The sequence below is a fragment of the Prionailurus bengalensis genome, chromosome C2, assembly GCF_016509475.1.
Source record: "Prionailurus bengalensis isolate Pbe53 chromosome C2, Fcat_Pben_1.1_paternal_pri, whole genome shotgun sequence".
Lineage (NCBI taxonomy): Eukaryota > Metazoa > Chordata > Mammalia > Carnivora > Felidae > Prionailurus > Prionailurus bengalensis.
This window is the reverse complement of record NC_057350.1, coordinates 110,499,709-110,571,797: the sequence shown is the minus strand read 5'-3', so window position 1 is coordinate 110,571,797 and position 72,089 is coordinate 110,499,709.

Here is a 72,089-nt window from a genome sequence, read left to right as displayed (position 1 = left end):
GCATTTCTAATAAACTACCCTTGGATTTATCATTTCATTCATTTTAGGTCTTTCTTTCTGGTATGGTTACTTCCCTACAGTGTTTTTCATGTACCTATTTGGTTGGCCATTTTCTGTTTTGGGGGTTGAGTACTGATTTATTTATTTTTCTTATTTAGTAATGAAAAAGTTTAAAGCTATCAGTTTTCCTGAGCACATCTTTGGATTCATTATATGTATTATGTAGATTTTTAACAATATTTTTTTTCTTTATACATTGTAGTTTTGTGCTCCTTTTTGACCCAAGAATTATTTTCTAAATCATACTTTTAAATTTCCAAGTATTTGAGTATTCATTTTAATTCTATTTGAATTTCCTAATTTATTTCTAATTTTATTGTACTATAGTAAAATTGGTCTCTACTATTTCCATATGTTAGAATTTTTTGACATTTCCTTTCATGCCTAATACACAGATAATTTATGTAAATGCCTCATGAGCCTTGGAACAAAAGTATATTCTCTTTTAAAATGATATAAGGTTAAATACATATTTCTATTACTCCGAACCTGGTCTTTTTTTATATTTTTACTTTTCTCTTCTTGGTCAGTGGAAAATTGAAGTGTTTTAAAGTTTTTCTTTTGGTGTGTGTCTCTGTTTCTCATTTTTTATGTTGTTGTTTTTATTTTATATCCCCCGATTAGATTGTCTTTCATTCTTCTCTCTATAAATAAATGGTAAGACCACAAACTCAGTTACTCAAAACAAAAATTAAAAGGGTTTCCTCATCCAATTCAATAGTAAGACTTGTTAAATCTACCTCCATACAAATTGCAAATCCATCCACTTCCCAATCTCTCTACTAACACTACTCTAGTCCAAGCCAGCTATCTCCTTCATAGATTACTGAAATCAACCCTCCAGTAATCTTCTGATTCCATTCTTGAATCTCACATGGAAGTCAGAATGAACTCCCCTGCTCCTCTGCTTAAAATCTCCCAACAGCTTTCCATCCAAACTCCACATAGAATAAATGCACACTTTGATATGCTCACAAAGTATATAGGCTTGGCTTGAGCCTGTCTCTCGGTGACCGTATCCTTCCCTTTCCCCAGCACCCTCTAGCCACACTAGCCTTCTCTCTCTTCCTCAGATAAGACAAGCTCACTCACATAAATAGAGTGTGTGTACTATTCCCACTTTCCAGAATGTTCCTCTTCCTGTTTTGTGCATTGTGGTTTCCTTCTTGTTACTCGGATCTTAGGTGAAATAACCAATGTCTCAGGAAGCTCTGATCTGATAGATACTTATTATATCACCCAACTTTACTTCTCTCTACAACATTCACTATTGATCATTTTATCTGGAGGTGTTTATTTATTAATATCTTTCTGTGTTCCATTAGAAGCTTTTTGAGAGTAGGAATATTGACTCCCCTTTTAAATTGTCCAGTAACAGAAAAGTGTTAGCACATGGTAGATAGTCAAAATTTGTGGAATCGATGAAAGAATTAATTCTGTGCAAAAGGTATAAGGCAATTATACTTTCATATGGATTATAATGGTAACAAAAATAACTGTCCATTTTAATGCTTTTTGTCTTGAATTCAAATTTGTCTGATTTTAGCATGAGGACATATCCATCTGTACATGGTAGAATAACAGGAATGGGGACTGATCTCCCACATTGTACCATTATAAAACCATACCTAATATGTGAAGCAATAGTTTTCAGACATTGAACAACAAACAACACAGGATAGTGATTTGTAAGAGAAGGAAAACAAGTGAATTTAGACCTATGAGTGCTTCAGCTTATAGCAAGTTTCTGGATGGTACCAGAAAGAAGACAAACCCAGAGCCCAGCAGCCTTGCTGAGTTGAAGAAACAGTATGCAGTTCATGAAAGCCAACATGAATAGAGTGTTCACAGCAGAGAACCAGAAGGAAGAAGATACAGAGATGGTCTGGGAGATTTGCTGAAGGATCCCCCAAGTTTTTGGCTCAGTGTTGGTATGCACCTGTGTATAAGAAAACAGCCCAAGACTTAGGAAAGACCCACTGGAAAGGAATGAGCAGAACAATCCCCAGAGCTCACACAGGGCCAAACATAATTTGTGCTCCCACCAGCCAAGTGGAAAGGCCTCCTCTACACAGAGCATCTGTCAGTCCTCAGGAAAGCATTGCCTCAGCAGCCAAATTAGCTCTAGACTAAAGGCTGTCCAGGACCTGCTCTAACAAACTTTAAAGGCAGGTTATGAAAGGATCGATTGTTTCCAAGTAACTTAGTGAGTCCCAGAAAAAATCCCCATACCAAAAGAGGGAGAGATTCAGCACAGGAGATGGAAAGGAAGCAATATCCAGCATACAGTCAAAACTTAACATGCATGCAAAGTGGCAAGAAAATACGCTCCATAGTTAGGAGGGAGAAAGTCAATAGAACAGACCCTAAAATGACATAAGTAATACAATTCAATAACAGCACTAAAACATGTTTTTTAAATTCCCCATATGAACATATGAGGAGAAGAATGAGGGATATAAAAAACGTTCAAATCAAATTCTAGAGATGAAAAATGATACTGTGATTATAGATTAGAAACTGCAGAAGAAAAGTGGGGGAACTTGCAGACAAGGTGATAGAAACTACCAAAATGAAATGGAGGAAAGAAAGACAACAAAAGTTAGAGCCTCAGTGAAGTATGAGTCTATATTATACAGCCTAAGATGCATGTTTTCAGTCCTGGGAAAAAGGGGGGACATAATAAAATATTTGATGAAATAATAGTCAAAAAATTCCAAATTTGATGAAAACTGCAAACCCAAGATTCAGAAAGCTCAATGAATCCCAGGAAGAAGAAACATGAAGAAAACTATGTCAAGGCACATCATAAGTAAGTTGTTGAATTTAACATTATTCCTACTAGTTTTCTGTTGATTTTTCTTTGGATCATTATTTATTTTCAAACTTTCTGAAACACATATTTTCAGTATCTCTTTTGTGGATTGCACATCATTTTAAGTTTTTTGAATAAGAATCATTTTCTCCTATGGGGCGCCTGGGTGGTGCAGTCGTTTAAGCGTCCGACTTCAGCCAGGTCACGATCTCGCAGTCCGCGAGTTCGAGCCCCGCGTCAGGCTCTGGGCTGATGGCTCAGAGCCTGGAGCCTGTTTCCGATTTTGTGTCTCCCTCTCTCTCTGCCCCTCCCCCATTCATGCTCTGTCTCTCTCTGTCCCAAAAAAATAAATAAATAAATGTTGAAAAAAAAATTTGAAAAAAAAAGAATCATTTTCTCCTAAAAATCTATTTTTAAACGTTTTTAAATGTCTATTCATTTTTGAGAGAGATAGAGACAGAGCATGAGTCAGAGAAGGGCCAGGGAGAGGGGGGAGACATCTGAAGCAGGCTCCAGGCTCTGACTGTCAGCACAGAGCCCAGTGCAGGGCTCGAACTCACAAGTTGTGAGACCATGAATGACCTCAGAGCCGAAGTTGGATGCTTCACCAGCTGAGTCACCCAGGCGCCCCCTCCTAAAACACTATTTTATTTGTAATTATTACTGAACAGTCATATTTTTTAAAATTTTATTTATTTATTTCGGGAGAGCATGTGCACATATGCATACAAGCAGGATAAGGATAGAAAGAGAGGGAGATAGAGAAAATTCCCAGCAGGCTCGACACTGTCAGTGCAGAAACCAACATGGGGCTCTGGGCTCTATCCCACGAGCCGTGAGATCATGACCTGAGCCAAAATCAAGAGTCAGATGCTTGAACAACTGAGCCACCCAGGTGCCCCTGAATAATCATATTTGGTTTCACATCCTCCAGCTTATTTTTATCTCTTTTGTTTTCTGTAATTTGCTATATAATCTATGTTTGTTTTTCTATACCCCTGTGACTGTGTCATTGATATCCTCAACAAGTGCTCTCCTTAATGCCCATCACCTATTTAGTCCATCCCCCCACCGAACACCCCTCAAACAAACTTCAGTTTATTCTCTGTACTTATGAATCTCTATGGTTTGTTTCCCTCTCTGTTTTTATCTTATTTTTACTTCCCTTCCCCTGTGTTCATCTGTTTTGTTTCTTCAATTCCACATATGAGTGAAGTCATATGATATTTATCTTTCTCTGACTGACTTATTTCGCTTAGCACTATACATTCTAGTTCCATCCACATTGTTGCAAATGGCAACATTTCATTCTTTTTGATTGTCGAGTAATATTCAAATGGACTTTTTAAATTATTGAGTCTATTTTTCTAAGCTTTGACATATGAAAAACTTGATTAAATATTTAATTCTTGGTTCACAATTTTATATTCAATAGTTTTTAATAATATTGCTCTACTGCTTTCTTTTATCCAAAACTTCTAATGAGAAGCCCGATAAGTAAACTTACTTATTTGCCTGCATAATGAATAATATTTTTACATAACTGAAGATCACTAATTAACCAGGATAACCTTTCCCCCTTTTTCTATCTCCTTTTTCTCTCTGTCTCTGTCTCATCTCTTTCTCTTTTTCATGGGCAATGAAACTTTCTGAATTATAGGATGATGACATTTCATTAAAGTATTTTTATTCTAGTATTTCTTTGAATACTCTTTCTGTTCTCTTTTTCAGAAAATCAACTATCCACAGATTGGATTCTAATATCTATTTAACAGTCCTCATTTAAAAAATTTTTCCTTGGAACTAAAAAAAAATTTTTTAACTTTTATTTATGTTTGAGACACAGAAAGAGACAGAGCACAAGTGGGGGGGGGCGGTTAGAGAGAGGAGACACAGCATCTGAAGCAGGCTCCAGGCTCTGAACAAGCTGTCAGCACAGAGCCCAACAGGGGGCTCAAACCCACGAACTGTGAGATTGTGACCTGAGCTGAAGTTGGACGCTCAACTGACTGAGCCACCCAGGCACCGCTTCTTTGGAATTTTTTAAATTAAGTTCTCAAGTATGTTACTGATCCTATTTCTTAGATTACTAATACGTGTTCTAGTTTAAAATTTATTCTAATATTTTGTAACATTAATTTTCTACATTATTTCCTTTATTAGTACTGTTATTTTTAGGTAATACATCAGTTAACCATTTTATATCAAAAGCTTAAAAAAATTTTTTTAATGTTTATTTATTTTTGAGAGAGAGAAAGACAGAACATGAGCAGGGGAGGGGCAGAGATAGAGGAAGATACAGAATCTGAAGTGGGCTCCAGGCTCTAACTATTAGCACAGAGCCTGACGTGGGGCTTGAACTCACGAATCATCAGATCATGACCTGAGCCAAAGTTGGATGCTTAACCAACTGAGCCACGCAGGTGCCCCTATATCAATATTTTTAATAGCTTGTATCAAAAAATTCCACATTTTCTTTCATTTTCTTGATAATGCAAAATTGTTATTGTCTAAAGTTGTCTCTCTTCTTAGGGAATACAAGATAGATTTTAGATTGTTTGTGTTTGTTTGCTGTAGCAGTTTTTCTGTCATACTTTGAGACTTTCTGCCCTTCAACAGTAACAATGACAGTTGCCACTATTCTTATTGCTCTACTACTCTGATTACTACTGCTAAGACCATTACTAATACCACTTACCAACACCACCACCAGAAGTTCATCCTTTCTCATTATTACTCTTTTCTAGGCCCTATATCACTCAAAATACTATCAGGAAGCAAAATCCAATTCAGAAGATTGAAGAAACTTTCATGTAAGTAAACCTTACAGTGTTGTGGTTGGGATTAAAGAAACCAGTAAGGGATGTTGAGGAGCCCAAAGATCCTCAATGGTGGAGAACCCTTACCACTCTGTAGGCCTCAAATGGTAAGAGTAGAAAATAGTGTTACTAGCAAGCCAAGCTGGAGGACCAAGCTGGGATAACCAGCAGAGTCATGTGCTAAACACTTTAAATATATTATGTCTTTTAATTCCCACAGTGAGATAGGTGTTATTATTACATGAATTTATATAACTTTCCCAAAGACACAAAGCCAAAAAGTTGCCAATCTAAGTCTCCTAACCATCTCTGACTTCAACATCCATACTCCTACCTTCTGCAATGATCATTTTTTTAAACCAAATCCTTATTGAGCCCCTTCTATAGCAGGTACTGCCAGAGGTATTGGCCATAGACTAATGGACAAAAGCAACATGATCCTTCCTCTCATATAATTTTCTTACCTTTGGCGGGGTACAGATCTGCCATTCTGCTATTTTCCCTAAACTAGTGTGGGAGACATCTCTCTAACCCCCTCAGACCTTCCTCTTCACAAACAACATCATGGAGGTTTGAGTGTTGTTGGCATATGTTCATTCATTTTCCTGAGAACCAAAGGAAGGGAGGTGGGACTTAGGCAGAAGAGATTTTTTTCTGCTGTTTGTCTCAAAATTTGTTGGAGCTCAATCTCCACATCCAGTAAGCCTGGCTGAAGACCCATCTGGTACCACAACAGCACATACGGTGTTGCTGGGAAGAGGTGCTCTCCTGCTTCAGTGTGTTCACCCAGGATGAAAAGTCAACCAGAAAGACATTCTGTGCTTCTGATTTTAGGTCCTTGAGTATTTGGTCATTTGTTGTCTGCAGTTTGTTTCACAGTAGACCTGCTTCCAAATTGTAGCCCATCAAGTAAGAAGCTGCTTAGCCTCGAGGTTTGCCTCAATTGTGGCTGAGCTGCAGTTGAAGAATTGGCTCAAGACAAAATATTTCGGTTCTTTCCCACAGTTTATTCATGCATATAGCCCATGCCTCTCTAACTGGTGGATATTATTGGCGGCTTTCATATTTGTTTGTTTGCTTATTTCTGCAACACCTGAATTTCACTTAATTTCTGCAACACCTTAATGACACTTGCTGGACTGTGTTGAGAAACTAGTGTTTTGTATACATTAGATTGAACTTGTGTCTTGATAATAACTGTTGGATTTGTAGTATGAGGTTAAGACCTTTCTAAAAGTCAATAGAGATCATTTTTATTGCTCTTTTTTTTTAGTTCTGTTGGTTAGCTTTACTGCTACGAGGGAGTAAAACCCTTGTAAATGTGCCCTTTTCTTACAAATTCTCCATACATGTTTTAAAAAATACATGCTTCAGAGCGAATTTGGTTGTAGCAAATAAAAGAAGATCAAGTTTCCCTAATAGGTGACTAAATGAAGAAGAAAATAAGGAAGTTAGGCAAAAGCGTTATTTTAAAGTGAGTGGGTTCAGATGTTCTGTTCTTAAATTTGAAATGAAAATAGGATGTTAAAACAGAAATCTGCATAGAGTTGCAAATATGGCCTTGCACTCAAACTCCAGCCGTGGCTTCAGTGAATAATGGGATAAATAGAGCACACTGTGGGAGGAGTAGAAACCTTGGGAGACGATTACAGAGGAGGAAAAGGAGCTGGATTCAGCAAAGGAGACAGATAACTGACGGAGGTTTGCACATGGTGCATTTCCTTTTAAGTGTTTTTTATTGGGTTTAATATCAAGAAATTCTTTATCTCTGGTTACAGATTTTTCCTTCTATCACTGATGTTTCTTCATTCTCTGCTTTGCATGTGCTTTATCTTTCCCAATTAATTTAGACACATTTCCCTTATTAAGATAATATATAAATAAGGTAGCAATTCCAACTGGATATCCTTATCAGAGCAAACCTAGGTATCGTGTGGTAAAACCTCCATCATGAAATGAATGTTAACAAATCATTTTCATAGGAAGTGTCCCTTTTATAGACAACTTCATGCTCAGTGATTAGCCCAGGAGTATGACTCCTAAATTAAAAGGCATTTTCATGCTATTTTTCATTTGATCATGAGATACCTTTCATGCTGTTAATTCTCCTTTGGTAGCAATAGTTACAGCCAAGGTCTGCCGGTCACAGATGTACTCCCCTAGTATCAAACCTCTCTATTCATTTATTCCACATGCCTTAATGAAGCCTCTATAACATCACTTGTTATGTGCTGAAAACAATTCAAAAATAATACCTGAGAGTCTCTATCTTCAAGGAGATTACTGTTAATGGATTACTAATAGTCATGAGAGTCAATTTTTTAATTGTTTTCTTTTTATTAAAGGCTTTTGGTACATCTAGAACTTTGTACCAATGTAGAAATAATCATTATTTTCAAATGGAAAAATCTACCTGATTTATTCAAAAGGGAAAGGAAACATGTATTTAGGAATAAAGGAAACTGAACTCTCTTTCCAATTGAAGGTTTCTCCCAGAAGCTACTGGCTTTAATGGGATTATCGTTGAAGAATATTAGCCTTGAGTCAGTGTGCTCTTCAGTGGTTGAGAATAATTTTCAAAAATTATAATTAATGATTATTAAGTGAGTCAATAATATAGACCCTCCTTTTGTCCAGCATGAGGCTAGGTAAGAGAAAATTTTTAGAGTAATTATGACATAAATTGAGAACCGGAAGTAACATATAAAATAAGTTTAAATACACTGCCTATGCAGTGATACTTGATAGTTTACAGACAACTAATTTATTTGATTATATACTATTCTGTCTTTTGAACTGGCATAAATATGCTAGAGCAGACAATCAGGACTGATATAGCAGGACAGATTAAAACATTACAGAAGACAAGGAAGGGAGAAACCATTTTGGACTGGAGTGGTAGACAATGTAGTCTTCTTTATTTACTTTATCTTTTTAAATTCTGTTTTCCCAGCTAGGGCCTTTAGATGCTTCTGTATTCATTCTGTAACTCAATTGTAGTGCAGATTTGAATGAACAATTAAGAGGGGAAAACACATTATTAAAGGCAGGTGGATAGGAAACAGAATAAAATTTCTATAAAAATCACCATCGAAAAGAATACAAAGAGAGGTGAATATGTGACATTTCTTTTACAGCCACTTCCTCATTTTTACTAGACCCACTGCCTGGATTCCTTTGTGCACTGAGTATGTTGTGGGCCAAGTCTAATTTCTCATGAATGTTGTGTTCTGATCATAACTCCTGCCAGAAATTTGGAGCAGTGTTGTTCAGATCAACCTGGACAACAATTATGTGCTCTGTGCACATGTTTAACTAAACCAGTGATCAGAAATGACACTTTGCAGCAAAACGGCAAAGTTGGAAACGGTGAGTGAACATTCCCTTGGTCTCTTTAATCCTCTTTGGGCCAAACAAAATAACTAAATACACATGCATACACAGATGAAGGGCTTTTAAATGCCTTTAAATGTTTTCGTATGTTTTAAAAATTTTTTCAAGGCAGCTTGAACAAACCATTGCATTTTAATGGCAATGGTGATAGTTACTAAAATGCCAAGGTGCCTGTGCTCATAACAGGTCTCTCCCAAGCCTCCCTTTATACTTCTCCTATCTTAACCTTACTGTGTTACATTGCAGGCCTCACATGTGCAGGTCACTGGTGAAGGTCAAAGGAGATCACCATGGGGAGATAAGAGAAAGATAAAGGGCATCTTACCATTTCTCAGTTTTTGTGTGTACACTTTCTACTTCTTCAGTCAAGGGGGCATATGGGTCAGTGTCTGCCCTCTTATTTGAACTTGATCCTGACATGTGATTCAGACAAGGCAGGAAATGGAGTTTATTTGAGCAGATATATGTCTTTTCTTAAATGCATATACACAATACAAGCACATTTGAAACTTAAAATTAGCGTATAAACTGGGCACAGTAGTCTTATGGCACTCCACTTGGAAAATGGAGCCAACATAAAATAACCAGAGAATGAATATAAGATTGTGTGGTAAGTAGCTGCTAAATTGTGAATTAAAAGCAATAAATAACCAATAACACTGCATTTATTTTCTCTCCTGTGTAAATATGTACTTTTTAAAAAAAAACATTTTTATTAGAATAACTATTCTACTCTCAGATTTATTACTATCTTCCAAAATGAAAACCATCCAAATTTCAACATACAGGATTCAGCTGCAACAGCTGTACTATTAAAAAAAAAAAAACAGCAAATACAAACCTAAGATGAACATACTTGGCTAAACAGCATTTTTCTTCATTATTGGCTTTTGGTTGTTGTTATTTTGGCTAATTTGATTTGGACAATTGACATACAACATCTCAAAATTTCTAATCCCTTCTCGGAGTCTCTGAGTGAAAATATTAAAAGTAAGAGGTAATTTAAAATCATTAAAATGATAAAAACAAAGAAATTCTGCAGGGGAAATAAAACTTTTTATAAACCAAGAAAAGAAGGCAAAGGCAAGAGGGTATAGAGAAACCAGCAAGACAAATTTGAAGCAGAGGAAAGAGTAATAAAAAGTATCATGTTGTTACAAAAATAAATAAAATAAAATAAAATAAAATAAAAGGGGTAAGGAAATCAAAAGGAAAGGGAGAAATTCTAGAAAAAGATATTCTCTGTGGTCAAGAGAGAATTGCACAGGAGACAGTAGATGTGGGTTTCACCTTACTCATTGCTAACTGGTTCTGTGACTTTGGGCAGGATATTGAATCTTCCTGGGTTTTACTTCCAACTCTGTAAAATCACTTTTTCTCTAAAGTATAAGATCACTTTGGTTTCTCAAAGTCCTTGAGAGAAGACATTTTTACATCTCTTTGTTTCTTCTTTTGCTATTATTTACTACCAAAAAATTAAAAATAATTAACTTGCTACATTAGACTGACTGAATACAGCAAAGTACGAATTTAATACTGCCTGTTTTGACACATGAAAAGATTCTCAACATTACTCATGATCAGGGAAACGCAAATCAAAACTAGAATTAGATATCATCTCACACCTGTCAGAATGGCTAACATCAAAAACATAAGAAACAAAAAGTGTTGGTGAGGATGTGGAGTGAAAGGAACACTCGTGCACTGTTGGTGAGAATGCAAATTGTGCAGCTATTATGGAAAAAAGTGTGGAGTTTCCTCAAAAAAATTAAACATAGAAGTACCCTATGATCCAGTAATCACACTACTGGGTATTTACCCAAAGAATTTGAAAACACTAATACAAAAAGATATATTCACCCCTATGTTTATTCCAGCATTATTTACAATAGCCAGAGTATGGAAGCAACCCCAGTGTCCCATCGATAGATGAATGGATAAAGAACTGGTATTTACATACAATGGAATATTACTCAGCCATAAAAAAGAATGAAATCTTGCCATTTGCAACAACATGGATGGAACTGAGTGTATTATGCTAAGTGCAATAAGTCAATCAGAGAAAGACAAATACCATATGATCTCACGCATATGTGGAATTTAAGAAACAAAACAGATGAACAAGAAAAAAAGAGACAAACAAAAAAATAAGCTCAACTATAGAGAACAAACTGATTTTGTTTTGTTGGTAAGAGAAGGGAGGTGGGTGGGGGGGATGGGTGAAACAGGTGAAGGGGATTAAGACTACACTTTTTGTGATGAGCACTCAGTAAGGTATGGAATTGTTGAATCACTATATCGTACACCTGAAACTAATTTTAACACTGTATGTTAATTATACTGGAAACTTAAAAACCTCTAAAAAAATACTGCCTATTTTCAGAGTTAAAATAGTTAACAGTAAGGTACGTAAATGGGTCCTCATTTCTGTAGGTCTCATTTCCTGTAACTATTCACAACTCCCCTGAGTGTATGTGACGCACTGATACACTAAGAATGCCCGAATGGCACAGTACCCCAGAAATACTATTTCTTTAATGTTCTCTGACTAAAATGAAAGCAAGAAAAGAGAGTAAGATGAATTTGTCTGTGGTAACTGAAGATCAAATACAGACTGAGGGCTGCGCTTATGTAAGGACAAAATAAATTATCAGGGTATTTCTATGGTTTATAAATGTACTGCTTCTACTTTGCTTTTAAGGATTTCATTTAGTGTTTCCATTTTGATTATAATTCATGACCAAAATGAGGTAATCCTTACTAGAGTGCTGGTTACATGCAAGTGTTCAATAAATACTAGCTTATTATTATTAACTTGAAAGTGTGTTTGCATTTCATAGCTTTTACTTTTCAACTAAAAAGATGAGTTGGCAAAGGCACATTCATGCATTGGTAGTAAAGGTAGAAACCATTAAAATAATAAGGAAACAGGATTAGGAAAAGCAAGGAGACGTGGATATATAAATTACTATGAAGATGAATTTTTTGCCATGGTTTGTTCGACTTTTCACTCTGTCAATAATTAATGTCTACACACACACACACACACACACACACACACACACACACACTTTAGAAATTCATGTCCACAGCAGGAAGGAAGGAATAATTTTAAAGATTCATGAATTGGAGTTTAATTTATCACAAAAGGAAATCTTTTCTGAGACTACATTCTTTGTCAGCATATGTAAAAAAAAAGTATTTTATGTTTTTGTTTGGAGAGGCATTTTTCATTCCCATTATATCTGGAAGAAAATGGCAACGCTTCTCTGTGAACAAAAGGCAGGTATCTGACAAGATCTAGCTTTAAAAACAATAACAGAAAGCATGAAGCCCCTTCAGTGTGTAGAAGGTTCTTCCATCACAAGAATGAGCTGGTGGAGTGAGCATCACAACTTGCAAGAAAATCTTGCTCTGACTGGGAAACAGGGATCATGACAGTTTAAGATGATTGAGAAAAACTAAGTGTCCTGATCTTTATTCATAAATTTTGGTCACAAAAAAAATGAACCACTATGGCAGGAAAATATGATTCAAAATCATTCCTTAAATTACTAGACAGAATAGCAAAAAGCCACTTCTGCCTTGAAAATGGTTCCACTCAGGATTGAACGGCTAGAGCATCTCAGAGACAGGAGCAGTGAGAAGGCATTCAGCATTATCTCACTGGTGGGTCTAGTTTAGAGAAAGAGAGGCTATTAAATCCAACAGTACTTAAAATATTAATACATCAAACCACCAGGCAACTATAAACACATCAAGTGCTAATGCTTTGCAGTACTAAAAGCAAATACATGAAAGAAAGATGACAATCAATATTAAAGAAGAATAAGGAAGCCCAAAGAGGGACTAATCGATGATTGACACAGTTGAGTATGGGTAAGAGAAAAGAGCCACATAATACTCTTCTTGATGTTTCTTTAAATATTACTATAAAGTTTACTCATCTGGTTCACAGTTGAAATTCTTGTATATGGCAGGCACTGTGTTGGGTAATCAGGAAGTGTCAAATGACTTGAAGTTTCCTATCCAAATGGAGCTCAAAGTTTTGTTGATTAAAAAAAAAAGAACAAAACAGAAATGAGTCATTACAGTACTGAGTCATGGGTGTTACACGCATCCATGGTGGTTATAGAGTGCAGTGGAAACACAGTGCAGGGAGCCCCCACACTGTGCCAGAAAGGTGGAGGAGGCATCTCAGGCAGGCGGAATCTGAGATGGGTCTTGAAAGGTGAGGACATGTTCTCTAGGTAGAGTCAAGGGAAGAGAGAGGCTATTCCACACGGAATAAACAGTGTGGATGAAATCCAGAAGAATATAAGGGCAGAGACCGTTTGGGGAAAGGTGAAGGACCTGTCAGGAGAACCGCGTGCGGGGAGGCCTGAGCTCACCGGTGAGGCTGCTGGCTCAGCCAGAGTCACAGGCACAGTAAGTCTGAGGAAGTAAGTTACTCTACAATTAGACGAGCAGTGTCCAATCAATAAAGTGAGAGCAATTCCTGCACTATGTGGAATATTGACTGAGTCTAGATCCAGACCAATTTAAAAATGCGTGGAACAAGAAATTATTTTATAGCAAACACTAAGGATTAAGGAAAGTATAGATGCTTAGTCCAGACAAATCAGTCTGGCAAGAAACATGTAAAAGGGTCCAAATTAGCAATGTGCCACTTGTTTTCCTTCTTCCCAAATACTATCCAAACAGTGCATTGTATAGGTGTTATTATATCCTTCCCATCCCTCACAACATGCATGTGTACACATGTATATACACACAGAAGGGATACTGCAGGACTACTTTGGACCCATTTAGGAACATCAGAAAACTATTTAGCTAGTAAAACTTCAATGAGGTCTCTCTTGTTTCTATTTCCAAAGGAAAAACATTGCACCATACTTACAAGCTGCATGTGTTTTCTCCATCAGCAAATACATGTCATATGTCAAAATAAACTGGCCAAGAAAGTGTAAATAAATGATTCAGTACAGCCCCATTACCAGTACTGGAAAAAAACAGAATGTAAAACTCAGAGTACAACTCCTACAGACTGTGAGTCAGGAACACCATGTTTTCACATAATGGGCGGTACGTGCCGTAATGAGAAGCGGGAGGTGGAGGGAAAGCTCTAACATCAATGGGTGCCATGGTGCCCTGTGAACTCAGACTCTCCTTAACATATTGAGATGCCCTACTTTGCAGTCTGTCTCCTCTACATGGAATAATAATGCTCCTCAAAGGACAAGAACAGCTTAATATTCATTCACCTTTTTCCCTCAATACCTAACACAACTTAAGCACCAAACAAATCCATTAGGCTGAATCAACTTACAGAACCAATATGAGAGTCAAAAACTGTGATAAATAAGATCAGAAGAGCCTAGCATAACTGTTTACCATGTCTGAGCAATGACTAAACCCCTCTCAACAGGTGAGGAACTGTGGTTGTCCATGGGAAGCCCACAGAAATAAGAAGAGCAGAGAAGAGAACAGAAACTAAGCTTTGTCAGTTACCAGGGCAGGAGCCCTGCTGGGAAAGGGATCTTTGCTTCAACCATGGTAGACCAGAAAATACCATACACTCCACTGACCAAGTTTCTAGGCATGCGTCACATTATATTCTGAATATATCTTTGTGACACTTTCAGTTATTATTTTAGCACAGCATCTCTGATTTTATTAGGTCATGGGAGTTGTCAGCAAATAACACTGTGCCTGGCACATAGTGGATATCACAAAAATTATTGAATAAATATATTTGAATTTTTCCTCTCAAACTGGCTATTAGTAACTGTAGGCTACCATGGACTGTAGCTGGAACTGGCCGCCTGTCATTCTTGGCTGAGCTCAAGCCAGGGCAATAAAACTACTATCAACCCTGTTAACAACAGCCACTGCCAACATTCTGATAGTGCCAGACCCTGTTCCATGTTTTTCATGTGCATTAACTCATTTAGTCCTCACTAATAATCCCATGGATAACTATTATTATGATCCTAACTTTGTAGAAGCTGAAACTGAGGCATAGAAAGATAGGAATAAGGGAAATGTGAAGGCAAAGTCTTATTAAGGAAGACCTGGCTGTTAATTACCAAGTCACAAGGATTATGATACATTATTACTTAGAAGTCACCCATATATGAGGGGTGACCAAGAGTGAAGGGTGAGTTAGTGCGCTAGATGCAGGAGCTGGTAATTGTCCTGGACTGCAGTGAGAAAAATCAGAAACAAGGCTGGGTTTTTCTGGGGTCAGATCTGATGTCATAAAGATGCCAATAGCAATTTAGAAAAGTCACAATTCTATGTATTGAAGTCAGGCTTCACTACCCCAATTTGATGGAGGAAGAAAAATTACCAATATCTTGTCAGTTGACAGCTCCTCAATTCTGGGGTTTGGCATCACAGCTTAGGGAGTGCTAGAATGCATCTACAACTTGCAGGGACAGGACTATGGTAAGCAAGGACTGACTGACACAAAGTAGATTTAATCTTTTTCAAGTCATTCATTTAATGTCCTTTGAAGTGTTTGAGAGCTCTTGGTTACTTGGGCTCAGACATTTATACAGTGAAATTTTTAATGCAACATTGAAATTCAAGTGGCGTATGAGATTACCCAATTCAGTTCAAATATCTACCTTCTACCATGAATACCTGCTCAAGTCAACGAATTCTCTTTATATCCAGAAAAGAGCAAGACTAATTAAGCACTACAGTTTTGTTGATCTAATAAGTAACACATCTAATAAATAAGTGAAGTTTTTGGCAGGGTCAGGGGACTCCTCCATCCTGCTAATTAACCAAAATTTAACTTTCTAAGAAGATGCTACAAGGGAAGGGGAAGATGAGTCTTTAACCTAAATTACTTGGAGCCCATGCATTTTCTGAAGCTTTAAGCAATGGTTTCTATGCATGTGTTTGGGTTTTTTTTTTTTAATGGAAAGAATACCCTTAGCTTTTGTTTCATTGAAGAAGTCAGGACACTAGAAAAGATTAAGTGGTACAGGTATAAAGGCAATAAGTTAGAATTAAGAAAATTTCCATAATTCAATCTACTGAGCTTTCTACACTGAACTAAAGGGATACCAAAAGTCCTTTTCACCAGAGAGGGGTTAACTGGTCATTACTATTCATGCTCTTTCCTTAGAAAATACACATTTGTATCCTAATGGAATGTATCATAATAACCGATGTAAACCTGGCCCTGACATCAGATCCTGAAGTTCAAATCCCAGACCCACTTCTTGCTGGCTGTATAAACTGGAAGAAGTTACCTAACATCTCTCTTGCTCAGTTCTCATCAGTGAAATGATTGTAACAATACACCTACCTCCTACTGCTGTTGAGAGGATTAAATTGCATTGTTTGCAAAGCCCTTATCAAAGCACCTGGCATTTAAGAAATATAATCTATGTGGTTATGATTATATAGTTGTGATGAAATGTTCCATTAAAAAAAATAATTTCCCCTAATTTGTAAGGTTTTTTTTTTCCAGACATCCATGATGGACCAGCTGCCAGTCTTGAAGAATCTGGTCTCCATCTGCATTTAGTGCGTTATCCTTTGGATTATTTTGTTAGGTACCAAGGAATCCATTGGTTTATAGCTGCTTTTGTTTTCCAGTGATGACATTGTGCCAGGTTTTTGCAAGTTTCCTCAAATATGAGTTGTAACTTAATATTAAGCAAAGCTTGAAACTCTTGGCATCTACACTTCCTTATACTTGGCAAAATAGAACTTACTGTTCTTAAGACAAAAGGCGCAGAGTTCTTTTGAGTTTTTACAAAACAATGTGTATACATGAGGAATTGTTGGTAATCCAAAAGCATAGAATTAAAATTCCCATAAAATATGTATTTTGTTTTAGCTCCTTTGCTTTTGATTTCAGCTCAGGTCATGTTCCCAGGGTTGTGGGATCAAGCCCCCTCGTCGGTCTTTGCAGTGAGCATGGAACCTGCTTAAGATTCTCTCTCTCTCTCTCTCTCTCTCTCTCTCTCTCTGCCCTCTCTCCCTTGCTCATGCTTTCTATCTCTAAAATAAAAATTTATTAATTAATAGAATATATATCCACCCCTCTAACTTCGCTGTCACGATCATAATCTAAGCCCTTTTTATCTTCCCTGCTTCTTCTACTTCTGTATGCTGTTGAAGTCCTCATCTGACTTTTACAGCTGCATTTACCTTTACAATATCACATCGTAGACTATTGTTTAATAAATACCAGCCAATCTCTTTCTAAGCCAATCTCTTCTCACATTCTGGACTGAGCACACCACTCCACTTCTGTTCTCAACGTTATAGAAAATGTTCCCTCTGTATTGCAGCCATGTGGCTTGAATGAGAACCATCATGCTCTAATGGATTTTACCCTCCCCAGTACCTGAAGTCATGTTTTACTTGTGTTTTCTACACTTTGCAATTGAAAGAGTGTTTGTTACATAGCCTAAACTCCAAGTTAGAATAAAAACATCCAGTTTAAAGTTCAGCTCAAGGGGCGCCTGGGTGCTCAGTCGGTTGAGCGTCCGACTTCAGCTCAGGTCACGATCTCGCGGTCCGTGAGTTCGAGCCCCGCGTCGGGCTCTGGGCTGATGGCTCAGAGCCTGGAGCCTGCTTCCATTCTGTGTCTCACCCTCTCTCTGCCCCTCCCCCGTTCATGCTCTGTCTCTCTCTGTCTCAAAAATAAATAAAACGTTAAAAAAAAAAATTTAAAGTTCAGCTCAAGGCTATCTCATCCAGAAGGTGTCCCTGAGTCTCCTATAGATGAGTAATCTGCTCAGGTGTAATAGTTTATTTACATGTCTCTTGTAGCACTCTCCAATTTCTAAGTTCTATAATAATATTAGTATGTGTACATAACTTCCTCCCCTGCTAAGCTCTTTGGTGAGTGTACAATAAACACCTGATAAATGTTTATTGAACAAGTGAATGACTAGATGGATGAGGACAAAATCTTTGCAAAGGATTCTCTAAGCCTTCTTGCTTTTCATCCAGATGTTTGGCATCATAGAGACACTTCTGAAAAGGAAATAAATTGGTAATAAATGTTGTTTTCTCTCAGCTTCCATTCAAGTCATTAAGAACCAGTCATATCATCACAATGTTCTAACTTCATGTTTGCGCTTCTTCAACTTTCACAGCCAAACACCTGCAGTTAACCAACCACACATTCCAGAGTATTTTTAACATGACTCCAATTGGTCTGGGAGGTTAACCACCTCTGAGTGTCCAGCTGAAAACCAAACTAAACATCAGTATTTTCAAAGACTTCTTTAATAACATGTGAAAGCCAGAGATTTATCTTCTCTCATTAAGCAGCTCACTGGCCAGAGTATGCTGACCGCCTCTTGTCCACGGGAATCACAACATGGACACCTCTATTGTGAATACACTAAAAGGGTCAGGAAGTCCTAGAAGTTTCTATTTTCAAATGCTGTACATTAAGGTGTTAGAACTACTATTTTGCCAGACACCCAGACTGAAAGAAAATGTAACTAATTCTTAGCTATCACAGTTTCTCTCTCAGACCCTCCTTCCATTTCAGTCAATAGACTTCAAGTGAAAAATGCTACTAAACTTTCCCTTTAGAGCAGCAGTAATACCAGCTACACCACCACCTATCACTTTTAAACTAGGCTGTCTGGCTTTCAAGATCCAGGTCAAATTGTTCTGCACTAAAGGTATCAAAAATATTTCCTCTAATAACTCTATGTTTTAGGACACTCTAAGCTAGTTTTACACTCTGCAAGATTACCTCCGTAAGATCAATAATACATGGCCAAATTTTTATCCTATATAACTAACACTATTTTATAATGTAGTTTGGTTTTTGTTTTATTTTGGGTTTTTGTTTGTTTGGTTGTTTGGTTGGTTGGTTTTGGGGGTTTTGTTGTTGTTGTTGTTGTTTTTGTTTTTTGGTGAGTAGACAGGATAATATTTCATTTCAGATTTTGGATATCTTGAGAAAACAATGGTAAAAGATTCATTATTTATATTGTACATAGTGAATTGATGAAATCATTTTATATTTAGTGGGATTATAAATGACCACATAGTAAAAAGAAAAAAATTATTTTGATCTAGGAAAAAATATATATATATATACATTTCTCTCCTGAGCAAAACTCAAAATCACATAACATTGGTTATAAGAGGTTTACATATAAGCATAGCCAATCTCAAAATCTAACTTCAAATGTATTAAATATCTACTCTCTGCATAACATCTCATTAGGTTTTAAGCAGCATCATATGGTTGACTTTTGTTTTCTTAGAGGCTGGATGCGTATTTGGAGGGGTTGTGTAGAAATAATCAACAATTAGTTCTTCAATGAGTACACTATCTTCAATGAGTACCTTTAGACATATTTCCTTGTGCTGCCCTTAAAACTAGAAGGTAAATACACTATATGAAAACATTCTACATGACTGGATCTAGCTATTATTCCTTGACTTGTTTCTAAGGCTATGCATACTTAAGGTTGTTGTTTATGAGCCTTGAGAGTCCCCATCCCCTAATCTGTGGCCTACCCGCCTGAAATGAGATTAAAATTCTCACCATCATTATTATTCTTTTGATTTATGTTATTTTTTTCACAGTGTGGGTAAATTTGCAAACTGGAGAAAATGGGGATATACCAGAAACTTAGAATGAATTTGTAGGAGACTTTCAAACTACCTGCATGGTAAGTTTCTCTCTAACCTTCCGCTCAAAAAAAAAAAAAAATTGCATTACAGGTTACTCTTACCCTGTGTTTTTGGGTGTTTTTGTAATATACAAGTTTTCATTTTTTCCCCTCTAATTTTGGTACTGTATGTAAGGCAAAGATCTTCCCCCTGTAGGTGAGGGATTCAGGCTAACTCGATCCCTTCTAATCAAACAACAAGGTTATTTTGCCTAGAAATCTTTTAAAATTCTCCCTGGGAACCAACACAGCATGATATGGGTTGAATTTCCTGAGGACTTGGCTCTCTCCAGGTACTTTTGATAATCCCCATACAAAGCATTGTGCTGCTCCAGACTGATATTAACCAGGCACATGAAAGCCACCAGCCACTGTAACCCAGGCAAAAACAAGCCAAAAATTGGTAGTCAGACTGTTGCTACAATTCAGATTCATGGCACTTAATTCAACATGCATTTATCAAAAAAATGTATGATATTCAAGACACTGAACATGACCTCAAGGAGTTTCACACATTGAGATAAAGTAGAAACTCACAGGAACTTAGATGCCATGTTTTTTTAGTTTTTGCCTGTAGGGGAAAGAAGCTGGGAAAAGATATTTGGTTATACTTAATTTTGGCTTTGAGAGATGGGATCTAGGTCTTCCTAGCCTTGAAAAGAAATATAAATGACCAGGAAGAGGAAGGAGAAGAAGGAGAAGGAGAGGAATTTTTGAGGTTATCAAGTGTAATAAACTTGAATGATTACTATTTATTACTACTCTTCCTTAACAATTAAGACCCAGTGTCTTTTTCTACCTGTAAGACTTTGCAAGATCAGAGAACTAACATGTATTTGGTAGCTAATTCATGTCAAGCACTATACTAGGGATAAGGCATACATCTCTTTGTTTAGAGCAGTGGTAAGACGGACCTTGGCATTCCAAAATGTTGATAGGAAAAGTAGGATACATTTTAATTTCTTTAGGAATTAATTAAATAACCTCTAACTGTGTGTGAAACACATTCCCAGAACATTAAACACACTCATCTTCAAACCTAAATGTTAATGGATGCATTCGGAATTGTCAGCTGCTTGGAACTCACTCCATTATCAGTGCTAGGCAGAGCCATGTTGGAGGTGAGGCAAAAGAAAAACTATGTGTGCATCTCTATATTTATCAAAATATCCTCTCATAGTTTAAACCAAGTGGAAAGAGTTAATAAAAGTTCTACAATCAAAACAGTGTTCACACACCATTGTCAGTCCTCATAAACCACCTGGCAGACACCATGAGGGCCACCTTGGCTAAAAACTATGGGCTGGTTAGAAATAACTGTTCCAGTTATGCAAAAATATAGGATGGAACAACAAATAAATAATAGCCCATCTTTATTTCTAATTTTAATTTTTTTCATCATGGATTTTTGTGTTAATTTTTGTTTATTTTCAAAATATTATTTTAATTATTGAGTTTTTTTCATGCCCCCTTAAATTTTGCTCCAAGGCAAGTGACATTTATCCCAGCTCATCCCTGTCCATTATTGTAACTTATCTAAGACTGATTTAAGTTTCAAAGTTTCTTTTCTGTCCACCTTGTTCATTGAACCAAGACTCCAGTACCTTTTTTTGGTGATTAAAAAGTCAGACAATGGCTGGGAAAGGAATTTTAAAAATGAAGATCAATAATGCAAAACAAAACAACAAAAGAGCAATGTACTAATATTTGAGAGTTAACAGTATTTGCCTAGCACTTTTTCACTTGTGGCATTGAGAATGGTTTAATCTTACTTTGATCAACATTTAAGAATTTGCTATTTAGTGGGTTATAACTCTTTCATATTTTCAGAGATACTTTTTGAACCATTATACTGGTCAAAGCACAGCTGTGTGTATTATATCCCTAGTGTAGATTTAAGGGAACTAAAATTTTTAAAAGAAAAAATTTTGAACTTTTAAAAATTAGAAGAGTAATAGTTTTTCTGTGACTTTTTGTCACTGTACATGCAGAGCTGACAAGAAATGCAAGGACCCTGGTTAACCTCACCTCTAGATTATTGGAGTGACTAACTGAACACATTTTACTCAACTAAGTTGCTTGAATCCATTATGCAGGAATATAGTGAAGGTTTGCTTTTCCGTGAATGTTTCTTAAAACAAACAAACAAACAGACAAAAGAATGCTGATTATTTACATACATAATCAGCTCAAAGACAGAAAAACGTATTTCTTCAGTGCCTTTTTTCTAAATCTCACAGAGAAGGAACTATCCATTATAAACCAGAGGAATGAATTCCTCCAAGTCTTTTAGAGAACAGAGCAAACATTTGAGGTTGAAAAAAAGTAAGACCTCTGTACACCTGCATGCCAGTAAATGTGCCTAGAAAACTCATTATTGCATTCATTTCCTAACCAAAAATAAAGTCCTAGAATCATAATTTGGGTCTGCTTTGTTAGACACTACTAAAGTATTCTAACACTGTTTATGATAAAGAGTACTAAGACTTTTTAAAAATCCAGAGTCTGTGTTTCCCTTGAGTTTCTAAATTTCCTTTTTTATTCGAAATACCATTGCATTTATACACTACCTCTTGCCATTCTTCATTAAGAGGCAAATTAATGCCTTTATTTTGTCCCAGATATGTGGCATGTTGTACACAGTTGACTCTGTCCTTCAATGAGTAATGAATTTTGATCTTCTGTATTTAGCCTTCCCCATTCTCCCCCTTTCGTCTAGAAAGAATGGATTCCCACTTTCCACCTTAACACACTTAGTGAATTGCTTTTAATTTGGAACCTCCAAGAAAACGTTTCAGAAATGTCTTTATAACTTTTGTTCTCTGATGAACTCATCACTGTTGTCAGAGTCAGACTTTATTTGAATCCCAGGTCCAACACAGACAAGCCGAGTGACCCTCATGTAGGCAAATTACATTACCCTCTGACCTCCTTTCTTATCAGCTTCTTGTGGATAGTAGTGCCTACCTCAAAGCAGAACTGGAGGGATTAAAGCAATAACATATCTAAAGTGCCTACTACTGATTACTAGCAATTTCAAACAGTTCAGCCCAACAGATGCTGCCTTCCATCCTCCTGGGAAGAGGCTAGTCAGGCAGGGACTTATAGGGCAATGGACTTCCCTGAGAGGAAATGCAATGTATCTCATGCAAAGTCCATAGAAAACAAGGTGGACCATAAGTGTAAGACACTAACCTCTGTCCTCATCTAAGGTGGTTGATTTTTTTGCTTTTGTTAGTTTTGGTACAAAAATCAGTCAAAAGCTGGCTCTGCCCTAGCTTTACAGAACTTTTCCAGTAGGATATAGTAAAAGGATTTTCTTTCCATTTCTTTGGTCATTTTCCAATTTCCTAAGGGTCATATTTGCTGAAGTACACAGTAATTTTTTTTCTTTCCCCTACTAGGAAAGCCTAAGATGAAATCTTAATATTTTTTTTTAACGTTTATTTATTTTTGAGGCAGAGAGAGACAGAGCATGAACGGGGGAGGGTCAGAGAGAGAGGGAGACACAGAATCTGAAACAGGATCCAGGCTCTGAGCAGTCAGCACAGAGCCCTACGCGGGGCTTGAACTCAGGGACCGCGAGATCATGACCTGAGCCGAAGTCGGACGCTTAACTACTGAGCCACCCAGGCACCCCGAAATCTTAATTTCTTAAACACTGGGTGTTTTGTTAAATTCCCATCACAAGTTTTCGTGACCTGTGATAAGAAAAGACTTTTAGAGAAGACCACAGAGACCTTAGGACACTGCTGCTTACAGATACTACTGTTTCTGGAAGGCATTGAATAAAAACTGCTAAATTGTTAACTTCAAACATTGCCTTGGTTTCTACATCAAATAACAAAGATTTCTGAAAAAGTTTTATTTTTTATTCCAACTTCTAGACAGACTTTTTTGCTTTCTTCAACAAAAGCTAACCTTCTTTTCCTTTACTTATTCCCAGTGGGGCACACCCTCATTCTGTTCCTAAAACCCATCAATTCCTTGCCTTGGGGCAAAGCACCCTTTGATGTGAATGGGAGCTTGAATGTGGCCCAAAATGTGGGGACAAGACACAGGGATGAGATGGTAAACCAGACCTTGACATTTAATATTCATAACCTCAGATTTACTTCCCATGATATTCAAGTAGGAGGAATGAAAATATATCCACATTTCAGCAAAACCCCTTGTTATTCTTTCTAGCTTTATCATTAATTTATTTGGAAGGGTAGTTGAGGGGGAAGACTGCAGAAACGTAAACTGGAGTTACAAGTCCAATCCTGTTCTCCTCTAAACATGTAGCATTTCCCACATGTTTTGTTTTCATGAATTTTTCAACCCATCACCAGGTTTAGCCACTGTGTAGATCATATTCTTGCCAAGCCAAAACATTATTGTGACACTCTAAAAATCAGCTTTTCTGAATTAAAGCAAAATCTGTTCAATTAGTGAAACTAATAAGTTGCATCAACTATTTATAAGTTTATTTTCAGAAGTGGGGAGGGGCAAAGAAAGAGGGAGAATCTCAAGCCCCATGTGGGGCTCCAACTCAAGAACCTTGAGATCATGACCTGAGCTGAATTCAAGAGTCAGAAGTTTAAATGACTGAGCAGGTACCCCTAGTTACATCAATTCTTGTAAATATCCTTTAATCACAGATAATCTTGGTTTAATCCCTATTCTTCTTGTAGTTAAGACTCGAGAGTGAGGGCACCTAGGTGGCTCAGTCAGCTAAGCATCCACCTTCAGCTCAAGTCTTGATCTCACAGTTTGTGACTGTGAGCCCCCTGTTGGGCTGTGTGCTGACAGCCTGTTCAGAGCCAGGAGTCTGCTTTGGATTCTGTGTCTCCCTCTTTCTCTCTGCCCCTCCCCCCATTCATGCTCTGGCTCTGTCTCTCTCTGTCTCTCTCTCAAAAATAAACATCAAAAATTTTTTTTAAAAAAGACTCAAGAGTGATAATTATTTATCATTTAATTATCAAAGATTTGTGCCCACATTGGCTATATTTTATTTCAGCTTTAAATGGGAAAAATTGAGGGGAATTATTGTGATTCTTCTTCAACATGTCAAAATAAAAATTTTTCTGCCACCATCTAGAGACAATTTCTAGCTAGCCAAAATGATAATAATGGATACTTCTAGATTAGTATGGATGATTTTCCCTTTCTCTCTTTATACCTTTTTTTCTCTTGTTCTCCAAATTTTCTACAAGGAGCATGTCCTGTTTTAGTAATAAGTACAAAATATTTTGATCAAATGAGGTATAAGCTAACTTTCTCCGAGGACAAAGTTTCCCACCGTTTTGTGGAGAAGATGTGTTTTGAACAAGATGCTGGATGAATGTCACTTGGCAGAGAAGAGGAGAAGAGCAATGCTCGGAGAGTAATGACAGATAAGGATTATCTCACAGAAAGTATCATCTGGTGGCAAGCCTTGAAGCACATTTGAAGGTTCTTAGAATTTATGGATATTTGTATTCACTGTAATTTTCCTAGCATGAATTGTTCAAAAGCAAACATATTTTATAATGATGATTCCTATAGCAATGGTTGCACAAACTAGATACTTTGCTATATTCTCTTTGATTGATTTGATTGATTACTGCTTTGTCCATACATTGGTTTTCCAACTTTTTTGTTCATAACCCACAGAAGGAAATATATTCTAAAGGACAACTCAACACACACATGCACACATATACATTCACATCATTACCGAGATCTATTTCAATACCTGTACCTGTATCAGGACTCCCCATATCTATATAAAATTGTTCTGCTGCAACACCTATCCTTGCCACACTCCTGTTCTATCTTGTTCTGTTTCATTCTTTTCCATTCTGCTTAAAAGTAAATACTGGCCATGTCCTACTAAATTATTTCTATGATGTACTTGTGACTTAAAAAACACAAGTTTAGTACATTCTTAGGTGACAAAGTCCCCCTGCCTGAAAGCAGAAGTCTAGCAAATACATTATTGTAGCAGTCCTGGTTTGACTTTAAATGCCAGGGCCATGGCTATATAAAAGACAAAATAAAAGAATCATCAGGACTTATTTAGGGACATTTTAATGGAGGCAAGGAAGAGAGAGCTAAGGTAACTCTAGTGTTATGTTCCTAAAGGATCTGAAGCCAGTCACTCTTTGGATAGTGTTGGAAACACCAGATTAGTGTTTTAAGGGTATGATGCCTTTAACTTTTTGCTTCAGACAGAAATTGTTCAGCAATTTTTCATTCATTTTAAAATGATCAAACTTCTTAATTTGCCTTTTTTCCCGTTTTACTTTTTATGACTTTTATGTCTCTTCCCCCCAGTAATTTATAATGAGGACACAGGAAGCTATTCTGATTTCTACTTCCTTCTCCAGTGAATTTTAACATAAGCATGGTATTCTGCAAGGACATATGTGCCAGACATGTTGGAAAACAAACTGGTTTACTGAGATAATACTTCTTGAAAAGTTGTATGTATGCAGTTCTCTCCTCCTTGTTCTCCAGCTCTCTGTGGCAATGGAAAGACATATTCTCTACTTAAAGGATGGAAGGGTTTGACCTAAGAATTTAGTTCAAATCCTAGCTCCTGACACTTAATAGTCATATAATCTTGGAGAAGGACATAGCTTCTTGATCAGTCAGAATGTTTTCAGTGGCAAGTGACACAATCCCACATCAACCTGGATAGAGCAAAAAGGGAAACTGTTGGCTTCCAGGACTGAGTCAGTAGCTTGTAAATACTGATTCCAGGAATCTACAGCTCTCTCCACCAGTCCTCTGTTGGCTTTATTCTCAGTCTCACAGTAAGTCTCTTCGAGGTAGAAAAACAGAATATGCCTAACAACTCCAAACTCACATTCTTCAGCTTAACAACTCCAAGGTGAAAAGAATTGCTTCCCTATTTGTTCCAGAAAAAAATGCCCTGAGGCTAATGCTGATTGATTCTAATTTACCTGAATTGGGTCACATGCTGATCTCTGAACCGGTTGCTGTAGCAAAAGAGTATGCACTGCCCTCATTTGCAGAGCCTGGAACAAGAATCCACCCATAATAGCTGGGGGAAGAGCCCACCATCTAAACTATAAGGATGGAGAATAAGAGTTCTCCAAAGGAAAATTAAAACATACTTAAAAGGAGAAGAGTCAAGAAATAAAAGAGGTCGACTTTATCTCTTCAAGCCTAGTTCTCTTATATCTAAAATGTGGATGATAGTGCATAAGCTTAGGGTGAGGATTAGAAATTGCAAGCAGGTAAGACCAAGGCAAAAGAGTAGGTACTCAATGACAGAGCAAATGACAAAAGATCAAGTAAATGAGATAAAATAACAATAGGTGAATGTGGGTAAAAGGGTAACACTAGTGTTCCTTTTACTATATCTATTATACTTTTTAAAATTTGAAATTATTTCAATATAAAAAGTTTTTTTAAAGAGTAGTTTCTCAGAAGTTATTGTTAATATTTCTCCCAAGCCTAGCTCATCAATATTCATGGTTATGAAATCTTTATAAGAGATTTTGCTTTTAGTCCTCCAAAGTGTGTTAGAATCTTACACTATTAACAAAATCAACTTAACACAGATGTTGGGTGCTAAACTATTTAAACAAACAGTATTTTAAGATTCACTGAAGCTAGGTAAAGCTAGAGATACTGTCACATTCATAATTTGTTATCAATCATCATAAGTAATATAAAGTACCAATCTGGAGAAATTGTTTATCACCAGAGAACCCAGAGTCCCTTGGAAAAATGTTTTCATTCCAAAAGTGAAGGCTTTGGGGGTGCCTGGGTGGGTCAGTGGGTTAAGCATCCAACTTTGGCTCAGGTCATGATCTCACAGTTTGTGGGTTTGAGCCTTGTGTCCGTCTCTGTGCTGACAGCTCAGAACCTGGATCCTGCTTCGGATTCTGTGTCTCCCTCTTTCTCTGCCCCTCCCCCACTCATACTCTGGTTCTCTCTCTCTCAAAAATAAAATAAACGTTAAAAAAAATTTTTTTAAGTGAGGCTTTTGGTATAAGTGGAGAAACCTAATCAGCCACACAAGCAATAGGAGAGTAAGGTAACAATAAGGATCTAGAGGGACATTCTAAGGGTAAAAGAGCAGGGGTCAGCCATTCTTTCTCAAGACAGAAGGGCAAGGAAAAGAAAATGTCTAGGGACCACCAGAACTTACTTAGAGATTTTTAAAAAATCTTATCTTTAAATTTACAAGGAAAAAAAATTTCTATGAGTCATAAAAAAATGAACGTAATACTATATGGAATCTCGACTTGCCTAGGGAGTCAAAAGAATTCATGATGTGTCACATAATCAGATGCAGTTTGTGCTACGTGATGTGAACTGGTTTGAAATCCCCTTTATGACTAAGGAATAAGTGACTGAATTTCCAGAACATGGAAGAGGCAAGCTGTACAGATCTTGAAACCATTGATTCACAGCCTGTGTCGAAGAGTCCATTTTTCTCATAAAGCCAAACTGCAGTTATGGGCCTTGGAATATGTGGCTACATTTACAGTGAGATTTGAGCAATCTGTAGAAAAGTGGGATTCAGGATGCAATGTCTGTTATTCCTAAAACTTACTATCCTAAAATATGCGTCTGTTCACTTTCTACACGATTGATCTCACTAAGGGTGAGAGGGAAATGTGGAAATGGGCATAAAGAACAGGAGAAAAAAACCCAAAACAACAAAAAGAAAACAGAGTAAGCACCAGAGTTCAACTTGACCTATTTTCAAAATTTTTCCCCCATTGGGCCAATCTGACTGAAAGTTAAGGTTTATGAAGGAAAATAAGGACTTCTATGTCTGTGTAAGTATATAGATCAGAAAAGATCATTTTACTTAGATTGACCTAGCTCCCATTTGATAAGTGGGAAAACGGAAGCTTAAAGATGTTGAGAAATGTAGCTATTGTAGTGACCAAAAGAATGAGGACTCTGAGGTTAGAGAATTCCCTTTTCTGAATTACAAGGAAAAAGAGAGGATTTACTTAGAAAAACTACATAATTCAGCACAGATGCACAGATAAAAAGCAAACTAATCCTTAGATGAACATTAAGGCAAATGAGTTAATTATTTAAGAATTCTGTGGCTTACCCATTCTTAGTCTGCCTAATTTAGTACTACATATCAGCAATGGGTTTATGAGTAATTATTTTCATATTCCTTCTGAATGAAGACTGCAGAAAATTGAGAGGAGTCAGGTAGCAGAAGAGAGTTAATCCTTCTGGAGAAAACCTAAAGTATGCATTTCCCTTTTAAGTTTCAGAATCTAGATATAAAAGGTTTTTGTGTATTGCCGTGCATAGTGTGTATTTGTAGGGTTTTGGTTGTCTGCGTTTGTTCCTCTTGATTTAGTGACACATTCTCATCCTTTCCAATGAAGTCCCACTTTGTTGATGTGTGTGCTGGGATCATCTATGCAAGTGACTGGTCAAGTGGTAGGCCCATGACACAAGCTCAGCCAACTGGGTTCCCTTTTGAAGGACTTTAAATCGTGAGTCAAAATGCAAACACCTAAAATCTGTGGAGGTATTTAATTTTAGGATGAAAGAGACCACCCACCTTTTCCTGCCACCTGGACGCCTCTTTCCTGTATTTCCTTGAGTTTCCACCTTCCCTTTTGTTCAATAGAGGTATCCAATATCATTTTAGTTCACGTGTTTTCTTTTTAAATCTCAGCCCTCAGGTTATACAGCTTAGTTGGGGGGGGGGGGGAGGCTGCTATTTCTCAAGACCTAGCACATTGCCTGGCACTGAAGTGATCTTCAATAAATATTTTTTTGAATGACCGCTGTGATTAAGGTCCATGTTGACTACCACTGAAGCTTATAGAATGATCACCTGGTGTTGGGATAGGCATAGGAAAGGAAGAACATGATTGAATAAGTCATCTTTTTACCTCCCATAGTGCCTTATGCAGAGAAGGTGCTCAATAAATATTTGAATTAAAAACATGAAATCCTATAAAAAATGTATTTCAGTGAAACCCAAACTGATATAATTTCGCTAGCCCTTTTTTATAACCTAAGGTTTGTCATACTGTACTAAATAAGCCAACATAGACAGGAAAAAATGAGAGCCTGCCAAAGTTGGGAACTTCCATGTCCCCTTTCACTTTTGCCATCGAGTAATTTTACCATCCTCTGAGAGCAACAGAGCGGGGTCTTTTCTCATCCAGGCCTAAGGAATAATAAACAGCCCTGCCTTTCTTTAAGTGCCAGAGCCAGAAACAGGAAAAGCTGGAGAAAATTCTCAGGAGGAAATGCTAATTTGACCTCTCTCCACAAAATGTTGACACTTGACAGCTCTGTTTTTTCAGAGTCTGACACCAAGGTGTTATCAGGGTAAAGGAGGTCTTTTTAAGTTATAAACAGGGCTCGGAGTTCTTTGAAGAGAGCCAACATGAGCTCTGGGAACTGGAAATGTTTACCAGGTCTATTTAAGATTTGAAGACCTGTGACAATGTATTTTTTGCCCATAACCTTCTTAGTCTTTGCTTCTGGGCCTAAAATAACATTTTTTCTTTTTTTTTTTTTTACTGCCAAAGGTAAGCATTGGAAAAACTGTGTATTTATGGATAATATATCAAGAAAGTCTTAAGGGTAGAATATTGCCAACAATCTGCCACTTTAGGATAGTGCAAATAGATTAAACTAATGTCCCAAACCCAAGCAACAACCATCGGGCAGAATCCTTCCTATCCCACTCAGACTCCTGCACATTGTAAGCATCAACAACTAGAATACCACGGTGCCCAAAGGAAGCTTTCAACAATTTGGGACACACTTGAGTGAGAATAAAGTCAGTTCCAAGGTTTTGTCATTTGGGACAAGTGACATGATAGTTCATGTCAATTCTAGGACCAAATGGATGAACAAGATTCAGAAAATATGAGTTTGAGTAGCTTACCAGCTGGAAAAATCATTTGATCTCTGAGTTTTGATTTCTTCATCTATAAAAAGATAACAATAATTTTTGTAGGGTTCCTGTGAAGATTAAATTGAATAAATTTTTTGCCTACTGTAAGGCACTATATAGGAGATGATGTTGATGATGATAAAAAGCAGTAAAGAAAAAGATGTTCACAAATAGGGCAAATGATTCAAACCACGCCAAAGTCTCTAGAGAATTCTGCCATCTTTGCTGAGAATCTTCGTTGTATTTTTCTCTGCCAAAATTGGAGGTTTTCTGCTCCTGTTCTGTTTTTCTTTGAACAACAGTTCTCATAACTTCTAGGTGATGGCTTGAAGTTCAAGCACAGAAATGAGAGTCGTGGATGAAAGAACTTTGAGAGTGCTATGGTTTCACATCACAATTGGGGTGGTCCCAGGAAAACAGCCCTCTGAACATGACAGTCTCTACTCCTAGTAGGAAAGGGAGAAACTGAAGTCAGGCTCTGGGCTCCTGGTAAAATTGTAGCCAGCAATGGCTTTGCAGCTTCTTAACTGTCTTCTGACTCTACTTATTTGGGTCTGTTCCAGAATATTCAGGTGCCATCTTAGAGCCTCATCTCAGCAAATGTGAGGACAAGTCCGATGAGTTTATTATTGAGCAGCTGTTGTAGGGGTAGGTCAAGGAAGCTTAACCCTCTTTTCTAGGTCCAGCAACAGAAATCTAGCCCCTCTCACTCTTGAAGGAAATATTTTGCAGCCTTAGAAATTGCATAACCCCCACCTGTCCCAGAAGCTGCCAATGATCACTCTCAGGACTTTTGCTATGGCTTCTGATGGCCTTTTCTTCAAATTTTTCTTCCTTGGTCCTTCAAGGTTTCTCTCTCTTTGTCCCCTTACATCTGCTGCTAGGTCTGTGAAAATACACAACCCGTAGTGTGCTGATTTTTTAGCAGACCCAGTAGCCTCATAAAAAAAAAAGAAAGAAAGAAAAAGAAAAAGAAAAAGAAAGAAGGAATCAGAAAACGATTCATATGTATAATAAAGAACTCTTGTAATTTTTCCATTTGCTCTGCTTAATTACTAAAACTTAAACATTTAAAGATTTTGTCAACCAGTCTATTGGTATGTCAACAATCACAAAACAAATGTTCACAGAGTACAAAGCATTTTACTAAATGAGAATCATTATTGAAAACAGTCAGTCCACGCTGCCAAACATTTTAGAATCCCTAAAGTACTTACAATAATTACAACTCCACTAGATTTCAATTTGCAAAGGGTATTTTATAAAACTACTGTGCTGTCCATGTCAATTTTTAAAAATATTTTTCATTAAGATTATAAATTGATAAGCTCAGTGCCGAAAAAAAAAAGATTTAAATACAGATAAACACAGATATCATCCATAGTCTTAACACCAAAAGTTAACCGCTCAAATAAATTTGCTCTATTTCTCTCCTATCCATATTATTTTTCAGTTGTGCCTATATTATGTATACAGTTTTCTAGTCCATTTTTTCATTAATGAGCATTTGCATTCATCAGGAAACATTTATATAGAGAGTTTTAATAAATGTCTATTAAATAAAAAAGTAACCAGGGCAGCTGGGTGGCTCAGTCAGTTAATTGGCCTGCTCTTGGTTTCAGCCCAGATCATTATCTCATGGTTTGTGAGTTTGAGCTCCTTGTCGGGCTCTGTGCTGGTAGCATGGAACCTGCTGGGGATTCTCTCTCTCCCTAGCTCTCTGCCCCTCCCCCCCCTTTCTCAAAATAAATAACTAAACTTTAAAAAAATAAATAAAAATAAAAAATAAAAAGTAACCAATGGTACCTTAGTAAATGAAACAATAGACATTCATTAAAATTCTATTTAAGAAAAATTTTCTAATTAATTATATATTTAAATATATACTTTATATGTTAATATATTTAATGTATTTTAATGTATAAATGTATAAACATATAAATTTAATGTATAAAGATATATACATCTTTACTATATATTTTATACATTAACTATATATATTTCATATGTATTTAATATTATATTTACTAGTACATTGATATATATTAATATATAAGTGAAAGGTTCATGTAGATGTGCCTTTATGTTCTTTGAAATAATTGATGTTGTGAATATTTCTATACCTAAGTTTGTCTGCATCTTGGATTATTTCCTTAGGATATATTTCCCAAGTGGAAATATTAGATCAAATCATTAGAACTTTTTTTGTGTGTTATAGTTATTTTGGGATCTTGATACAGGGGACTATAGCAAATTTTCAATCCTAAGCCAATTTCACGTCAGTCTTCATTGAAGTCATGAAAGAAAATGAATTCTTTTTAGTAATAATAATGTATTTAGCATTTTACCTGAGCTCTTCTAAATCTATTTTACACTGTATCTCATTTAATGCTCCCAACAACCCTGACAGGTAGACTCTATTTAAAATACTATTTAACAGAATATGATAGAGGCCCACAGAGTTTAAATAAGTGGCCCAAGGTCACAGGTAGGGATGGTCAGATTCAGCATTTGAACCCATGCAACCTGACTCCAGGACCTTGATGCTTCACTACTACCTGCCCACTAATAAGATAGAAATTCTTTAGCTCCTAGGACAGAAAAGAAAAGTAGCAAAACTTCCTCCTATAGAATGTTATCTTACTGTTCATTTTCTCTTTCCTTCCACTAAAGAGAATGATCTAACTTGGGTGCCGGCAGGGTAGAATAAAAGCCATCGCGGGGCACACTGGCCAGGGAGGCTGAGTTAGGATGTTGCTGAAAACAGTGGATGTTCTGAGAAGGAAATTTCCAGTGAAAACCACAGAGGGGTGTGGTAGAAACTCCATTCAGATATTCAGACATTGCTGTCACTAATGTATCAACTCAATACACAGGCGACAGAGACAAATTTGGTTTGGATGGAGTGTGGGAACCATAAAGTAAGAGCTAGGTAGGAAAAGCTCATCTATTGACTGTAAATGCCCTAGGAAAGGACATGTGTCTTTTCCTATATTTATACCCCAGCCAGCACTCAGCACACTTCCTGGAATTTAGAAGCCCTCCATGGCTGAATGAAAATACACTATGCTGCTTACCAGAGAGACGCTGAGGTCAACCCTCCAATGGAAGACAAGGGAAACAGTCCTGCTTAGATATGACCAGTATGAGATCAAAGGACTGGGTTTGTAGAAAGATATTTTACCTATAGGATGAGTGAGTGAAAGGTAAACTCCTACCCAGATTGAAGAAACAAAGGCCTAAATAAAAGAGATAATTTCCTATTTTAGAGATGTAAGAAAAAATGCATTAGAATTTAGTAAGTCATTACATGAAAACAGGAGGCTAACAGAATTTCTACCCTGCCCTTGAATTGAAGACTTTAACACAGGAAAATGTTTTGGTTCTGTTTATGAATTCAGATGTTTTAAGCAGAACTATGTTAACATTTAACGTTTTTATTTAAGAAAAGTTTCTTGAGCAGACTGTCATTAAAATAGAAGGCAAGGAAATGACAACAAGAGGGTAAGGGAAAGGCCAAGGTAAGGGAGATAGAACCCTGAGAATGCTTAAGCCAAGGCAGGCCTGGGGTTCTAAAGAAGAGTTATTCATGTAGTTATTTAACTTCTTGTGATTTATGCAATTTTAATATATTACAATAGATGTAATTTTTACAGATTGGAATTTTTGACTTGATCATTTGATATCATATCATTTACAGTTGGTGACTATGGCTTTTATGCTGCTTTGGCCCATAAATATTAATATGGGACCATAAGTCACTAAATTTTAAATGATGCTGATAAGATCACAATGATGATGGAGACCTTATTCCATATCCATCTGCTTATCTCACAATTGATTCAAAGTTCACTTGCAAACATTTGACAATTTTATATGCCTGTTATTCTCAGAGGTTATTTTGCTTTTTTTATTTTTGTTTTGCTTCTTAAGTTTTTATTTTAATTCCATTTAGCTAACATATGGTGTTATATTGGTTTCAGGTATAAAATATAGCGATTCAACCATTCCATACATTACCCTGTGCTTATCACGACGATGTGTGGCATAGAATTTACTTAAAATAAATTAAAAAAAAATTAAGTGCACTCCTTAATCCCCTTCACCTATTTCATCTATTTCCCCACCCCACCCCTTTCTGGTAATTATCAATTTGTTCTCTGTAATTAAAAGTCTGTTTCTTGATCTCTCACTCTCTGTTTTCCTTTGCTCATTTGTTCTCTTAAATTCCACATATGAGTGAGATCATGTGATATTTGTCTTTCTCTGAATTATTTATTTCACTTATCATTATACTCTCTATCCATGTCATTGCAAATGACAAGATTTCATGCTTTTTCATGGCTGTATAATGTTCCATTGTGTAAATACACCTCTTCTTCTTTATCCATTCATCAATCAATGGACATTTAGGATGCTCCCATATCTTGGCTATCATAAGTAATGTTGCTATAAACATAGGGGTTCATGTATCCCTATGAATTAGAATTTTTGTATTCTTTGGATAAATATCTAGTATCACAATTACTGGATCATAGGGTAGTTTTATTTTTAACTTTTTGAAGAATCTCCATACTGTTTTTCACAGCGGCTGCACCAGTTTGCATTCCTACCAACAGTGCACTAGTGTTCCTTTTTCTTCACATCATTACTAATACCTGTTACTTCTTGTGTTGTTAATTTTAACCATTCCGACAGGTATGTGGTGATATTTCATTGTAGTTTTGATTTCCTTTCCCTGATGGTAAGTGATGATGAACAACTTTTCATGTGTCTATGGGCCATCTGTGTGTATTCTGTGGAGGAATGTCTGTTCATGTCTTTACCCATTTTTGTTGGATTATTTGGTTTTGGGGTTTTGAGTTTTATAAGTTCTTTATATATTTTGGATACTAACCCATTATCAGATATGTCATTTGCAAATATCTTTTCTAATTCCATATGTTGCCTTTTAGTTTTGTTGATTGTTTCCTTCTCTGTGTAGAGTTTTTTTTTTATTTTAATGTAGCCCCAATAGTTTATTTTTGCTTTTGTTTCTCCTGCCTTAGAAGACATATCCATAAAAAAAGTTATTATGGCTCATGTCAAAGAAGTTATTGCCTATGTTCTGTCCTAGAAGTTTTATGGTTTCAGGTCTCACATTTAGGTCTTTAATCCATTTTGACTTTATTTTTGTGTATGGTGTAAGAAAGTGGTCTAGTTTCTTTCTTTTGCATGTTGCTATCCAGTTTTCCCAGCATCATTTGTTAAAGAGACTGTCTTTTTCCTACTGGATATTTTTTCCTGCTCCATTGAAATTAATTGTCCACATTGTTGTGGATTTATTTCTGGGTTTTCTATTCTGTTCCACTGATCTATGTGTCTGTTTTTGTGCCGGTACCATACTGCCTTGATAGTGATAGCTTTGTGATATGGATTGAAATTCAGACTTGTGATGCCTCCAGCTTTGAGTTTGTTTTTCAAGATAGCTTGGGCTATTTGGAGTCCTTTGTGATTCTGTACAAATTTTAGGATTGTTTGTTCTAGTTCTGTGAAAAGTGCTGTGGCATTTTGATAGGAATTTCATTAAATGTGTAGATTGCTTTGGGTAGTATAGATATTTTAATAATATTTGTTCCTCTAATCAACGAGCATGGAATGTCTTTCCATTTCTTTGTGTTGTCTTCAATTTCTTTCATCAGTGTTTTATAGCTTTCTGAGTGTAGATCTTTCACCTCTTTGGTTGGGTTTATTCCTAGGTATCTTATTATTTTTGGTGCAAATGTAAATAGAATTGATCCCTTGATCTCTCTTTCTGCTGCTCCATTATTGGTGTATAGAAATTCAACCAATTTCTGTACATTGACCCTGTATCCTGCAACTTTACTGAATTTGTTCATCAGTTCTAGCAGTTTTTTGGGTGAGTGTTTTCAGATTTCTATAGCATCATGTCATCTGCTAACAGTGAAGTTTTCCTTTTTCCTTGCCAATTTATTCCTTTTTGTTGTCTGATTCCTATGGCTAGGATTTCCAGTACTATGCTGAAAAGAAGTGATAAGAGTGGACATCATTGTCTCGTTCCTGACCTTAGAGGAAAAATTCTGTTTTTCCCTATTAAAGATTCTTCCCAGAGTTTAAATAAGTATTTGGAATCTTGCTGTATTTATTAGGGGCAGTGTTAGCTGGTAAAGAATATAACCTTTAAGACCTGGATTCCAGTCCCATCTCTGCCAATTACTGGTTGTGTGACCTGGAGTTAAGTTAACTGAGTTTCAGAGTTCTCACTAGAAAGTGGAGAAAATAATGTCTATTTAATAGGGCTGTTGTAAGACATAAATGGCATGATATATATACGAAGAATTTAGCACAGTGTCTGGTACTTGGTGAGCAACAAATAAATAGTAGCTGTTGCTGACCCTAATTCAACTCTTCAGGATTTGCAAAATGGACCGTAACTATTACAAGAACAGGATTCCTCATGAGACTCCCATAACTTCCTGGATATGGGTAGGCCAGAAATTCTCTGGGAACTGTTGAAACATTTGCTTCCAGATCTGATGAATTCCAGGGTTGCGAAAAATGCAGAAGTGAAAACCATTAACTAGCATCTGCAAAAATCATTATATATGAATGGGTGAAAATTTCATGTCCATTCTCATTGGGTCTCAACCATATTTCAGCTCCTGGTGTGTAGTTTTTGCATTTATTTTGTCCTTTGCTTCAGGCTTTCTTCAGTTCTTCTGTTTATGTCAATGAGTTCCCTGTGGCCTCATGAGCAAAGTTGAGGATGAAGACTTGATTATGAAAGGAAAAATAGAACTTCAATTAGGAAAAGCCATTGTATGACTTTACAGGTAAAAGGAAATGTGTGGCCCAGTAGTGAATTCTCCGTTTTCCTATTTGTTTGTGATTACTTGGCTTTTGAAAGCTGGAAAGGATACCCTGTACATTCCTGTACATTGTTCCTTCAGTTCTAAAATAAACACATGATTCTCATTACAAGAAAAAAATTTCTAACTATGTATGGAAACGGATGTTAACTACACTTACTGTGACCATTTTACAATATATACAAATATCAAGTTATTTTGTTGTACACCTGAAACTAATATATGTTACATGTCAAGTATATCTCAATTTTAAAAATAAATTGGGGCACCTGGGTAGCCCAGTTGGTTAAGCGTCTGACTTCAGCTCAGGTCATGATCTCATGGTTTGTGGGTTCGAGCCCTGTGTCAGGCTCTGTGCAGACAGCTCAGAGCCTGGAGACTGCTTTGGATTCTGTGTCTCCCTCTCTCTCTACCCCTCCCCCGCTTATACTCTGTCTCTTTTTGACTCTCAGAAATAAACAAAATGTTTAAAAAATTTAATAAAAGTGAATTAAAAATAAATAAAATTAACACATTAAAGAAAATTCAAATATATAAAACTTGCTCCAACAGGCCCTCAGTATGGGATATGATAATGTGCATGAAGCCAATGGGCAGAATTTGTGGGAAAATTTCACTACTAGTTAATAAAAAAACAAGGCCTGCGTTTACACATGTGATAATTTGAAGCCTAAGGTTGAGGTGAATACTTTTTATAAGTGAAACTCACAGTTGTACAATGGAATTAATTTACCAAAATACTTTTGTCGATTTAAAATAGGCAAGAGGTGGGGCACCTGGGTGGTTCAGTCAGTTGAGCGTCCAACTTCAGCTCAGGTCATGATCACAGCTCGTGAGTTCAAGCCCCGCATCGGACTCTGTACTGAGCTCAGAGCCTGGAGCTTGCTCTGGACTCTGTGTCTCCCTCTCTCTCTGCCCCTAACATACTCGCATTCTGTCTCTGTCTCTCTCAAAAATAAATAAACATTAAAAAAAAATTTTTTTTAATAGTCAAGAGGTTAGCTATGTTAAAAAAAAAAGCCAAGAGACATAGACAAAAGCCATCAACCTCCTTTCTTGAAGTACACATTAACTTTATAGCATGGGCCTTATTTCTTACCTGTAATTTAATAAACTAGGATAGTAATAAAAAAATAGTTAAAGGGAAGAGCTATAATACATTAGCTAGTAGTTTTTAAAAATTAAGTAAACTGAAAGAAGATACTACCAGATACAAAGATAAAATAAGAAACCAGAATAAAATAAAGAAGATGGAGTGAAAACAAAAGTTATGAAAGAAAACTAAAGGCAATGCGTACGTTAATAAAAAAATAGATTGGGGCACCTGGGTGGCTCGGTCAGTTAAACTTCCATCTTTGGCTCAGGTCATGATCTTGAGGTCTGTGAGTTCAAATTCCACTTTGGGCTCTGTGCTGACAGCTCAGAGCGCTGAGCCTGCTTCAGATTCTGTGTTTCCCTCTCTCTCTGCTCCTCCCCCACTCACGCTCTATCTCCCTTTCTCAAAAATACGTAAACATTAAAAAAAAACCAAAAACTAGATTTTAAAAATTGTATAAATTAATAAGAAAAGACAAAATATATTTGAATGATTAAACTGAAGGGGTAAAGGATGTAAATAAAAATGGTGTTAAGATATAATCAGGAATTTAATAGAATAGGTATTAGGAGAACATAAACCAAACAGGGGTGTGTGTCTGTGTGTCTGTGTATTTTATGTTTGTTACATTAAAATGATACCAATTCAAAAGCTATTGCAGTCATATTAAGTCAATTACTGTTCTCAAAGTGAAAAGGCCACGAAGTTCAGCATTTTGCCTCTTTTTTACCCTTCTGTGCATGGAATTATTTCATGGGTCCGATGGCCCATCGGTCCCGTGGCCAAAGAACTGAGGGGCTGCCAGAGGACACCCAGGCTGCTCCTCTGTGCTTCCCTTAACTGTCCCCTGTCACTGTTGTCCTGACCAAGAGACACCTTCATCAGGGGAAAACACTCCTCAGTGAGTGTGGAGCCAAGAATTCCATTGTTTCATAACATGCATAATACTAGAAAGTATTATGCTAAGCAAAATAAGCCAGCCAGAGAAAGATAAATACCATATGATTTCACTCACTTGTGGAATTTAAGAAACAAAACAAATAAACACAAGGGGGAAAAAAGAGGAAAACCAAGAAACAAACTCTAAACTATAGAGAACACACTGATGGTCACCAGAGGGGAAGTGGGTGGGGGATGGGTTAAATAGGTGATGGGGATTAAGGAGCACGCTTGTAAGGAACACGGGATATTGCAAGGAACTGTTGAGTCACTAAATTTTACATCTGAAACTAATACTACATTTCATGTTAACTAGCTGGAATTTAAATAAAAACTTAAAAAAAAAATTCCATTGCTTCCACCCCACCCAGTAGGGACAAGCATATTATGAGGTGTGATTGATTTTACACCATTTTGGCAGCAGAAGTCAGCCATTACATTGATAAGGAAATTCATTATCCAGATTCTATTTCACGTGATTTGGCCAAACTTTCCTGCCTGATCATAGTCAAAGCTATATTTTCCCCCAAATAATGAGGATGCAAAGCCTTTGGAAAATGTTTACCTGTCAGTTACTGATGATCAGACTTAAAATGTTGAAAGCTGATTAGATATGGTTCTTTTAACTGTACTTTGGAAGTCAGAATTAGCATCAAATAGCTCATTAATTACTGTAAAAATATCAATATTATCATTGGTTAAAAACAGCTCTAATGTAATATTATATTGTAAGTATTTGTAGTTTTATTATAAAATCAACTGTGTATTCATATTCTTCACCTTGAAAATGTCTCATTACATTATAACTCTAATCCCCAAATTATTGTTTTGATTTAATGTCTTTTTGCATTCTTTTATAATTTTAAATGTTTCATATTTTTAACTGAATGAGCATGAAGAGATACTTTAATTTGTAAAGCTCTAATGACATATCACTATTTTAATGTGTTTTCTTTATCAGACACCTCAACATTCTTTCCACATCTGAAACAGCTCACCTTAAACTACTTATCTAGATAGCTTTCAATCTTCTACAGTCTCCGGGATGTAATCAGTCAGTAGGGAGGATGCCTCCCTACCTTTTTATTTTTCCTCTAGATATTATAATGTTACTGGCCTCCCTTTAAAAATATTGCATAGTTTGGTTTGGAAGAAAATGATATCATTTGTAGCTATTACTGGAAAAGTTTGTCATCACCTCAGTAATATTCCTCCTGGTTATTTCATATCTTGGCAGTGGTATGCCCTTCAGAAAACATAATAAAGTAATGGAATTGAACTCTCCCCAAGTATTCCTTAAGAACTTTTTTTGTCCTGAAAACCTTCTTCCTTAGATTTTTGCTTATTAGTTCAAAAGCCCATTCTTGCCTATATCCTGTCAGAGATGCACAAAAAAAAAATGCTTTCATAGTACAAATGTATTTCAAGATATTCATTGGTGTGGCAGAGATATTTAAGGGTCTCACCGAAAAACCCCCATCAGCTAATGTTCCCCAGTAGGATGACCCTGTAGAAATCACTAGAATACATAATGTTGGAGAAATTTACAGTCTATCAACAGGATGCATTGGACATTGAGCCATAAACTAGGTGCTGACCTGATTCAGAGGTGAGAAAAGGTAGAATCCCATAACGGTCACTCCCAAGAAACAGTTTGAGGAAAAAACACAACCTCTTTGTAAAGAACCTAATATTTCTATAACTAGAGTTTTCCTTCCTGAACTTGTATGAGAAAAAAAAGTTTGTGATATTTAAAGAGAGTCTCTCTAGTATATCCTGACATTGCAGAATTTTATTTTATTTTATTAATGCTATTTATTTATTTTGAGAGAAGAGAGTGTGAGCAGGGAAAGGGCAGAGAGAGAGGGAGAGAGAGAATCCCCAGCAGGCTCTGCACTAACAGTGCAGAGCCCAACAGCCTGACGCGGGTCTCAATCTCGCGAACTGATCCATGAGATCATGACCTGAGCCAGAATCAAGAGTCAGACGTTTGACTGAGCCACCCAGGCACCCCCTAACATTGCAGAATTTTAAAATGTATTCTAGTAGCTCCATAGATGCTGCTCTTTCTTAACAAAACTATGATTTCTTTTTTTTTTTTTTAACTAACTGTCCTGGCACATAGAATGAGTATACAAAATTTAAGTCAAGCTACAAGGAATTAATTCAAAGTACGTTAAGAAAATATAAAACTGAATGTAAAGCTATATAATACAGATTTGCATAGCATTTACTGTGAGTCAGCCACTGCTCTCGACACTTCGTATATTTTAGCATGTTTAATCTTCCTAAGAAGACTGTGAGATGTACCATAAATTCCATTTTTCAGATGTAGAAACCCAAATGCAGAAATCAGCTTACAGTCACAGAGAACAATTATTTCATCCCAGGGAATCTGGTTCCAGAGCTGCTCTTGTAAGCACTAAGCTACAGTGTCTCTTAATTACCTCACAAATCTCCACTTGGAGCTAGAACAAGACATTTCTTGTATCAATACTGATTTCACTAGATCTACCAATAAGAACAAGGAGAACAAGGAGAACTTGGGATGGGAAAGAAGACAGCAAACAAAGATGCCGTACTATCAAAATGAAAAGATGCCAAATAAAATCAAAATATGATCTGAAACGTGTGATTAGGAACTAAATATCTAAACAGAACAGAAAAAAAATACCCAGCAAAATATTAAAATGTAATTCTTAGGAGAAAAATATCACTGGAGGAAAAAAAATGGCTTTAGCTTTCTGATGAAGGCCTTGAAGTCAGAGTCCTTACGCTGCATGCAGAAAATAAATTTACCAGAATGCCAACTGACGTGCTCTGTTTAAAGATAAAATTTAAATATTTGACTCAGGTCTTCATCACACAGACTCAATATCATTCAGTCATTACAGATATGTGTGTCCTAGCAAAGACATGATTTTCTAGCACATGAAATACATTCTAACAATAATATGCTTTTAAATATATTAAGTTGGCAATGATACAAGCAAAATAATTCTCATGTCTACTCGGTGTATCTCTATGTCCAGTGCTGTCATTTTCAGCTGCAAAGCTCATTATAATAACTTGCTTTTATTCATGTAGCATGAGGTATTCTACTGAACATTGCTTTAGTCAAAATGTTGAACGAATATATTTTTAAAAATCAACATATGAAGACCATCTCACTCTATCTTGGTAGATTGATTCTTGTCTAATCAATACACATGAGAATAGCTTCAAAGTCACGAATCCAGCTCCTCCAAAACGGCCAATGAACACAGTAGGTATTTGACCAATATTTCTTACATGAATGAATAAATATATGCATCTTGCCACATAAGCAAAAAAGCAGAGTGTGTTTCTTTGAATATGATGACATAGAAACTTGAGTTTCTCTTTCAACTTGCTATTTCAGGGTAGCAGAATATGTCACCCCAAAATATGCCACTCTGTCATAAAGATTATTTTGAGCGGAAGGCAGTTGACAAGGAGCAGATATAAGAAAAGCTCTCTGTCCTTCCCCATCTGCCTAAAACCAGAACAGAAATTTGTAGAGGTGCCCTCTCCTTGTCATGTACATGTTCATCATCTTCTGTTTGTTTTTCTCTTGTTAATCTGTCTTCTATCAGTTTTATTTGCTGGGCCTTGGTCAATGAATCTAAGATAGGTAAAAGGAAAAAAGTTTTTCTTTCCTATATTGGTAAAGTGAGGTATAAAAACACAGGGCAGAAATCACATCAGGACCATAAAATAAACCATAATAAAATAAAATTCAATTAAAAAGACCAATCATTTATAAGAAATCAGTGTTTCTTAAGAAATTGAGTTGATAAAAACACATAATGAGTTGCTATTGCTGACACTCAACCTCTTGAACCAGGCTAAGACCCCTCAAATTGTGCTCAACTCAGAAGCAATGAAAGCACGTTGATTCAGGGGAGGAGATAAATTAGAACTGTTGAAAACTCTATTCCTGGGACACCTGGGTATCTTAGTCGATTAAGTGTCCAACTCTTGATTTCAGCTCAGATCATGTGTCTCATGGTCTGTGAGATTGAGCCTGCATTGGGATTCTCTCTCTCTCTCTCTCTCTCAAAATAAATAAATAAACATAGAAGAAAGGAAGAAAGAAAGGAAGAAAGAAAGAAAAGAAAGAAAGAAAGAAAAGAAAACTCTATTTCTCAAATATCTTTTTGTTTCTAAAATCATGGGGCACTGGAATTGTACCTTCAATGGATGGGGGTCACAGACCTTCCGCCTATAGTGGAGAGTAAAGCAAGGCAGAGAAGAGAGGGTAGAAGCCAGAGGACAGAGTATGTTCTGGATGCCCAGAGTGGTGGGCAGCTGGCTAGTTAGTGCAAGACGAATGGGGATGTGTGGGAACTTTTGAGGTTGTCACCATTACCTGAGGGACACTATTGTTATTTTTATGCTAAATGTTCTGCTGTGTGTGAAACAGCCCAGTATAATGAAAAATAATCTACCCAAAATGCCAATAGTGCTTCAGTTGAGACTAGACCATGGAGCGTAAGTCATTAATTGAAATGTTACACAAAGGATAAAAGTGTAAAATGGATAAGAACAAAATCACACGACAATGAAATGATAACATTTTGGTGGAATGTCCATAAAAATCCCAAAGAAAACAGGAGGTTCACTATCACCCATTTTTATTTAATGTTGTTCCTGAAATTCTGACTATGCCCAATGATAGGAAACAAACAAACAAATTCCTTAAAAACTGTTAGAAATAATTAACCTATTAAAATGCCTTGATACAGAATATATACTCAGCTAATAATAGCCCCATACACTCATAATAATAGGAAAATCAAATGACAATATAATTTACAATAATAATAAAAATATAAAATGCTTGTGTATAGCCTTGATTAGAAAAGTAGGATTTGAAGAAGATATCAAAGAGAAAATTTAAATGATAGGAGACATCATTGTTCAGGTTGGAAAAATAAACAACTGGAAAGTCATGTGTTCTTTATCAAATAATTTATTGGTTTATTGCAGTTCCAATCTATAGTCTTTTCTTCCTTTCTTTCTGCCTTATTTCCTTCCTTTCTTTCTTTTCTCCTTCTCCTTCTCCTTCTCCTTCTCCTTCTCCTTCTCCTTCATCTACTCTACAAAATTATTGCTGTACACAGCTGGGAAAATAGGTAGAAAACTGTTCTACAATGAAGAATTTGAATTTATCTGATCTTTGTCTCTGGTTCCTAGGAAGGAGCTGTAAATCCCTCGGGATTTCCTGAGTGATAAAAATGTCTTTGTTATTCATGGTGGACCCATGACTACACCTGAGTTATGCAAATGAGGTGACTCATGGAGGGTCCCTAGTTAACATCAGGATGGGAGCTGGTCTTGAAGGGAAGACCAACCACATGATTAGAGAGTTGAGGCTTCCAGCGAGCCACCTGATACCAACTCCATCTGCTGACCTCTGAGAAAGAGAGGAGTGGTCAATGATCCAATCAACCATTCCTACCAAATGAAAACCCAGTAAAATCTCTGGACATGTGAAGCTTGGGGAAACTTCCCTAGTTGGTTATCATACATTGATGTGTCAAGAGAGTGACGTGTTCTAAAGACATGGAAGCTTCACATTTAGGATCCTCCCAGACCTTGCCCAATGCGCTGCTCCCTTTGGCTGATCCTCATTTGTATCCTTTATAATAAAACTGTAATCATAAGTATGGTGCTTGACTGAGTTCTGTGAGTCATTCTGTTGAATTATTGAAACTGGGGGGAGGGAGGGGTGGCGGTTGAGGGAACTCACAAATTTGGTTACCCAGAAGTGTGGGTAACCTGAGAACCCGGGAGCCTGTGCCTGGCATGTGAAGTAAGGAGAGAACTGGAGAACTATGTCCTTAACCTTGGAAGTCCATACTAACTCTGGGTAGCCAGTGTCAGAATCGAATTGCAAAAACAATAGCAAAATAAAATTTTCAGTTCAGACAGCAAAAATCAACTCTATCCTTATATAGGGAAGAATCTATTGTCCCATTGATCTGCCTGGTTATTCTAAAAGATTTTATTCCACACTGGGTGTTATATGTAAGTGATGAATCACTGGGTTCTACTCTTGAAGCCAAGACTACACTGTATGTTAACTAACTTGAGAATGAAAAAAAAAATGTGGTATATACGTACAATAGAATATTATTCAGCTGTAAAAAGGAACGACATCTTGCCATTTGCAACAATATGAATTGAGCTAGAGAGTATTATGCTAAGTGAAATAAGTCAGAGAAAGACAGATATCAGATCATGTCATTCATTGGTGGAATTTAAGAAGCAAAACAAATGAGCAAAGGTAAAGAAGAGAGAGAGACAAACGAAGAAATAGACTCTTAACTATGGAGAACAAACTGATGGTTACCAGAGGAGAGGTGGTGGGAGTTGGGTGAAATAGGGGATAAGGATTACAGAGTAAACTTTCTGTGATGAAAATAAAATAAAATAAAATGATTAAGTAATGAAACAACAACAACAACAACAACAACAACAACAAAGACTTTATTTCAGAGAAGGAATTCCGAACCAATATTCTCCCTGTGGAAGACAATTCATGATCTCTCATGACTCGCACTCCTGTATGCAGATTGCCTTGGTTCTGGAGTATCGTGGATATTTGTATAGCAGATAACCTTGGAAGGCAAAGATAGTATTTCCCAGCACATTGCCTATTATATAAGGCTTCTCTAAGCTCAAGATTTTTCCCTGACAATGTAACCCACTACATGTGCAGTATCGCCTGACGTTTTTCATGTTATCTTGTGGGAATTGGGGCTCAGAGAACTGACACAAAATAATTTTGATGCTCTGGCTTCTGATACTACTGTAATAAAATCTTTTCTCTCAGACCTAGGAGTCTTGCGTCTTCTACTAGCACTTAATGAAATTGTAACAGACGAATTTTTTTAGTTTGCAGGGAGGGTAAAATCTCTGACCCTTCATTGCTCTTCACACCTTAGTCTTCTTGTACCTGCCTTAACAAAAAGATTTCTAGCAAAGTATTATAGCTATTCTAGTCCTACGTTCCACCTCAAGAACAAATAGGAATGTGGTCTCAGGTGCATTTACTCTGGTCACATCAGGAAGCTAAAAGTAGTTAAGGATCTTCCCCAAAGACGGGCACAGAAAACACTCAGAAAATTTACTGGGAACTGAGTAAATGTGAAAATGTTGGAAATGTTGGTCACATCAGGAAGCTAAAAGTAGTTAAGGATCTTCCCCAAAGACTGGCACAGAAAACACTCAGAAAATTTACTGAGAACTGAGTAAATGTGAAAATGATTGGAAATGTTGGATTAATTTGAATTTCTAAACTGAGATTAAAAGGAATGGGGTGTGACTTATGTGATGTCAGAGTTTGGGAGAAGTAAGAAATAGTAAACAATTTGAGTTAGCTTAAGCAAAAAAATCAAAAAATGTATGAATTAATGAATCATTTATTTATATGTTGGCATTTCTAGATAGATAGAAAGGGAGAAGTTTGATAGACAATAGATCTTTATTTATTTATTAAAAAAATTTTTTTTAATGTTTATTTATTTTTGAGACAGGGAGAGACAGCATGAACGGGGGAGGGTTAGAGAGAGAGGGAGACACAGAATCTGAAACAGGCTCCAGGCTCTGAGCTGTCAGCACAGAGCCTGACGCGGGGCTCCAACTCACGGACCGCGAGATCATGACCTGAGCCCAAGTCGGAGGCCTAACCGACTGAGCCACCCAGGCACCCCAGATAATAGATCTTTAGATACATAGATAGATACATGGACACATAGATACTGTCTTTTAAAACCTAAGGGCAGCAATGTACCTAGAAAACAGAAAGGATCAGAGACCATTAAAAAACAAAAAAAAAAAAAACAAAAAAACAAAAAAACAAAAAAACCCCCAAACTTTTAGGAAGTCCTTCTCGCAACCTTCCCTTTCAAAACTGGCTTTCTCTGCTTCATTCACATAGCATACTGTTGCCATGGTACAGTTCCAATCCCACACAGAGACTAACCGTCCCTCCTAGAGCCCCATTCCCAACTCTCATAAGAAATGGACAGGTCCAGGGGCACCTTCCAGGCTCAGTGGGTTGAGCATCTGCCTCTTGATCTCAGCTCAAGTCTTGATCTCCGGGTTGTGAATGCAAGCCCCACGTTGGTCTCTGCGCTAGACATGAAGTCCACTTTAAAACACAAAGAAAGAAAGAAATGGACAAGGCCACGTGTGTCAGATGCCTCCTCCTGATCTCATCAGCTCTGCTAGGAATTATAGTCATATAAGACAAATGAAATTAGTGGGTACATGCTGCAGTTTTGAACATGAGTTCTGAGAAAAAAGAAATTAGGCAGAAACTTCAAGAGGTGTAGTAGAGTGAGTAATTTGACATATTGAACGGGATGACTAATTATTCCAACAGACAGGACACAAGTAAAGCAAATGCCATAGACTGTAAAACCCTGTATTTATCTGCATATTTTGCATGTGTTCAGGTCAGGATAAAAGGGAATTAATTCCTTATATTCATTTGATAAGAAACAAATATCCAGATAAATATGCTAGCTCAGGGTTTCCCAAAGTTTGTCCTATAAAACACTGAACCTAGGGCACATAGAGTTGTAGTCTGTACTCACTGAGATATTTGGAAAATGCCAAGTTAAATACTGTAAAACAGGTTTTAAAAACAAGCTTCCTTTGGGGCACCTGGGTGGCTCAGTCAGTTAAGCATCCAACTCTCGATTTCAGTTCAGGTCATGATCTCACAGTTCATGGATGACAATGAGGACCCTGCTTGGGATTTCTCTCTCTCCTTCTCTCTCTGTCCCTCCCCCACTTACTCTCTTTCTCTCAAATAAATTTTTTAAAAAAGCTTCCTTTTATGCAAATATCTAAGATTGTTTTTTTTTTTAACTTTTTAATTTATTTTTGACACACACAGAGAGAGAGCATGAGCAACTGAGGGGCAGAGACCGAGGGAGACAAAGAACCAAAACAGGCTCCAGGCTCTGAGCTGTCAGCACAGAGCCCGACGTGGGGCTTGAACCCAGGAACAGTGAGATCATGACCTGAACTGAGGTGGGACGTGTACCCAACTGAGCCTCCCAGGGGCCCTGCGAATATCTAAGATTCTTGATGTATAAATGCTCACTAAGAATCTCCAAGAAAGGGACTTGATATGCAAGATTTCCCAAATATGTTTAACCATTTTCCAATGGAGCAACTCAGGCTATATGAACACTAACTATATGCTATATCTGCAGAGAAATATTCCACATAAAATCTGAATATAATTATATAACTCCCTGGACAACTTCAAATAAAATCCTGTTATTTTGACATAAATGGGATGGGTTCTTACCTTGTTCTATTTTTCACACCGCTAGCCTCATGCAGAGGGGAAAATGCATGTCTCATATTATAATATGGTATGGTATTTATATATTAAATATAGCTCAAATAAATTGGTGTAAACCCAGGTTTTTAAACAAAATGAGTCATTCTGTTAGGATTTGTAATGCAGTAGTTCAGTAGATACATGAGTTGAATCAGAAAACTATTCACACAAATGCAGAAGAACGGATGGCTGATGCTAAATTGGGAGCAAAAATGTCTATATCTGCCAACTGATGTTAATGATAAATTTTAACATATTCATAAATATTTTGATTATAACCAGGAGGCCTTTGACGACATTTTAACTAGAAAACTAAGATGATGCCCTGAAAACCCAAAATGGTCATGCTATTCTAATTCTATTTTTATCTATTCGATTTGAGACATTAATGTGTTTGTATATATATATATATAACAAGCCTTGATATGAGTGTGCATAAAATTAATTTGCACATAAAATTCCACAGTTAGAAAGGGATACTATTTCTAAGCCTGGAGATTGAGAACATAGTATGAGTGTCAATATTTCAGTCTCTGCTTTCTCTCATGAAACTAACCTGGTAGGATACCCAAGGGAATCTAATATAGCTCAATATGTTACTATTAACCCTCCTTAATCTGCATATAAAGAATGTTCTGCCCAAATGAGTGCCACAATCTCTGCTGGAAAATTAGTCTCATCACTTGATCGTTTTAACCATTTTAAAAATCACAAAACCAAAACTAGACCACAATTTTTGAAATCGCAATTTTCCCCCCAAAAGCTCAATATTTCTGTTTAGAACGCAAATCTTTTGCTGGGGTTAAAGTCAGGGAAATTGGACTTTCTGGTACAACTTCTGACTCTGTTAATAAATTACTTTCAGTTTCCCAGAGGTAATGTATGTGCAGTTCAGAGGATTATTTAGTACCTTATTAATCAAAGCTTTAAAAAGCACCTATAAAACTGAGAAGAGCAGGAGGGATAAGAAGGGATTGGTGCAGAGGGCTTACACAGTATAAATTACTCATTTTTCCCTAAGAGCTTTCATCAAATATACAGAATAAGACCAGAAACAACAAAAAGCTGTACTATATAATTAAGAACAAAAATTCTGATAGTCCAAATGCTATAAAAAAAAGATTGTGAGAAAAAGAAACCAAAATAATGAAAAAAAGAAAGGCCTCTTAGAGAAGGTAAGGCAAAGATAAACTTTAAACTTTTAATAGAACTTGAAAAATGAGAAGACAGGAACTTAAAATGGAGGTAATGTTACAGACAGAGGGACAAAGAAGGGAAATAGCATGCCTGGATTTGAAGATTATTTTTAAAGAGTAGCAGGACAATCAATTAAATTCATAAGATGAGCCTTAACATTTATGCATGGAAAATTAGATTTGGTGTGGTATGAATTAAGAAGACTATAGAGCAGAAATTGAAGTTTTAAAAACCTGTCAACTTAGAATTTTTTTACCCAGGAAAATTATCTTTCAGAACAAAAGTAAAATAAAGACTTCTTCAGACATAAATATAAATATAAATATAAATATAAATATAAATATATATGGAAGAATTCATTGCTAGGAGACTTTTTACTCTAAGACCATATTAAAGGAAGTCTTTTTTTTTTTAATTTTTTTTTTCAACGTTTATTTATTTTTGGGACAGAGAGAGACAGAGCATGAATGGGGGAGGGGCAGAGAGAGAGGGAGACACAGCATCGGAAACAGCTCCAGGCTCTGAGCCATCAGCCCAGAGCCCGATGCGGGGCTCGAACTCACGGACCGCGAGATCGTGACCTGGCTGAAGTTGGACCCCCAACCGACTGCGCCACCCAGGCGCCCCTAAAGGAAGTCTTTGAAGCAGAAAAAAATGACACCAGATGAAACTATAAGTCCTTGCAAAGGAATGAAAAACACTGGAAAGAGTAAAACTAAAAAAAGTTATTATATTATTATATTATATTATTATTTAAATGTCATTAAAAGATAATAGAGTGTTTAAAGAAAAAAACAATAGCAGTGTATTATGGGATCTATAATATATGTAGAAGGAAAATGACAACAATATTCCAAAGGCCAGGAAGGGAGATAGGGAAGCATACTGTTGTGAGGTTGTTATACTGTACATAAAGTAGTATACCATTTAGGGCACTGTGATCAGTTAACATGTATACTGTGAACCTTAAAGCAACCCCAAACACACACATGGGCACACACATGGGCGCGCGCACACACACACACACACACCCCTATGGTTTTAACTTATAAACCAATCAAAAAGTTTAAATGAAATGACAAAAAATACTTAATCTGAAAGAAGTCAGTAAAAATATATCAGCAATGACTATATTTGAAAAGAAAAAGGCCTCAAAATAAAAACTTCAATTTATACATTAAGAAACAAATTTAAAAAACTAGAAAAAAATCAAATTAAACTCAACTTAAGCAGAAGAAAGGAAATGATCAAAGTAAACGTTAATAAAATAAACTACAGAAAAAGAGAAAATCAATGAAATCAAAAGCTGATTTTTTATGAAGACCAATGAACTAAAGCGAGACTGACTCATCAGGAAAAACATAGGGAAGAGATAAGTTGCCAACCTCAGAAAAGAGAGGTGACATCATTACACATCCTACAGACTCTAAAAGGATAATAAAAGAATCTGATGAACAATTATGCTAATAAACTTAATTTAGATGTAAGGGGAAAAATCATGGAATGTCAACCAACCCTCACTCAAGAAGTAAATAATTGGAATAGCCCAATATCTATTTAAAATTAAATTCATAATGATAAACTTTCCCACAAAAGGGAATGCTACCAAATATCGAAGGAAGAAATGTTACCAATAGTAAACAAAGTCTTTGAGAAAGTTGAAAGGAAAAAACACTTCCCAGGGTGCCTGGATGGCTCAGCTGGTTAAGTGTCAGAAGCGACAGACTTGAGCTCAGGTCATGATGTCACAGTTCATGGGTTGGAGCCCCATGTCAGGCTCTGTGCTGACAGCTCAGAGCCTGGAGCCTGCTTCGGATTCTGTGTCTCCCTCTTTCTCTCCCCTCCCCTGCTCACCTCTCTGTCTCTCTCAAAAATAAATAAATATTGGGGCACCTGGGTGGCGCAGTCGGTTAAGCGTCAGAGTTCAGCCAGGTCACAATCTCGCGGTCCGTGAGTTCGAGCCCCGCATCGGGCCCTGGGCTGATGGCTCAGAGCCTGGAGCCTGTTTCCGATTCTGTGTCTCCCTCTCTCTCTGCCCCTCCCCCGTTCATGCTCTGTCTCTCTCTGTCTCAAAAATAAATAAACATTAAAAAAAATTTTTTTTAAATAAAAAATAAAAAATAAATAAATATTAACAACAACAGCAAAATCTTAAAAAAAAAAAAAAAAAAAGGAAAGAAAGAAACACTTCCCAATTTATTCTATAATGCCAGCACAACCCTCAATCCAATCCTGAAAAGACACTACAGGGAAACTGCATACTGGTATCCCTTCATGAACAGACATGCAAAATTTCCAAGCAATCTGAAGTCCTAGCCTATTTCCCAGATGGTTATAAAGTAGTTGCTCTCTATGTTCTCACTTTTATAGTCACAACTGGTTTATATACCAATTAGCCTCATTCTGCTTTTAGAACTTGTAAAGGGATACATTTTCCAGTTTGAGGCTACTTTTTGTTAAATTTTTTATGAAGTTTAGCAAACATAGAGAAAAGTGCCTGCTCAAAGGGCTCAACGAACTTTCATGCACCAAAAAAATCCACGTAACCAAATCCAGACCAAGAAAACAATATCACTAGCACCAGGAGCCCCTTCGTGCACAGGTCTCTACTTACCCTGTCTAAGAGTAACCACTGTTTTGATATCAAATAGCAAAGATTAGTTTTAAGACAGCTGGTCTTACCAGTCAATTTTTTAAAACATTATTCCATTAGACAGTCACTGGAATTAATCTCCAGACTTTTTTGAATAACCATCCATTTCATTAAAATACATTTTGTATGTATCCCCCACTACTTATTTATAAACCATACAAGTAGTTTTTAAAAATCATGCATTATTCTTTCCCAGCATAATATATACTTAGGGCAAAGCTCATCATTAATGTAAATCTATTTTTCAAATACACTTCCTGATATTTGAACTTCTACAACAGCTGCTTGTATCTAATCGAATCATGACTTTTTTTCCTTAAGATATAGTTATGAAGCATCAACACTTATTTGTGCTTGATTTTAATATAATCTCGATTTGAGTTTTCTATATGGGAGGGAAACTCTTTTGGCTCATTGTCCATTTTGTGAAGGTGATTTTAGTTTAAAATAATGAATATATTCTATAAGTTCATTCAGCTGAGTACACATAAATTAAAATATATCTTATTTTTTTGGAAGAGAGCAGATAAATGACAGTCTCACTCTCAATTCCTTTATGGGATGCATACTAGTCAGGGTTCTCCAGAAAAACAGAACCAAAGGATATAGATGTGTGTGCATGTGTGCATGGGTGCATGTGTGACAGTGTGTGCACATATGTAAATACCTGACATGCTGGACTAGCAAAAAAAAGACACGTAAAATGAACCATCATTGGGGGAAACTCATCCTTCTGACAGGAAGACCTCCCCCAACCCTAATACACTGACCAAGTGAGGGCTCCTGGGCCAATTCAGGTTTCAAAAATCAATACAGTATAATGTCTTAATTTTAATATAAGTATGATATATAACGTGTACATATAAATATAATATGAATATCTTTTAAATAAAAATAAAAGTTGCAATATGATCTCTTAGCCAAAGTGGATAGTTTTTTAGTATCCCACTGTCTTTTTTTCCCTAATTGATGCAGGAATTTTTTAAAAAGCAGTACTGAGGTAAGTGCAATAAAATCTTTGGTGCTAATTTATGTCATCATTCCAAATTTCTTTTATTCATTTATTTGATTCATCTATACTCGACCATTAAATACACTTTTAAGTTTCTTGGAACCCAACCTCTTAATCAAACAATGATCTGGAAAGCCGCTTAATTCATGGGAAACTAAATTCTCTGTGAAATATAACTGCATCCTTTTATAACATGTAAAATTCCCTGTTGTTCAATTATTTTATACATTGCATTTCTTAAATAAAGGCCTTCAGAGAATTCTAAGATTCATTCATATTTGACCAATGGATATTTTTATGAGCTGTATTTTGGGTAAGGAAAAATTTGCTATTTAAATCTTTTAACAAGAGGAAATGGGTCTACTTCAGAAAATTGAGTTTTAACAAATTCAGTTTCATTTGTACCAGGATATCATTCTGACAAATAGCTGGGGTCATTACTTGTTTTGTCTTCCTTGGTGATTCAATTTCACCATTGTATATCAATAGTGGGGAAACACGATAGCCTGGACAAGTTGGTCTCCTATAATTTCATTGTAATACTTTTGTTTGGCATCAAAATTCTAAGTAAGTCTCAGTTTCTATTCCCTTTCAACTGAATAACTACTAGTCGCCACATTTCCATAGTCCCTGCCAACATTTTTTCTTTTCTGTGGTACTAGAAAGTAATTTTTGTTCTGACTGTGTTTGTTTGCCAAAGGCATTTATTAAGACTTGATAAAGGCTGTAAATGAACTACATTTTCTTCAGCTGGTTCCGCTCATTTTCAAGACCTTGACTAGCCCAGTTGGTTTGTTTGTTTAACGTAGGAGCTGTTATGTGCTTTCAAGATCTGGAAGGTTTTAGGGGATTGTATTATTTAATTAACTACGGGCTCTTTTGAGAACCACATATGTAACTGAAATAACTTTACTTGTTGAGACTCAGTATAGCATAAGTTAAAAAAAAGCTCAGACTTTGAGCTCTTGGGCCAATATACTCTGGTTTGAGTCCTGGCCCCACAACATACTAACCTCTCTGTACCTTTGTTGCCTAGTCTTACAGCTGGGGAAGCTAACAGTCACCTAACTTAAAAGATTGCTATGAATAATACCTTATACATAATAAGTGCTGAGGGTTTGTTACGGAGTGCTAGATACACCCTGTCTTTGGAGTATGTAGTTAGGTAAATTAAATCACTTAAATATTTAGTGAACTCTGTTGTCAGCCAGTTGAATTTGTCAATGGGATGTTGCAGTCTCCATACAGATACTCCTTTAAATTGAAGGAATTCTATTTAGATGAATTAAATAAGCTTAGTGCTTCCCCTAGGAATAAATATTAACGAGGAACCTACATGTCTCTAAGGTAGGTGAAATGACAGGTCACTCTTAAAAGTTATTAATTCCAAATTACCATATTTCATCAATTTGAAAACACACTTGCTCTCAGTTTATCTTTCGTGATATTAGGATCTGTGGCTGTAAACCACAACAATCACATAAGCCAGGACTTGCCTAAGCATCTAGGGTTCAGTCTTAGCTTTCATATTCTTATCACTTCATTTGAGATAAATGCCCAGTTGATACCATGTGGTGTTGACTTTAACTGCTTTTTTGAATGTCTTCTTTTAAGTTTATTTATTTTGAGAAGGGAGATGCAGAGAAAGAGGAAGAGACAATCCCAAGCAGGCTCCGTGCTGTTAGTGCAGAGCCTGGCGTGGGGTTCCAACCCACGAACTGTAAGATTATGATCTGAGCCAAAACCAAGAGTCAGACACCTAACTGAGACACCCAGGTGCTCCATTTTTGAATGTCTTTTAGAAGATCACAGTATAACTCACCATTAAAACACAAAGGTTACTGTGTCTGCAGGAAGGTATGAAAACAAAGTGGTTGAGTATACATTTGGTATTAAAGAGGCAGATGTTCCTCTTTGAAGAGATACAATTCCGTCTTTCCTTACAATACAATAATCAAATGCTTCATAAAACCTAAGAAAGGATGATACAAGTACATAACCTTATGATAGGATTGCTCCTGAAATACATGCAACTGTCTGTTGATACTTTCTAATAAAATCAGTAGTTTGGGAATTTAAAAAGGTGAAAGATTTATGCCATCTGAAGAGAAACCGGAGTATGGTAGTTTGGGAATTTAAAGAAAACCTACAAATTATATTCGAAAAGTCTTCAAAGAAATTTCATGCCTTCAACACTTTTGATAACCCAGAGGACAATATTGTGTAGAAAAACACAGACATCAATACCTCTAAGTTAAAGACTGAGTCAGAAACATTGGAGTCTGAATGTGAAGAAGTTTGAAAAATATCTTCATTAATTTATTGTGTTAATATTTTCCTTTTTATACTTAAATGAGGGTGATCTATGATTCTTTTTAAATTAAGTTAGATGTCTGAAAGAGTTCTTTCAGATAAATAAATAATATAGGTGATTTGTAGACATTTTGTATAGCTTAATTGGCTACATTGCTTTCTTCTTTTGTGATATCTAGATTAACAGCATGAATTAAACTGATGAAACATATATGATGAAATATAATAAGCATTAGTAACAGTGTAAACAGTGTAAACTATTTGTAGTAAGGGGCCTAATTGTATTCATTTCTAATCTGTTCCAAATAATTTGTAAAGTACCCAAAAAAGAAATTAAAAAGACATAAAAATAGGGGCACTTGGGGGACTCACTCAGTTGAGTGACTGACTCTTGATTTTGGCTCAGGTCTTGATCCCAGGATTGTGGGATCGAGCCTCACATCAGGCTCTGTGCTGAGTATGGAGCCTGCTTGAGATTCTCAATTCCCCTTTACCCTGCTCACTATCTCTCTCCCTAAAATAATTTTAAAAAGAAGATAAAAATATAAGCTAATTCTATTACAACAAATACAAAATTACTTTGTCAACTGCTCTAAAAGTTTCCTAGTGCTTACTGTCACTTTCTGAACTTATCTTGCCCTGGACCAGTAGTAGTTCAGGGAGGGATCAGCAGAGTTCATAAACCATGCTTTGAATGCTACCGACCTTTCGTAGTCTACAAGTGATTTAGTTATTGAACTGTCAAGTATTCTCAGTGATGCCAGATGAGAGTTCAGAAAAAGATGAACTTTAGGTTTTCTTTTTTAAGCCCACCAATATGATGTCTTATATCTTACTGAATTTATGTACAGTTTATAGAACGCTTGCACCAATGAAGACTTCATTCAAGTCAAGTTGGCTGCGTAAGTTCAGGCTTTGATACACACTCTCTGCTCTAAACACATACATATGTTGGTAACAGAGACAGCAACAAAAAAATAACATAGCTCGTCTCAAACACAAAAGCATTTTTGTCGGACAGAAACAGAAAGCAAAAACCAGAGCCAAAGCCAGCAGGCAAGAGTGGTCAGGAGTTTAGTGGCCACTGAGAAAGGGGGCCCAAGAACATTCCAGGCAAGAAGGCGACAGAAACACTCGCTCTTTGAGGACAAAAGCTGGGATGACGCTCCTGCCCTCGTGAAAGGAGGTGAACAAAAATGGCTCAGACTCAAATTCTGCAAGAAACTGTGCGAGGAGGCAAGGGTGCAAAGACACTATGTTCCTACCAGGCTCTGGACCATGCTTCCTGCTGGTTCCCAAGTAGAACTGTAGTATCTTTAGCTATGGAAGTGCTTTATGTATATCCACTCACGTGATCCTCTCAACTGCCCTGCATGTCATTACTCCTATTTGACAAACGAGAACACTGAGGCTCAGAGAAGTTACTTAGGGTCATGCAACACGCAAGCAAACACCAGAATCAGGACTCCTACCTGTACACTATATCCAATCTATGGTGCATCTGGAAAACAGGATGTGGGATGGATAGTCTAGAGTTGGAATTGCTAGTAGAAAGTGTTCTTTCTTTGCAAATTCAAGTGTTTTTAGACTAGAATTGAACAGGTATTATAATTTGTGGTTTGGGGATATATTTCTCTCTCATACCAAAGGATGTCAGTATTTTTGATAAAGCATCAACAATAGAAGGGATGGATAAACTTTTGCCTCTTATAATTTACTATATTGGTTTCTGTTTGGTATTATCAAACTCTAAGAGGAGAGAAGGGACCTTCAAAAAAGGGAAGAGAAGATCTTCATATACCATTAGGTGGACAGAAACCACAACAACAGGATCTAAAGTCTGGACAAGAATTTTCAAAGTATTGAGATATTGTTTGAAAAATATATGCCTGCAGGGGCGCCTGGGTGGCGCAGTCGGTTAAGCGTCCGACTTTAGCCAGGTCACGATCTCGCGGTCCGTGAGTTCGAGCCCCGCGTCAGGCTCTGGGCTGATGGCTCAGAGCCTGGAGCCTGTTTCCGATTCTGTGTCTCCCTCTTTCTCTGCCCCTCTCCCGTTCATGCTCTGTCTCTCTCTGTCCCAAAAATAAATAAAAAACGTTGAAAAAAAATTTAAAAAAAAAAAAAAAAAGAAAGAAAAATATATGCCTGCATACACCCTGGAATTTTCAAAGTAGTCCCAATTTCATTATTCTAATTAACATTAATTAGAATAACACCTAACATTCTTCTAATTCTTTCATTCTTCTAATTAACATTGCTCACCAGATTATGAATAAATGCGATTTAATTCCAGTGCTCTGTATAAATCAAGTCTCTCACACATACACACACACACACACACACACACACAAGCACACTTTCTGTCAGATAGTTTAACCTGATTTTTTTTTTTTTTACTTTAGAAGGCCTAGGCTATATTGAGGGAGAGTTTCTGAAACCAAAGTACTAAGTAAACGTGGTTTGTGCATCAGCCTTGAGCAGATACAGGAGTCAGCACAGGAAACACAAACATAGAATCCCATAATCTAAAGCTACTCTCATCTTGCCAAAATTTCTAAGAAAATTCCCTTTGAACCTTACCCCCAGCATTCGCCTACTGGCAAATAATAAAAGTTTTGGTCCTCTGGTCTTCCTTCTGTCATCAAATTTCCTTGTACACCAAGTAACACAGTACAGGAAAGGATTATAATATTCTAAATTCCCTGAAATTATGTGAGAACTTAGACAAAATATGGTCATGCTTTTTAATTTAGAAAGTAAATACACATATAGTTTTCTTTATTCTTATTCAGTGTTTCTTCATTCTTGTTCTGACTAGGCATTAAAAGCCATGTGGTACGAACTGCCAAACTTTAGGTATGTTTCAATGTGCATACTTCTTCGTACATGTATTACTTCACATGGCCTATACATCACTTGGCATTTAATTCCTTGTTTGCACTTTGAGAGTAAGAAAGGTTAAATGGTCATTTCAGTGCAAAGAATAGAAGGTAGGGAACTGAACACTTCTTGATTCCCTGAACTGTGGATAAGATACTAGAAATGCATGTTCCATATTCTTCAAAAGAGATCTGGAGCAGTGCTCTTAACCCTGAAATCCATTAAGGAAAAGATTCCACACACACATATATATTTTTAATGTTTATTCTTGAGAGAGAGAGAGAGAGAGAAGAGACAGAGTGTGAGCAAGGGAGGCACAGAGACAGAGGGAGACACAGAACTCGAAGCAGACTCCAAGCTCTGCACTGTCAGCACTGAGCCCGACACAGGGCTCAAACTCACAAACTGTGAGATCACATCCTGAGCCGAAAGCAGAGGCTTAACCGACTGAGCCATCCAGGCGCCCCAAAGATTCCACACATATTAGCTCAATGAAAAATGCTTTGGGACAACCTGTTTCAAGGTTATAAGATAGGATAAATAATGAAGAGACTATTATTGAAAAGTCTTAGTTTACAGCTTAGCAATTAGGGAGTATAAAAAACAAAGTGTAAAATGCTTATGATTTACATGTTTAGCCAAGCACTTACAAACTGAGGGTCTTTTTTCTTTTTTTTTTTTTTTCTAAAATAGGAATTCTTCACATCATTTAAGAGATGGGAAAATGTTTCTTTTTTCTCCCTCTCTCTCTTTGTTCCTCTTATTGTATCGCTTTTCACAGAATCTTGGCGAATGGAGCCCCTTTTCAAATTCCATTAGGCAACTGTGTTTACAGACCAGATTCTGGGAAAGAAAAAAAAAGATTATGCCAGTTATAACACAGACTTATTATCAAATAATGGCTGAAATTAATGTGTTTCGAACTATTTAAGTATCAAAGTGATGCTTAAAATCCCTCTCTACATAAAGAGAAACTTGCCAGGACTCACTTGGTGTTAGTCCTTTCCTGAAAATGATGTCTCTCCATTCTTGCACATTATCCAGATCCAAATAAGCTGTTAATTGCAGTATGCAGACATATATTTAGAGTTTGGTAGTTGTCATACATATCTAGATTCAGAATTCCTACTGCTTTGAAAAACATTTAGCAGTGTCTGTCCGCTGACATTTATAGGTATATCAGTTGGAGAAGTCGGGGTATTTCACTGTGATGTGAGCACAAGAATTGTGTCCAGTGCGTCCTGTGAAGCTGAAAAAGAGAGCACGAACCAGAGTAGAGGGTCTTATATTAAACAGATTTTTATGAACTCAGAGTCAAATGGTGGTTGCTAGGGGTTGGAGGATGGGGGAAATAGGGAAATGTTGCCCAAGGAGTACAAACTTTCAGTTACAAGATGAATCAGTTCTGGGGATCTAATGTCTAGCATGGTGACTATAGTTGACAATTCTGTATTAGATACTTGAAAGTTGCTAAGAGAACAGACCTTAAATGTTATCATCAAACATTACAAAAAATGGTAATCAGGTAAGGTGACAGAGATGTTAACTAACTCTCCCTCTAGTAATCATTCTGCAATATATAGGTGTATCAAATCATCACATTGTACACCTTGTATTTGCACAGTGTTATATGTTCATTATGACAATAAAGTGGGGAAAATTCAATTCATAAAAGGCAGCCTTTGATAATGTCCAAAAGGATAGGGACACCGTCAGATTTGAATTTTACACCCAACTGTCTGGAGACAGTGTGAAAAAAAACTGTGGGGGTTTAGATGAAGGACAGGGACTATCTAGCAAGTCTAAGTGAAAGGTGGTGACAATCTGAGTTCAGGTAGTAATGGTGGGAGTAGGGGAGAAACACAGAGAGATTTTAAGGAGGCAAATCCAAAGAACTTGATCAAAGGCTAAATGCATCATTGGATGGAGGCATGGATCAATGTTTCGCTGATCCATTCCCTGTACCCTATTATTATCAATGAAATTAATTTGTGAAACAGCCAAATTTGCATGTGAACGCCTATAGGGAAGGGCAATATTTCTCATTTTTAACAACCGTGGATTTAACAGCCCAGGCACTCATTTTGGTTTTTAACACTGAACCAGAGACAGGAGAGTATCTTTGCTGTGCCAGGTACTAACCCCTAAGTTGTTGGATCGCTGCAAGATCCAGGAGATCCCAGGGGAAGAACTGGGGTTGCAGGGATTCTGGTGGCAGAGGGATTAGGGGCCCAGGACAGTAACTATTTACTAAGCAAGCAAGAGGCCTTTCAGCATCTTAACAACTGGTACGGCTAAATATTAGCTTTGGCTATGGTGACAAGCAAATGTAGCAAAGCAGGCAAGCCCCAAGAGAGATTTACCCCATTTCTGAATAGATCAATAACCACACGAATTCATAGGAATCCTCATCTGTACTTCACCAAGCATTTTCTACCAGTTAAAGTTATGGTAGAAAGAAAGAAAAAGAAGGTTGGGAGCTGAGAGGCCTAAGCTGGCATTCTGGCTCTGCCCTTTAATAATGTATGACCTCAGGCAAATATTTAACTTTTCTGAACTTCATTATTCTCCTTTATAAAATGGAACTAATAGCATTTACCCTAGTACCTCCCAGGGATGCAGTGTGGATCAAGTAACATAATATATACAAAAGAGCTTTGTAAATTATGAAGCTCTCTGTAAAAGTTGGTTATTGTTTCAATATTCATGCTGTAACCTGAGTTTCCCTAAGCGTCCTCGGGCGGTGGAAGGCTTAATGACATAGGAATGGCATTAATTTAAGCTGCAAACGTAGTCCTTGTTCCCGCCTGCTCACCCAGGATCTCAGCCCCTAAAACACTCTCCTGAGGACGCACCAGCGCACTCTCGCCAGTCTGGCCCTCACCTCAATCGCACCACTTCTGGGCACCATCTTGGAGGGCACAGCTATAGCTTCTCCCCATTCAAATAAACACCTTCCCAGAACTGTGCAGTCACATGCGACTGGACACATCAGTGCTTCCTCCGTGTCCTCTCAGTCACTTCAACGTCCCACCGGGCACTGCGGCTGGCAACTGCAGTCACTTCCTGCTGGGAATGTCCACTGAAAACCACACAAAGAGAGAGGAGCTACTCTGGGACTTGGGTGGTGATTCTCAGCCCCAGCTACATACTGACTTCTCCTGGGAAGATTTTATTTGTTTTTTTGCTTTACTTTATTTTATTTTATTTTATTTATTTATTGGACAGTGGCTTGTTTCTCTATTTCTTGTTTGTTTGTTTGTTTGTTTCTCTCTTTCTTAAGCCAGTTCTTTCCCATATACTTTGCACAAACTATGTTTCAATTACCGTCTTAACCATAAAAGAACAAGGACATCCTGTCTTCTTTTTTCTTTATTGAAATATAGCTGAGGGGCGCCTGGGTGGCTCAGTCGTTTAAGCTTCAGACTTTGGCTCAGGTCATGATCTCATGGTTCGTGGGTTCAAACCCCACATTGGGCTCTGTGCTGACGGCTCAGAGCCAGGAGCCCGCTTTGGATTCTGTGTCTCCCTCTCTCTCTTTCCTTCCCCCACTCTTTCTCTGTCTTTCTCTCTCTCTCTCTCTCTGAAAAATAAATATTAAAAAAAAAACTTTTAAAGTAAAAAAAAGAAATATAGTTGACATACAATGTTACAGTAGTTTCAGGTGTACTGAATAGTGATTCAACAACTCTATACATTATGCTCTGCTCCTGGGGAGATTTTAAAATATCAGTGCCTAATCCCTTCTCCCATCAGACCAATTGAAGTCACATCCCTGGGGTTAGAACGCAGGCATCAGTATTTTTTAAAAACACTCAAGTGATTCTGATCCAAGTGGGTGTTTAGAGTCCCCCAGTGGGTGGGGGAACACTGACCTCTCCCCTCCCATGTTTCACCAGTGAAACCACAAAAGCTGGTCAGTGTATACCCTCCCTGCCTCAGAGAGGCTCTCCAGAGCTGGAACAGAGATTGGTACATTAGATTTATCTTAATCTTTCCAATCGGTGGTTATTGCATTCACTCCTTTAAGTATAAGAAAACGCTGTTTTATTTTTATAGCACATTTTTGCCTTATTTTATATGTATATTTTATAATTTACATAAATAAATAAAAGTATGTTGATCTCTGAGCTCGAAATTTTTTATTAATGGGGCGTGGGATCAAGGTTTTGTAGAAGTCCATTATCTTTCTGGCGTTTGTGACATTCCACAGGTTCTTAATGTAAAATTGATTTAATTTTTCTAATCTAAAAAATCTGCAACTCATTTATCAAATGGTCTCATATATTGACTTTTAAAATTCATAAATGAGTTCAAGCTTCTAAATACTAAAAGTACTAGTGAAAGCCACTAGCTTAAAGGGATTTTTTTTTGTTTGTGTGTTTTTTTGTTTTTTGGTTTCTTTGGTCAAACTGGTCTCCTGATTCCAAGACCAAGAGTTCTTAAGAAATATTTAAATATTGCATATTTATACAAAGTATGCATATTTGCATATATGAAATATTGCATACTATTTGCATATATATATGAAATATTGCATATTAATGCATATGCATGTTTGAAAATATATGAACTGTTAAATATGAAATATTAATACACATATATAGAAAATTAAACATTTTTAACTTATGAAATAAAGATAGTATGATGGACATTGAAGAGAGCATCTTTTGGGATGAGCGCTGGGTGTTGTATGGAAACCAATTTGACAATACATTTCATATATTAAAAAAATAAAAAGTAAAAATAATAAATTAAATAAATAAATAAAATAACTAAAAAAAATCTGTTAAGTATTTTACCTTTAAAAAAATAAAAAATAAAGATAGTAACTTTAAAACTACAGAGAGTGACTTTCTCAGATGTTTTCCAATCTGGTAGTAAAATGACAATGTGCATTTTGCCAAGCGAAAGGGCCTCAATCACAAGACTTTTTTTCCTTTCAGGATAATTTTGTAAACAGCTCGGTCCTCAATTAGGCAACATCAAAATGCTCAGCTAAGTGACTCATCTCTACTACATTGCAGAGGGATTGAAAAAAGGCTGTAATTACTAATACAAGTTCCTTGCAAATAGTTTTACACGCACACACAACATATACACACATTTCTTTTTGTTCTATGCTGTGCATTATTTAATAAGTTGTTAAAGCAAAAACAATTATAGAAAGCCCGAATGGTCATATTATTCAAACTTTGACTTTCATTGGAAGGTGGAAAAAACATTTCCTGTGATTCTCAAATCAAAACTCCCTTGGGCCCCATCACAGGGCCTTTCAAAAGCAGTCGTGACCCTTGAGAGGGGGAAACTTTGCCCACATGAGAACCTCAGCTCTACTTTGTTTAGGAAGTGATGATTGAAGTTTAATTCATTGGATCACATGGCCCGGAAATGCTGTGCCAGCTTGGATCTTACTTTGAGTTTCCTTAATAAACTTGGTGTATTTTAGTTCAAAGATGTGAAGACCTGTTGGTAACTCTTTGACAACAGTTAGTAAACCATATGAAAGCTACCTTTAGGCACCTCATGTATAACCTACAAGAATTCTAGCTGTCTTTCTTTAGTCTATATTTCTAGAGAATACATTTCTTCCATTAAAATCTTTGTCACAGAGAAAAAAATTGTTTAATAGAACATGCTCATTAATTTGCTTTTATCTAAATATCTACTCAAAGAAAGTTGGTTGTCTAAACTCTTCAAGAAGCTCCTCATATTAGAATGTGAAGTTCTTTTCTACATTTAGCTAATGGGTCAGGAATGTAAACTTGACTTTGGCTGCTAAAAATTTTTCATTGTAGATCTTTCCAATCTCATAATTTCATTCTAAGCTAAGTTTTTTCTTCTCATCCTATTTTCCCTGGCCATTTTAGAAGATGCATTTTTGTTAAAGTCTTCCTGTTTCTGCATTATGTATAGAAGGTATTTTATCTCACATGGTAATTACCTTGACCAACAAAGTCACTCCAAATCTCTCTCATTTATGTACTCCCTTTTAATGAGAAATTATAACAAAATAAAAACATCAAAGATTTCATTGAACAGGGAATTCAGATTAAAACGATCTTTTACTTGATGAAAAAGATAGAAATAATATTTTTTTAGTTATTTACAGTAAATTCTGTTTTAGTCTGTCCCATTTTTGTATAGATGGGACTTCTTCAAGGGTTAATCCCATGAATACCAGAATTTGGTAAGACTATAAATTAATAGGACAATGATATTTTATTTTATTTTATTTATTTATTTTAATGTTTATTTATTTTGAGAGAGAGAGAGAGTGTGTGTGTGTGAGAGAGAGGGGGAGGGGCAGGAAGAGAGGGAGACACAGAATCTGAAGTAGGCTCCAGGCTCTGAGCTGTCAGCACAGAGCCCGACGTGGGGCTCCAACTCACGAACTGCGAGATTATGACCAGGGTCAAAGTCAGTGCTCAACTGAGTGAGCTACCCAGGCACCCCGGACAATGATTTTTTAAAAGTCCTTCTAGGAACTGTTAACTTTCTTCACTGAATCTATTTCCCATATTTCTTAACATTTAAGCAACAACATTAAGAGAAGTGAGTCTACTCAGGAAAACAATGTGGAGGTTCCTCAAAACATTAAAAATAGAACTACCCTATGACCCAGCAATTGCACTATTAGGAATTTATCCAAAGGATACAAAAATGCTGATTCGAAAGGGCACATACACCCCAAAGTTTATAGCAGCACTATCAACAATAGGTAAATTATGGAAAGAGCCCAAATGTCCAGCAACTGATGAATGAATTAAGAAGTTATGGTACACACACACACACGCACACACACACACACACACACACACACACTGGAATACTACTCAGCAATGAAAATGAATGACATGTTGCAATTTGCAACAACATGGATGGAACTGGAGGGTATTATGCTAAGTGAAATAAGTCAATCAGAAAAAGATAAGTATCATATTATTTCACTCGTATGTGGAATTTGAGAAACAACAGATGATCATAGGGGAAGAAAGGAAAAATAAGATAAAAAGAGAGAGGGAGGAAACCACAAGAGACTCTTAAATACAGAGAACAGACTAAGTGTTGATTGGGGTCAGGTAAATGGGTGATAGGCATTAAGGAGGGCACTTGCTGGGATGAGCACTGGGTGTTATATGTAAGTCATGGATCACTGAGTTCTACTCCTGAAGCCAAGACTATACTGTATGTTAACTAACTTAAGAATAAAAAAATAAATAAATAAATAAAAATTAAATTAAAAGAAAGAGAGCAAGAGAGAGAGAGAGAGAGAAGTAAGTCTACCAGAAATCAGGAAGTAGGTATAGACTTGAAACAAATATTGCAAAGAGGTAATAATGTCTAATATTTAAAAACCTGCAATAGTTAATGACTATGACAAAGGTGCCAAGAATGAGCTAAGATAAAAGAGGGAAAGGTGAAAAATTAAAAAGCATCTTGCAACAGTTAAGTCTAAGGAATAGAGGGAAAAGCAAACTGACAGGCTTCACAAATAGCATCCTATTGTTCATTGGGCTAGTTTTGCATATAGAAAGTGCTCTAAGGTAAAATTTTATATTTTCACTGATTCTTTCCTTACATAAAGAACATATGTACACATGATATAACAATGTATAACCTTGAAACTCATGAAAGTAGTGTATATTTTGACTAGATGAATGAAAAACAAAAACAACAATGAAAAAAAAAGCACAATATTGGGGCTGATTGAGGCAACAAAGAAAAACTAAAGAAAAATCCACAGCAACCTACAAATTTTGAAAGACAATGGCAAGAAATTACTTAAAGAATTTGATGCAATATGTTGGATTTAGCTTCAAGCAGGAGTGAAAATAAGAATCATTGTTGTCACTCATTTATTATGTTCTGCCTTCTCAATTCAATCTGACAAGAACTTTGCAAACCAAAGACTGCTATTTTATCTGATTAAAAAAAAAAAACGGGTCTTGGATGGGCTAACTTATCCAAGGTTTTATATAGCCTGGAAGCAAGCAATAGATTCTAATACAGTCTGTCTGGCTCACAGGTCACTTTTGGAGCTTCCGACTGCATTGGATAAAGTCTGTAGATCCTTAAGTGTGCCAAAGGGCAAGGGGAAGAGGTCTAGGGAATTTGGGTCTTAGATCACTGTTTCCTCTTTAAACAAAATAGTTCCACTGTTGCTTGTTTTGTACTAGAGATCTGTGTGAGATTGCAGTAAAAACAAACAGGCAAACAAAAACCCTCCCGAGAAAGCTTCAAAGATACTCTACTACATAGTGCTGCCTCTAGGTCAGCTTTCAGAAGTTCTAGGCTGAAAAAAAAAAAACAAAAAAACAAACAAACAAACAAAAAACCTATGGGAGACAAAAATGTCCAATTTAACTCTTTCTCTAGAGGTGTTAAAGCGGAAAATAGACAATTATATTTTGAGAACGACACAGTCCCTTTTCTTCCTCGATGTACATGAATGTAAGAGAGTATCCCTCAGATACTTTCTAGGATGAGGATGACAAATTTAGAGCACCCAAAGCCTTGGCTGTCATGGCTATTCCGTCACCACTGGATCAAACCAGAGTCTTAGAATGTTTTCCAACAGAACACTCCAGCAGTTCAACAAATCAATCAGAGATATGTGGACTATTTCATTTTATTTATATACCGTCCTTTTCCATAAAAAAAAAACCCACACATTTAGAACACTAGTTTTCTGGGGCGCCTGGGTGGCTCAGTCCGTTAAGCGTCCGACTTCAGCCAGGTCACGATCTCGCGGTCCGTGAGTTCGAGCCCCGCGTCAGGCTCTGGGCTGATGGCTCGGAGCCTGGAGCCTGCTTCCGATTTTGTGTCTCCCTCTCTCTGACCCTCCCCTGTTCATGCTCTGTCTCTCTCTGTCTCAAAAATAAATAAACGTTAAAAAAAAATTTAAAAAAAAAAGAACACTAGTTTTCTGTAAAAGCAATAGAATAATTTTAAAAAATACTCAGAGGGAAGAAATAACTCATCCTGAAGAAATTTACTTTTCCCCAGAATCAAAGCATTTTTTTTTAAAGGCTTCAACCTGCATTTTCAAAATAAAATCATCTCAGTTCCCCCACTGTGGGCAGTGGAAAGTACGCAACTTCAGATTGTGTACTGTTTTCTCCTTCATTCACTACCTGTGACCCAAGACCCTATCTTCTCCTTTTGCTCCCATGTTTTCACTGGTCTCTGTTGGGCCACTTACCTCAAGCTAAATTGAATGAATAGAAGAAAGAAGCTTTCTTGAGCCCTCTTGTCAACTTGCAGATGTATAACCCTTCCAGAATCACAAAATCTGGAGGTTATTGCTCTCCAAATCTCATAAATGCAGTCAAAGCAGTGTCAGTGTGACTACCAATTCTAAGAGCAAGCTTTTCGAAAGCAGGGCATATTTTATGCTGGAAGAAGAAAATGTTCAGGAAAGCACTGTTGTATCCTCATCCCTGTTTTACTTAAGCCCTCTCCAGGATGAGGACATGGCGGGCAGCAAGACCAAGTAAACAGTGATGGGGAGAAATGTAAAGACTGAAGGAAAGAGCAAGAGTACTTACTAAGTTGGGAGTCAGAAAAGCTGGGAAATACTATTCGCTCTTCTCTTTTGCAAGAAGATACACAACAGGTTGGAGTGTTAGAAATCATGGTCCATGAGTTTGAGTCCCACATCAGGCTCTGTGCTGACAGCTTGGAGCCTGGAGCCTGCTTCAGATTCTGTGTCTCCCTCTCTCTCCGCCCCTCCCCCACTCATGCTCTGTCTCTCTCTATCTCTCAAAAATGAATAAACATCAAGAAAAAAATTAAAGAATGGAGTTTTGTGCGATGGAAATTTACCTAAGACATTTTTAACCTTTCAGGAGATTTATGGGTTTTTGGAGGTGGACAGAAAAAGAGACAGGAACGTTGGTCTGTGCTTTCAAAAAATCTATGGAAGGCCATGATGGAAACTCGAGATATTGTCAAGAGAGACAGAGCTTCAGCTTTTCTTCTTGCTTCTCCAACACAGTTTATCTTTAGAAGAAAAGTAGAGATTCCAGGACAACTACTCTTCAGAAATGGAGAGGTATATCAGACAGAAAAAGCCACGTGATGCTGCCCAAACAACAAAATCTTACTGGTTTGAAACAATCAAGTTTTGTTTCTTATTCAATCTACATACATGTCTGCTGGTTCTGCTCATAGCATTCATTCACAGGGCACCCCCATTTCACACTCACTGATGGAGCATTCTACCATCTCCAATGTGCTAGAGAGAAAAAGAGAATACTAAAAGTTCTCACACTGTCTAGCAAGTGATTTTCCTGTAAGTAACATACATTACTTCTGTATAAAACTTATTAACCCAAACCAATCACATAGCCCCACTGAGCCACCATGGGGATGAGAGGTAATAAACCCATGCATGCAGAACAGGGATAACAGGAAATATTAGGAAAATAGCATTAATAACTACCTCAAGAGGTCATTCTTGTGTCTCTCAGAAACCTAAGCAAGGCAGTGGAGTCCCATAGTAGGCCAGAGGAATTAAACTCATAACATTGTTTCTATTTGTATGTGGGGAGTTTAAAACAGAAGTAACATACAACATAAAAAAAACCCTCTAAACTTCGGTGCTTGCCCACTTTTGACACGTTTAAAATAAAGTTTATAATTCTTGGAACATGTAAATCCGCATTGATTTAGTCAAAGGTATATATCATGAAATATCTGCAAATTAGTTCAATATTATTATTTTGAAATAAAAACAAGAACTAGTTAGAGCAATTACATATCATTGGGAATAGACTTTCAAGGAACTTCCTCCAATAGAAAAAGGAAAAAAAAAAAAAAAAAGAAAGTGTTAGGGGCCAAGTTCATGTATTAAAAAGATGAATAAGTTACAATTTCCTCTCTCAAAAAGTCACAGAGAGGTCAACTGTATAACAGTTGGTCACAGGAAAAACTAATACCAGGTCTTTATTCTTCTGAATGAATGTCAATGCTATTTTTCCAAGTCCTTCAGAAGGTATTACTGTCATTATTCCAAAAAAACTCAAGAGAAAATACTTCATACCAAATGCCAAATAATCAGTTTTAGCTTGGAGGTATTGATCTTAAATAATCAGAATATAATATATCCCAAATATCTAGCATGTCAAAGTCAGGGACTTCTAGATCTGTGGATGTCTGTACTATAGAATTTTTAGTTTCATGGCAGTCCGACTTTTCCTTAGACCAAGAAAGGATTCAGATAACTTGGCTTGAAGTTTCACATTAAATTTGTGTTTGGAATATAAAAACTAGAGATAAAAACTAACTTTCGTTTGAAAAGCAACGGGAACTTTGTTAATGTATCTAAGGTCATAGAAGACACATTGACTATGGTTATTCATTCTTGCTTTACTTATGTTTTAATTACTGATTTTCTATTGCAAGAATAATAAATTAGGTGACCTGGGATATCGTTGTTTGGCTGCAAGTAACAGAAAACAATTCTGAGTAAGAAAAGCAGAAAAATAATGTATTGAAAGGATCAAAGGTAGCTTACAAAACCAAAGAGAAGCATGCACCAGGTTTGAAATACAATAGGAACTAAGGAATCAAGAACTAGACCAGAATGCAGGAGTCAATCAGCCACCACAAGATGAGCAAGCTCTAATCAAATTTTAGGATTTTACATCATTCTGCTCAATAGCCAGTAGCCTGGAGGAGATATGGATTGGCCTAAGCTTAAGTCACACTCCCACCTCTTAACTAGAGAGGGGCAAGATACCCTGAGTGATTATTCTATTATTCTTGTACACCAAGGGGAAAAGGTAATTTTCTAAAAAGAATTTAGGTTACTTTTACCAAATCAAGATAAAATGACACAACGAATGCCTATTAAAACAAATATGTACTATACTAGGATATATTGTGAAGATCTTGTGGTTAGTAAAATACTTCTTAGGAGTGCCCACAAACTTCCACAAAACTGAAACATTGAAATTTGAGTTCCAATCTCATCAGATTCTCTCTCTATGTAAGTTCATGTGTGTGTATGTAATTATGCATGTATATGTCTATACTTGTGAAGCAATTAGCTGTAAGCTATAAAATCCTTCAGAATAAAGGTGGTAGAAAGCAGGATCTAAATTATTTGAATTTAAATTTCAGACACAAAAGCATGAAAAGATAAGACACATTCCAGAACAGCAATTAGTGTTACGACATTGAAAACAAGGTGTATGGGAGAGGCAGCAAATCAGGTTTGCAGCAGAGAGACCAGATGATGAAGCACTTATATGCTGGGAGTTTGGAATTGTACCATGTAGGCAATGAGGCACCAGTAAAGTTTATTTAAGCATGACATGATATGATCAGATCTGTGTTTGTATATTTATTTGTTTAACCATTGGTGGAAATGTGTAGGATGGATTAAAGGAAACCACAGGAAGTAGGAGCCCTGATTAGGCAACTGGCAGTGATTTAGGCAAAACAAAGTTATAGGGACCTCACCTAAGACGATGACAGTAGAGCTAGAAAGATAGGAACTGCATTAATTCGCTCTTTCTATGTAATAAACTACTCCCCAAAACTTGGAGGCTTAAAGCAACAACGATTGACTTAGCTCATTGTTTCTCAACTGTGGTGTGTGTTTGAGGTGGGGGGAGCTATGTCCCCCTCCAGCACCATCAGGGGACGGTTGGCAGTGTCTGGAGATATTTTTGGTTATCACGGTGAGAAGCAGTGCTACTGGCATCAGTGAGTAGAGGCCAGGGTGGCTGCTAAACATCCAACAGTTTACAGGACAGCCTGCCAAGAATCCTCCAGTCCAAAATGTCAATGGTGTCGAGACTGAGAAATTAGTATGATTCTGCAAGCCATCCCGTTGGTCTGATCTTAGCTGGGATTCTGCTGACTGGGGCCGTGATCCCATCTCAACAAGCTAATTCATGTACTTGTGTTCAGCTAGCTGTCAGCTGAGAGCTGGCTGATCTAAGGTGGCTCTGGTGACCTCTTCTCTGTCTTATCCTCTAGCAGGCTGGCTAGAATTGTGCATGTGGGGGAGGCAGAGCTCCAAGAGACCAAGAAGAAATGTGCAAGACCTCTCGAGGCCCTGTCTCAAA